Here is a 72089-nt window from a genome sequence, read left to right as displayed (position 1 = left end):
AAAGACCCTGATGCTGGGAAAGATTGAAGTCAGGAGGAGAAGGAGGAGAGGATGAGATGATTAGATGGCATCACCAACTCAATGGACAAGAGTTTGAGTAAATTCTGGGAGATAGTGGTGTGCTGCTGTCCATGGGGTCGCAGAGTTGGACACGGCTTAGATACTGAACAATGAATAATGTTTCTCATATTCTCTAATTTGCAGCACAATCACTTGCAAATTTTCACTTGCAAACCCCTGCACAGAGAGTTTTAAAAAAACTCAGGTCAGTTCTTGATCCTCACACACCAAAAATCTGTGGGAATTTATGTGGGTGTTTAGACTTAATATGCCATGTGAAAGAGAGAGAGAGTGTGTGTATGTGTGTGTGTGTGTGTTCAGGAGATTCATTTTACAGAAAAATAATACAGTAAAAGCAGTACTTGAAAAAAATGGGGCTGGTGCACTGGGACGACCCAGAGGGATGGAATGGGGAGGGAGGAGGGAGGGGGGTTCAGGATGGGGAACACATGTATACCTGTGGCGGATTGATTTTGATATTTGGCAAATCTAATACAGTTATGTAAAGTTTAAAAATAAAATAAAATAAAAAAAAAAAAAAGAAAGAAAAAAATGGCAAATCTGACCCTAGTAGGCTGTTTTTCCTAAAGAATATGTCAGAAGCAAGAAGGTCATCTAGATGGCAATATAGACATCTCTTCCTGATTAGATGTCCCATCTCTTCTGCTCACACCCTCACATAATTCTGCTTTAAGTGACAGCCATGGGCAGGAAACTAACTCATTAGTGGAAAATGGGTACTTAGAGTCTAGCAGAGGAGTTAGAAAGTAAGTAAGAAACAGAGAAAAAAATAGATTATATAAGATTACAGAAGAAATAGGGTTTTCTGGAAGCTCAGCTGGTAAAGAATCCACCTGCAATGCAGGAGATCCCAGTTTGATTCCTGGGTCAGGAAGACCAACTGGAGAAGGGATAGGCTACCCACTCCAGTATTCTTGGGCTTCCATGATGGCTAAGCTGGTAAAGAATCTGCCTGCAATGTGGGAGACCTGGGTTTGATCCTTTGGCTGGGAAGATCCCCTGGAGAAGGGAAAGGCTACCCACTCCAATATTCTGGCCTGGAGAATCCCATGGACTGTATAGTCAATGGGGTCAAAAAGAGTCGGATACGACTGAGTGACTTTCACTTCATTTCACTTCACTTCACAGAGGAAATAAACAAGATGGTGTGATATAGGAAGCATCTGAGGAAGTGCCAGTGAACTGAATCCTAAAAGTAGAAAGTGAATCAGCTATGGCAAGAGGTGAAAAAGGAACTTTCCGAGCAATAGGAGGAGCTGAGTCAGGAAAATGATCGTGGTGTTCAAGCAGCAGTAGGAAAGTTCATGGGGATGATGAAGAACAAGGAGAAGGGTAGTACAGAAATAAGTTCAGTGAAATAAGGCGAGCCCCCATTTACATAGATGGCACGTGTGGTAAAGAAAGTAGAAGTTGGTAAAGAAAGTAGAAGTGAAAGTCGCTCAGTCATGTCCGACTCTTTGCCACCCCATGGGCTATACAGTCCACGGAATTCTCCAGGCCAGAATACTGGAGTGGGTAGCCTTTCCCTTCTCCAGGGGATCTTCCCAACCCAGGTATCGAACCCAGATCTCCCACATTGCAGGCAGATTCTTTACCAGCTAAGCCACAAGGGAAGCCCAAGAATACTGGAGTGGGTAGCCTACCCCTTCTCCAGGGGATCTTCCCTACCCAGGAATCGTGGTCTCCTGCATTGCAGGCGGATTCTTTACCAACTGAGCTATCTGGGAAGCCCCCATTGGTAAAGAAGCCTCCTGCCAAAACAGGAGATGTAAGAGACACAAGTTCGATCCTGGGTCAGGAAGATCCCCTGGAGAAGGGTATGGCAACCCACTCCAGTATTCTTGCCTGGAGAAGCCTATGGAAAGAGGAGCTTGTTGGGCTACAGTCCATGGGGTCGCATAGAGTTGGACATGACTGAAGTGATTTAGCGCATAAATTACACAAGATCTTGCAGATATCACAACAGTGGAAGGCTATTGGATGGGTTTGAGTGGAGGAATAATGTGACTTCACTTGCATCAATAAAGGATGTTCTGGCTGTTGTGTAGAGAAGCTCAAAGATGAAAGCAGAGCAGAAGTTCAGACAAGATACGGAATAAGCATAATGCAGAAAATTGCAACTCAGGCCAGACCAGTATTTCGGAAGTCTAGAGAAGTGGGTAGAGGGGTGAATATAGTCAGAGCTCAGCGCTATAGCAACTCTGGAAATGCTAATGGTTTGTCAGAAATTCCCTAAGGTTGAACAGCCAGGGAGGTAGGAAGATGAACTTAGAGCTGTCCATGGGGGAGATGATTCATGAACCCCACATACTAAGGAAACAGATGCTCCAAGCACATTAGATACAAGCCACACTATCTAATATTTTGCAGCTCTTGTAAAGTTGCATATGTACAGCCTACTTGAATCCTCACAACATCTCTGCCAAGTAGATATAATGGTTATCAGGCTTGCTTATAGGTGAAAAAAAAAAAAAAAGAACTGATTTAAATAAGTATGCTGCTCTCTCTAGACAATGCAAGGAATAGTCCAACTATACCATTATGGAAAGATGTGCATGCATGTTCACTCGCTTCAGTCATGTCTGACTCTTGGTGACCCTATGGACTGTAGCCCACCCAGCTCTTCTGACCTTGGGATTCTCCAAGCCCATGGAATGGGCTTGCCATGCCCTCCTCCAAGGGATCTTCCAGATCCAGGGATCAAACCTGCATCTTCTGCATTGCAGGTAGATTCTTAACCACTGAGTCACCAGGGAAGCCCCTTTGTAAAGATCAGTTCAGTTCAGTTCGGTTGCTCAGTTATGTCCGATTATTTGTAACCCCATGGACTGCAGCATGCCAGGCTTCCCTGTCCATCACCAACTCCCTGAGCTTGCTCAAACTCATGTTCATTGAGTCAGTGATGCCATCCAACCATCTCATCCTCTGTCATCCCCTTTTCCTCCTGCCTTCAATCTTTCCCAGCATCAAGGTCTTTCCTAATGAGTCAGTTCTTAGCATAACATGGCCAAAGTATTAGAGCTTCAGCTTCGTCATCAGTCTTTTCAGTGAATATTCAGGACTGATTTCCTTTAGGATGGACTGGTTGAATCTCCTTGCAGTCCAAGGGACTCTCAAGAGTCTTCTCCAAAACACCACAAAACCATCAATTATTTGGCTCTCAGCTTTCTTTGTGGTCCAGCTCTCACATCCATACATGACTGCTGGAAAAAACATAGCTTGACTAGATAGACCTTTTTTGGCAATGTCTCTGTATTAAAATACGCCGTCTAGGCTTATCATACAGTCCATGGGGTTGCAAAGAGTCAGACACAACTGAGCAACTGAACTGAACTGAGGTTTGTCATAACTTTTCTTCCAAGGAGCAAGCGTCTTTTAATTTCATGGCTGCAGTCATCATCTGCATTGATTTTGAAGCCAGGAAAATAAAGTCTCTCACTGTTTCCATTGTTTCCCCTTCTATTTGCCATGAAGTGATGGGACTGGATGCCATGATCTTAGTTTTCTGAATGTTGAGTTTTAAGCCAGCTTTTCCATTCTCCTCTTTCACTTTCATCAAGAAGCTCTTTAGTTCTTCTTTGCTTTCTGCCATAAGGGTGGTTTCATCTGCATATCTGAGGTTATTGATATTTTTTCCAGCAATCTTGATTCTAGCTTGTGCTTCATCCAGCCTGGCATTTCACATGATGTACACTGCATATAAGTTTAACAAGCAGGGTGACAATACACAGCCTTGACGTACTCCTTTCCCAGTTTGGAACCAGTTCGTTGTTATATGTCTGATTCTGACTGTTGCTTTTTGATCTGCATACAGATTTTTCAGTAGGCAGGTAATGTGGTCTGGCATTCCCATCTCTTGAAGAGTTTTCCACAGTTTGTTGTGATCCATAAAGTCAAAGGCTTTAGTGTAGTCAATAAAGCAGAAGTAGATGTTTTTCTGGAATTCTGTTTTTTCTGTGATCCAATGGATGTTGGCAATTTGATCTCTGGTTCATCTGCCTTTTCTAAATCCATTTTAAACATCTGGAAGTTCATGGTTCATGTACTGTTGAAGCCCGACTTGGAGAATTTTCGGCATTACTTTGCTAGCATGTAAGATGAGTGCAATTGTGCAGTAGTTTGAACAATCTTTGGCATTGCCTTTCTTTGCGATTGGAATGAAAACTGACCTTTTCCATCCTGTGACCACTGCTGAGTTTTCCAAATTTGCTGGCATATTGAGTGCAGCACTTTCACAGCATCATCTTTTAGGATGTGAAATAGCTCAGCTGGAACTACATCACTTCCACTAGCTTTGTTTGTAGTGATGCTTCCTAAGGCTCACCTAATTTTGCACTCCAGGATGTCTGGATCTAGGTGAATGATCACACCATAGTGATTATCTGGGTCATGAAGATCTTTTCTGTATAGATAGCTGTGTCCTATTTCTCTTGCTTGATCACTGAGGACTGGAACTATGTCTCATTCCTGCTGATAGACTTACTGACTGTATTACAAGACCTGATCAGTCAGGAGTTGTTGGGGGTGGACCAGAGAGCAAGGGCTGAAAGAACAGTCCTTGATGGTTTAATGAGGAGGTTGAATTGCAATAACTCTTTTCCACTCTCCTGACCAATAGTTCTCAAAGTGTGATCCCCAGATGAAACATCACTGCTGTTGTCAGAAAGGCACGATCTTGGATCCTACCCCAAACCTACTGCATCAGAAACTCTGGGAGTGGGAAATAGCGAAATGAGGCTTAACTGGCCCTTTAGGTGATTCTGATGCTGGTTCCTGTTGAGAATCACTGCTCCGGTCCAACACTATTTCTCTTGAAAAAGAGAAGGGAGAGACAGGGGAACTGGGAATAGAGAAAAGAATTGAACATGACAGGCTGGAAATGCAGAGACATCTGCACACAGAGATACTAAAGTATATTAAAAAAGAGAAGAAAGTGCCTCAGGAGGAGACAAGAACCCCTTCTTAGTACCGCACTGGACCTCACTAGACCTCACATCCTGTCTGCAGTGTTTGTGATTAGGCAACATGCAAATGTCTTGATGGCACCAGTTGCCTCATAGAGTAGGTATCCACACCTTTAAAAGAAAAAAGGAAGCAAGATGAAACTCCTGTGGCGGGATTTGTACCATGTGATCCTGTTCCTCCCAGCCTTGACAAGGGCTGCATACTCGGCTTTGCCCTTGAACTAGACCGATCAAGTTCTATCTTCCAGAGCAGAAGGTTGGACTGGAGAAGACAAAGAAACAGTAGGTGGTCTTTCTGCTCCCTTGAACTGAAGGACCTAGTAAACTTGGTAACACGGCAGCTACGCGGCTGCTGTGTGTAGATATAGTCCAGAAAACAACTGCCGTATGGAGAAAGCAAAAGGAGCCCAATGCACATTTAGAAATCAGAGATGTTAGCAGTTGTGTGGTTTCCATAACATCTGTTTCTGGTTCTATCTCCTATCCTTGGATTCTGTGAACTATCCCCTTAGAATTCCAACCAATGCTCCATTTTCACTTGTCAGAATAGTTTTCTGCTCCTTAACGCCAAAAGATTCCTGTTACCTGAGTGTCAAATACTTCAAGTTTTATACCTATATCAACATTGATTTTGAGTCATATTGAAGCCTGCCTGCCTTGGTAAAGATGAGGGAGACCCATGTCATTTTACCACTCAGAAAGAAAGAGTCCCAACACCTTTGTCTCAGCACCTACCTTTGTGTTCAGTTTGACGTCACTCCTAAGAGCAGTAGTTATAAAAAAAAAATAGATTCTAATAACTTTTCTCCATCTCTTATTCACGTGAGAGTTGAAAATGGCCTAAGCTAATAATAAAGCTTCCAAATTTCCATTTCTTCAGCAGAACTTGAATGCACCTGGAGCTCTCTTTCAAGTTAATAGGAGCCCTAAATGTGAGCTGGCTATGCGGAGCGGCACCAAAAGCTGGCACCCCATCACAAGTGTTCTCCGTATGTGAGCCCTTGGAAGGTGTGGTTGAGCAAAAGGAAGGTGTTAATGCTTGGTGTTCAATTTCCTTCTTTAGTAGATTCAAACTGTACCCACATGGTCTCATAAAAGGCTTAATTCACATTTCTCTGAAATTGCTAAGGCAGGATCCTTAATTATCTGGCATATGGAAAAACCTATATAAAACCAAAGCAAATTGTATTTTAGAAGTGAGGATAATGGATTAGGAAGGTCAAGATTAGCATTTTTTTTTAACTGAACACATATTTAGGAAAATGTATCCCTATTATTTATTTTTCTAAAAATCTTACAAGAGCCCTGTGATGCTTTTCTGCTTCTGGAACATTTGTCATGCATGCAGACAGTGACTAATATATGCTGGTCCCATCAACAACAGCCTTCCTTTTCATTGAGCTGTGAAATTTCCTTGTGGGTGGAATTTCTAATTTCACAACTCCAAAAACAGGTGGATCACTCAAAACATTCCATAAACTTTAAAATGTATCCTTACAACTATCACTGTAGTTATCCTTTATTCAATATATTTCATGATATCTTTATTAAGCATCTATCATCTGCCAAGCATAGAGCTCATTGATCATTTTGTGCCCAAAGAGGAGACGAAGAAAAATGAAAAAGTGCTTAGAAGTGTAAAAATGAGCCATGGTAGCCCAAAGGATGAACAATGCAGGAACTCATTCATGGTGCTTAAAATGAAGAGTAGTGTGCATTTTCATCATCGGGTCCCTGTTAATTTTTGAGACTGTGGGTGAATTCAACTGACTGAGCATCCAAGGCTATCTCAGGAACTCATGCATGCTGGTTCAGAGGAGTGTTTGGTCAACCCTTTTGCTTTGGTCAATATTCTTAAGAAAACAAATGTCAAAGGATAGAAGATATCCTATTCTGTAATTAGGATTGTTGTTCTATCACTCAGTAGTGTCTGACTCTTGGCGACCACATGGACTGCAGCATACCAGCTTTTCCTGTCCTTCACTATCTCCTAGAGCTTGCTCAAACTCGTGTTCATTGAGTTGGTGATCCTATCCAACCGTCTCATCCTCTGTTGCCCCCTTCTCCCCCTGCCTTCTATCTTTCCCAGCATCAGAGTCTTTCTCAATGAGTCAGCTCTTTGCATCAGGTGGCCAAAGTATTGGAGCGTCAAATTAGAATATTCATTTTAATATTTGGCAAAACTAATACAGTTATGTAAAGTTTAAAAATAAAATAAAATTAAAAAAAAATAAAGACTTCAAAAAAAAATTAGAATATAATTTATTTTTAAATGGAGGGGTAGTAGTAAAAAGTAGAAGAAATGAAATGAGTGGACATGTCACCATTGGAGAAGGCAATGGCACCCCACTCCAGTACTCTTTCCTGGAAAATCCCATGGACAGAGGAGCTTGGAAGGCTGCAGTCCATGGGGTCGCTGGGGGTCAGACACGACTGAGCAACTTCACTCTCCCTTTTCACTTTCATGCATTGGAGAAGGAAATGGCAACCCACTCCAGTGTTCTTGCCTGGAGAATCCCAGGGACGGGGGAGCCTGGTGGGCTGCCGTCTATGGGGTCGCACAGAGTCGGACTAGACTGAAGTGACTTAGCAGCAGCAGCAGCAGCAGCATGTCACCATTCTGGAAAAAAAAAATCAAATGACTTTTTCATTAGCAGCCATAAAAATTAGTAGTGTGTGTGTGTGTGTGTATGTGTGTGTGTGTGTGTGTGTGATGGAGGTAAGTGGCTGGTTAAACAAATCACCCCAAAGAGCCTGTGTCAAGTGTTTAATGTCTTTACGTCTCATATTTTGAGCCTGAATGACAGACAGGAGGGTTTGTGTAGAGTGATCAGGAGGCAGCAATGGCAACAGGTGAGGGGACCTAAGGGCCCCCGGGCCAGCGTGTGGTTCTAGCAGTCAAATGAGAATGCCTCGTTTTTAAGTGCATTTTCTGCAGAGAGGGAGAGGCGATGGCAGGGAAGCAGTCTGTGCAGCTAGAGGATAAACAAGGCACTATTTCTGGGAGCAATGCTGTTATCGAAAGATTTTGGAATCTCTATTGTAACCCATTTAGCTTGATGCACATAAAATATGAGACTTAAAGACATTGAACACTTGACAGAGGCTCTTTGGGGTGGATGGTTTAACCTGCCACCTACCTCCATCTCACACACACACACACACACAGATACACACACATACACTGTACTAGTCTAATTGCTATGGCTACTAGTGAAAAAGTTGTTTTTCTTTTTTGTAGTTGTTGCAGAATAGAGACATAATGAATGGGATATCTTGAGACTATTAATCTGACTGCTCACCACTAAGATTAACTAAAGGTGAAAAGACTAGAAACAGAGAATGTGTAGGGAAATTTTAAGTAGTGTAGGCATGAGATGAACGAGACGCCCATGTGAGAGGCAGCCATAAGGACCACAGAGGACGATCCCCAGGATGTGGACTTAGATACCAGAGGGAGAGGCGGAAGAAGGTTGGAAGATTTGGGGCTTCCAAGATTTGGGGCTTTGTTGCATAAACCTTGCTCCATTCTTGGAGGTCTGCCACATTCCCAAATTTGCTTGCAAAACCATATTCCATTTCTGTTCCCCTTCTTTTTGCTCTTTGATTTTTGCTCAGGGATCTGCCTAGGAAAGTTGCATACCCTTGGTTCACTGAGATAAATTTTGAAAGGTTTTTTGAAAGATCAATCTGATGAACATGTTTTCCCAAACCTCCTTAGATTTCACGCCTTCTTCACTCAGCTGTCTGGGTTCAAAGAGCAAGAATCAGGCTGTTCTGCTTTGTTTGCTACTATGACGTGAGAATCTATTGGAGCACTAAAAGGAAACATCAGGAAGGCTCCTGGTGACCCAGATTATGAGCTTTTGGATCACTCAAATGCCCAGAAACTCTGAGGCAAAGCCTCAACTCTGGACCGTTAGGGCTTTCCAGCTGTGTGCAGCAACTCACAGCTTCCTTAGAGCATTCAAAGGTGAAACTGACCAGCTGTTATTCCAGCCATCTTCAAGGGAGTAGATGCTATGCTTCACACAAGTTAAAAATGCAGCTCACCGTAATAAATAAAGGTTGAAAGGTTGAAACAGAGGAGGAAATGGGAGGATGTAGGGATAAACAGAAGATAAACTCAAATTCTCACACATTAATTTACTGAAAAAATTTATAGAGGTCAGTAAATCTTCCATAGCTGCCATATTTTCTTTCTACCCACAGTCTTTAAATTGATCTCTCGCAGTGTTTTCCACTGAGCAGCATGAAGCCAAGCAAACCAAAACCATGGTGAGCTATTCCAACAGGAGACAGCTTTTTGAGCTTCTTGGTGAAGAATGGTTGATATAATCAGGATCCATTTCTAGTTACTGGCATACCAGGCCAGGGGCAGAGGGCACTTTTCCGCGTGGGGAGAGGAAAAGCCAAAGGCAACTATTAGACGAGACTATTATACAATTTCAAGCTAACATATGGAATCAATAGCCAACATGAGCAGCTGTGCTCGGCTGTGGAGAAGCCTGAAACGGGGTAGTCGCGTTGTAACCAATAAAACGAATTATTGACTAAAAGGGAAAGCGTGTGTGTGCAGAAAGGGGTCTCCAATGCAAGATTAAGAGATGCATTTACTCTCAAGGAATAGAGCACCAGGAAGCAAAATGGGTCATGGTTTTCTCCTTGATTGACAGGAGGAACGTAGGAGAGCCAGCATCTTGGAGAAAAGGTCTGGAACCAGGGTGACGCGGTTAATTTCAGACTCCAGGCTCGCTGGCAGTACAGAACACTCTCCCTGCCCGAAATCAGAATGAAGCATAATAAGGCTTTACTAAGACATCTTGAAATATCCTAAAGTTATGCATGATGTGGAAAGAAAATCCGAGTAAGAGGAAGGACCTCTATCATCTAAAAACAGAGTCATCTGTTTCCTATGAACTCAGACTTGACCACTCACACATTTTACTACTGGAAAACAGAAAAATACTCATATGGATCCTGCCAAAAGAAAACATAAGTTTTGTGTGTTTTATTTTTTCACATGAACATCCACTGGGGAATCAAGTAGCCTGGATTATATTTCCTCTGTGTGCCACGACTTTTGACGTATAGTCTAATCCCAAGAAGTGTACTCAAGCCCGCCACGTAGCCATCTAGAAAATAGAAATAAAACCCTTTTAAATAACCAGGCAAATTTACTTGGGCAGCAAATAGAAACATAGAAAGCTTTGTAAAGTATTATAAATTCCATGGAAGGGAACTAAATACATGTTCCAAATATCATATGCATTATTTCTAAGAATAATGATGTATGCATATATCAGTCTTCGATTCTTTTTTTTTTAAGTAGTGATTTTTTTTTTCTTTACTTGAGTGCTGAATAACTGCTATTCTGTTTTTCAGATAGTGCTGTTTTCTTTATTAGGGTGTCCAACACAATTTGCATTCTTTCATGGTAAAACTCATTCCTGTCTGAGCTGATGGACAAAGCATTTGCATGCCTCGCGATTGCCTCCGGGAGCTGTTCTGTGCCTTCAGAGTTATTTTTGGTGCCTTTTGAGCAAGACCCATGGCCGTGTCAAGCCAAGAACTCTCCTTCCAATGAGAAGCGCATTTTATCTTTCAGCAAATGGGGTATTTTCCTCGCTCAAACAAGCACACAGCTCTGCACCTGTGTCTAAAACCTCTGTAAAACTCAGAGGTTGTAATCACAGTCCCGAGTGAGAGAATACTGCCCGTGTACCAGGCCATCCCCGATCCTCTCCATCAATTTTTTGTTGGTTTCTTGCCTGAAGCCATCAATGAGGAACCTCATAAGCCTGAAAAATACCCAGCGCCAAAGCATCGGTAAACAGGTTGTTAAAAATAATTGAAACTCCCATTTCCACTGCCCGTTCAGCAACTTTTTTTGCACATAATTACCCTTCACTGTGCCCCTCTGAGACACGGACAGAACACCAGGTAGCTGCACCATTTCATAGGTAATTAAAACTTGGCCATCAGATCATAAATTTCTTAGAGCTAACGGCGTGAGTAGCCCTGGCCATAGAAGGGGTCTCATTGACAGCTTCAGAGTCTGATTCTTGTTCTTGTCCTGGAAACACACTGTGTCCAGCTCTTCAAGCCCCTTGTGAGGTGCTGAGTACCTTTCACCTCTACTGATAAAGTGAATGACACATTTGCTGATCTGAGCAGTATTCGATCCCTGATTATAGTAAAATGTTTTGCAAGCCCTGCCGCCCATGAGGAGAATGTCCTGCAGGCTAAGAGAGAGCTAAAGAGTTCTGCCCAGGGAATTTGGAACAGAACAGTCCAAGGATAGGATAATCACATGTGCACAAGAGACCCAGGTCATATTATTTATCTCTGTCTTTGGTAGAATAGTATTACTTGAACAAGAGGGAATGGGGAAAGGGTTAGGCTTTAGTAGCTATTTATTCTGTGGGCCATTTTGCATTGAGTTTCTGTGCCGTGTGCTTAGCCCTTCAATTGTGTCTGTCTCTTTGTGATTCCATGGACGGTAACCCACCAGGCTCCTCTGTCCGTGGTATTTCTGAAGCAAGAACACTGGAATGGGTTGCCATTTCCTTCTCCAGAGGATCTTGTCAACCCAGTGTCTCCTGTGTCTCCTGCATTGCAGGCAGATTCTTTACCCACTGAGCCGTCCTAAATACCATTTCCCTGTCCAACCTCACATCTTTTTCTGCGGGTGCTCAGTTTGTTTTAGATTCTCAGAGAACAATTAATTGTAAAAAATACTTTAACAGTACTACACAAATATCTAGTTCTATAGACTGAATGTTTTTGTATTCCCTCAAATTCATATGTTGAAACCTAATCTTCTTTGTAGTAGTATTAGGCGGGAGGACCTTTGAGGGTTGATTAGGTCCTGAGGGTAAAGCCCTCGTGAACAGAATTAGTGCCATTATAAAGGGGGCTCCAGAGAGTTCCCTTCCTGCCCTGTGGGCACACAAGGAAAAGAGGACTGTCTATGAACCAGAAAGGGGCACAGGAATTGCCAGTGCCTGGACCTTGGGTCTCCCTCCCTCTAGCATTGTGAGAAATAAATTTCTTTCACTTATAAAGCACTTAATTTCTGGTGTTCTGTGATAGCAGGTGGAGTGGACTGGGACGCCTGGTACAGCATTATGCATACAACAAGATTTCATCCATTCATTCATATCAGTTCAGACCATCGGGGGCACCAGATGACAGTCTGTGTGGTAGAACCAAAGAACAAACAGTATAGCCACCTCCTCTGCCTCCAAGGGGCTTAGAGTCAAGCTGGACTTGACCAGGGTCTGAGACCATCCTGTCTGTATCATGTCTGATTACTTTGTCTTGTTTTGTGTTTTTCATAGAGGGCTTCCCAGGTGGCGCTAGTGGTAAAGAATCCCCCTGCCAATACAGGAGATGCAAGAGACCCCGGTTCAATCCCTGGGTGGGGAAGATCCTCTGGAGAAGAATCCCATGGTCAGAGGAGCCCAGCGGGCTACAGTCCATGGGGCCACAAAGAGTCGGACCCGACTGAGCATGCGCTACACAAGCACGTGTTTTTCATCCCATAGAACAATTTCTGAGCAAGATGCCCTTTGAATGCATCCTTTAAGCAGTTAACATAAAACACTAGGTTTGCTGGGAGTTGCTTGTTTGTTTTTTTGCAGAATATACTTTGGACACAATAAATGTCTCAGCTAATATATTTTCTTTAAATGCCTTCAATGCCCAAAGAAATTGGGAATGGTTAAATTAAGTGGCTGCCCTGGGCCCTGTGTCTCCTGCAAAGTCTTCTAAGCACATTCCCTGCCTCCTGGCTGCACTCACTTTTTAGAGGATTTTGTGCTGGTTTTCCTACTTAGATTCCATATCTCCTGAAATCAGAAACTCATTCGTTGATTTAACATTTATATGGGGACTTACTCTGCGTCTTGTGCTATGCTAAGTGCTGGGTATATAGAAAGACAAGAGAGTAGCCTGTAAGAAGGTTCTGATTTATAGTTTTCAGCAGTTTTTGTAAGATTAGCACAGAGATTACACTTTAATAACCCTCAATAAACTGAGTTGCAGTGAAGGAAAAACCTTTGTAATTGCAGTGTGTGTGTGTGTGCTCAGTTGTAAAGTTGTGTCCGATTCTTTGCAACCCCGTGGACTGCAGTCTGCTAGGCATCTCTGTCCATGGAATTTTCCAGACAAAAATACTGGAGTGGGTTGCCATTTCCTACTGCAGGATCTTTCTGACCCAGGGACCGAACCCACGTCTCCTGCATTGGCAGGTGGATTCTTTACCACTGAGCCACCTGGGAAGCCCTTGTAACTCCAGAGTTGTGATATAAGATAAGGGAGGGAGATAGTGAGACTTGCGAGGGAAAAAATGATCTAGAATATCTTCAGCAACTGATAAAAAACAACAACAACAAAAAGAGGATTTCTTTTTAACTCTTGCTAGTGTCAGGGTTCTAAAATCAAAGAATTGTCCTGTTTGAAGCTTGTAACTGTAAGAAGAAATGACATTCACAGTCTTACAGTTAAAGGTGAGTAATTAAACATGTACATTTAATCTTGCTCTCTCATGAAAATCCACAAAAATTATAAGATATTATTTTTTTGTCCATATTGAATGGACAGAAGGATAGGAGGGAACCAAGAGGAAAAAAAAAAGGAAGATGGAAAGCAGATGATGAGGTGATGAGTAATTTGACTTAGCTGAATATTAAGCCAGCAAAGAAAGCCAAGCACAAATAATATTTATAACACAGAATATTTAAATGTTTCATGGGTTTGGGGTAGTGGGTGCCTCTGAAAATGAGAGTAGAGATTGTTCTAATAATAAGTAATTACTAATAATAAGTAATAATAATAAATTACTCATTACCTCTTACAGAGCTGCTCCAGCCCCAGATTCTACTCTCCTGCCACATTTTTGTTAGAATTCTTTACCACCTTTCAGTACAGCAGAACACTGGAGATTTATTTTCTGTACAGAATGAAGTAGGTTCCCTACTTGGATTACTAGGACACAGGAGCAGAGTTGATCGTTGATGGCAGAAAGCTTAGGATGAAATGTAAACAAGAGCACATGAGGCGTGCATCCTCCGTGCTTAGAGAGGAGCAGCTCGGCCCTTATCATCCGGCCTGGGGCTTCCCAGGTGGCACTAGTGGGAAAGACTCCACCTGCCAATGCAGGAGACTCAAGAGATGTCGGTTCTATCGCTAGGTCAGGATGGTATCCTGGAGAAGGCAAGTATTCTTGCCTGGAAAATCCCATAGACAGAGGAGCCTGGAGAGCTGCAGCCCATGGAAGTCACAGAAGAGTTGGACATGATTCAGCAACTAAGCCCACATGCACACACTGGAGACTTCACTAGGAAATCTGAGATCCCCAAGACAGTGGCTTTTGGAGTCACAAGCTCCACCCATGGGACCACAGCTTTCAATGTGATTCTCGCTTTTAAAGACATTAATAAAGTTTAATGGATATTAGAGGAAAGTCACTCACACACAAGTTGCAGACATGCAACAGGAAACCAGTGACCTGGAAGAAACAGATATGGCAAACCACAGCAGAGTGCTATTTAAATGGGGCAATAAGGAAACAAATGTTTAAAAGCCCTACAAATTTTACATGTCCATAAACACATTAGTTAAAATTTTAAAGTTCAGTCAGAGAATTGTAAGATAGTTAAAGAATTTCTACAAAGTAGAAAAGAAAGACAAGGGGGTGGAACATAGGAGAGTAAAAGATAAGAATATTAGAAAACCAGCTCAGGAAATCCAATAACTCAATAAAATAAAGCTTCCAATATACAGAACAGAAAAACAAAAGGAAGGGGAAGATTATCAACAAAACAAATAATATTTTCCAGAAATGCATAGCACAAATTTTCTAGTTAAAAAAGCTTATGAAGGCTCCAGAACAAAGAATATAGAAGAATAAGCAATTTAGTGGATTGACATGATGCTGTGGTCACAGTGGGGTAAAACAAAATAGCAAAAAACTTCCAGGCAGGAAAAATAAAGTCCCGCCCAAAGATTCAGAAATCAGGATAGCCTTGCAGTGCTCTTCATGGCAGTCCAGAAGCTAGAAAACAATAAAACACACTTTAAAAACTTTGAACCAGAATAGCTTCCAATCTAGAAATCTATACCCAGGAAAACTGTGCATCATGTGTAAGGCACATAAAATTACTTTCATGCCTGGAAGGCTCAGTAACTTAGCTTGCATACCCCCTGTCTGGAGAAGGCAGTGGCACCCCACTCCAGTACTCTTGCCTGGGGAATCCCATGGACAGAGGAGCCTAGTAGGCTTCAGTCCATGGAGTTGCTAAGAGTCGGACACGACTGAATGACTTCACTTTCACTTTTCACTTTCATGCATTGGAAAAGGAACTGGCAACCCACTCCAGTGTTCTTGCCTGGAGAATCCCAGGGACGGGGGAGCCTGGTGGGCTCCTGTCTATGGGGTTGCACAGAGTAGGACACGACTGAAATGACTTAGCAGCAGCCCCCTGTCTGAAGAAACTACTAGAGCTTGTAATCTACCCACACTAAATCAAGCAAGAGCAACTAAATCAAGAAAGAGAAGCAGTGTGAGAGATGGGTCATAGCCTGAAATGGGCATTAGTTTATGCCCTGCTAAATTACAAACTTAGGTAAATTGCTTTACATCTATGAACCTAGATTTCCATCATTTCTGTGAAACAGAGATAACAAAAATAAACACAATGTAGTCATTTTGAGAATAAAGCAAGATAATATATAGTGCTCCTTTCTCCTTAGCTGAGTTATTTTGTTAATACTGATGATGCTGGCCCATCCGTCTTTCTTTTCATAAATCTCTCTTTTTAATGTCCTTTGATGATTATTAATTTATCAGGAAATTCCTCTAGTAAGCATTCTATCCATTTACCCCTCGAAACCTTGTTTCAAGTTGAAATTATATCTCAACCTATCATGTGGATAGTATTCAAAGATGCCCCTATATAAGGGAATCTCTTGAAAATGTTTCTTTAATGAGGAGACTGCTTTATGTTTTAAAAATGTAATAGATGAAATTTTTATATTTTAACCAGTGTTTTTTAATTTTTGCTGTTATGTTCCAGATTCTTCTTGTTTTCAAGGATAAGGTAGGTATTACACAACATGCACTCCTACTGCCTTAATTTTTTTTTTCAGTGTCTCTTATTTACCGAAAATATTATGAAACAACATCACACTCAGAGCTGAATACATGTTTCTGTTATCCTTCCTTTCTTTTTAATTTTTTTTCTGGAACCTACTTCGATATTGGAAATGAAAATTTAATAAGAATATACAAAAGCCAATGTGTTTTCCAAGGAAATTTAATCTATATGTTCTGATTCATTTCCATTTAAATCATCAAACTGTTACTTTATGGGAACCGTTTGAAATCTATGGACATTCCTGTGCCATTTAAGCTTTATTTTATTTTTCATTAGAAAGTGCACTCTTGGTTGCCTAATATAAACTTGTCCTACAGTTTGGGATAAGCCTCATTCCACTGCCCAGATAGATTCTAAACTGAGGGTGATGTGCCTGTTCCTTCCTCCCGTAATCCCAGACCACAACCTGCAATTCACGAGGGAACAAACTGCCCTTAGCAGTTTTTCCCACTTGGTGAGTTCACACATCTTCCAAATAGAGGACGTTAGCCAGCGGAGCTGCTTTTGTCGTTTTGCTAGACAGTAGAGCCTTACAAACAGCTGCGAAAAGAAGAGAAGCAAAAAGCAAAGGAGAAAGGGAAAGATTTAAGCATCTGAATGCAGAGTTCCAAAGAATAGCAAGGAGAGATAAGAAAGCCTTCCTCAGCGATCAATGCAAAGAAATAGAGGAAAACAACAGAATGGGAAAGACTAGAGATCTCTTCAAGAAAATTAAAGATACCAAGGGAACATTTCATGCAAAGATGGGCTCGATAAAGGACAGAAATGGTATAGACCTAACAGAAGCAGAAGATATTAAGAAGAGATGGCAAGAATACACAGAAGAAGTGTACAAAAAAGATCTATCATGACCCAGATAATCACGATGGTGTGATCACTCACCTAGACCCAGATATCCTGGAATGTGAAGTCAAGAGGGCCTTAGGAAGCATCACTATGAGCAAAGCTAGGGGAGGTGATGGAATTCCAGTTGAGCTATTCCAAATCCTGAAAGATGATGCTGTGAAAGTGCTGCACTCAATGTGCCAGCAAATTTGGAAAACTCAGCAGTGGCCACAGGACTGGAAAAGGTCAGTTTTCATTCTAATCCCAAAGAAAAGCAATGCCAAAGAATGCTCAAACTACTGCACAAGTGCACTCATCTCACATGCTAGTAAAGTAATGCTCAAAATTCTCCAAGCCAGGCTTCAGCAATACGTGAACCATGAACTTTCAGATGTTCAAGCTGGTTTTAGAAAAGGCAGAGGAACCAAAGACCAAATTGTCAACATCCGCCGGATCATGGAAAAAGCAAGAGAATTCCAGAAAAACATCTATTTCTGCTTTATTGACTATGCCAAAGCCTTTGACTGTGTGGATCACAATAAACTGTAGAAAATTCTGGAAGAGATGGGAATACCAGACCACCTGACCTGCCTCTCGAGAAATTTGTATGCAGGTCAGCAAGCAACAGTTAGAACTGGACGTGGAACAACAGACTGGTTCCAAATAGGAAAGGGAGTATGTCAAGGCTGTATATTGTCACCCTGCTTATTTAACTTATATGTAGAGTACTTCATGAGAAACGCTGGGCTGGGAGAAGCACAAGCTGGAATCAAGATTGCTGGGAGAAATATCAATAACCTCAGATATGCAGATGACACCACCCTTATGGCAGAAAGTGAAGAGGAACTAAAAAGCCTCTTGATGAAGGTGAAGGAGGAGAGTGAAAAAGTTGGCTTAAAACTCACATTCAGAAAATGAAGATCATGGCATCTGCTCCCATCACTTCTTGGGAAATAGATGGGGAAACAGTGGAAACAGTGTCAGACTTTATTTTTCTGGGCTCCAAAATCACTGCAGATGGTGACTGCAGCCATGAAATTAAAAGACGCTTACTCCTTGGAAGAAAAGTTATGACCAACCTAGATAGCATATTCAAAAGCAGAGACATTACTTTGCCAACAAAGGTCCATCTAGTCAAGGCTATGGTTTTTCCTGTGGTCATGTATGGATGTGAGAGTTGGACTGTGAAGAAGGCTGAGCATCAAAGAATTGATGCTTTTGAAGTGTGGTGTTGGAGAAGACTCTTGAGAGTCCCTTGGACTGCAAGGAGATCCAACCAGTCCATTCTGAAGAAGATCAGCCCTGGGATTTCTTTGGAAGGAATGATGCTAAAGCTGAAACTCCAATACTTTGGCCACCCCATGCGAAGAGTTGACTCATTGGAAAAGACTCTGATGCTAGGAGGGATTGGGGGCAAGAGGAGAAGGGGACGACAGAGGATGAGATGGCTGGATGGCATCACTGACTTGATAGACGTGAGTCTGGGTGAACTCCGGGAGTTGGTGATGGACAGGGAGGCCTGGCATGCTGTGATTCATGGGGTTGCAAAGAGTCAGACACGACTGAGCAACTGAACTGAACTGAACTGAGAGCACATACACATCCGTTATTCTCTGATGATAAACACGGTGTCACTCCCTCTTGGGAGGTCAGAGCACAGTTGCTGGTCCGGTAGGGGACTCAGGGGCTCCTTTGACTCCAGCAGGGTGCCTATCTATAGTGAATATGGACGAACCTTCATTTCTAACCGGACACATCTTCCTCTAGTCCTCAGTGTCCGGGGTTTAGAACAACGCCCCCCTCCTCTGCCTCTTACTCCTCCACCATCCCAGGGACTCAGTAAGCGAGACTGGCTTCTCCAGAGTTATTTGTAGATAAAGTAGAATCCAGAGTCACATGCACTCCCAGACACCAGCAGATTGTACCTTTGGATTGAGGGCCATTCAGAGCACTGAACCGCAGTACTGAGAGCACAGACCCGCAAAAGGCTCCTTGGCTTGAACTCTGACTAGGATTGTTCATCCTCACTGCCTCAGTTTCCCTCTTAGTGAGAACCTTCTTCTTCGTCTTGTCTCATTTTAAATGATTTTCTTATATCTTTAAAACAATAGTAGCATTATTTTTACGTTGCTTAATAACTTCTTTTAAAAATTCATATATTTATTATTACCCCTTTATTTATTTAAGAAAAACTGTCTGTTCCGATAGAACCTGGTCTAGTCAGCATTTTTCCTACTGAGTATCACCAAGTTATGCTTTTGAAAATAATGATAATTGAGGAATTTCAAATATCTTCTGCAACATCCAATTTTCCTTATATATTCAGTTCAGTTTTACATTGAGTTCAATTCAGTTCAGTTCAGTCGCTCAGCCGTGTCCGACTCTTTGTGGCCCCATGAATCGCAGCATGCCAGGCCTCCCTGTCCATCACCATCTCCTGGAGTTCACTCAAACTCACGTCCATCGAGTCGGTGATGCCATCCAGCCATCTCATCCTCTGTCATTCCCTTTTCCTCAGGCCCCCAATCCCTCCCAGCATCAGAGTCTTTTCCAGTGAGTCAGCTCTTTGCTTTGAGTTATTACTTGCTAATTCTTTGAAAGTTGGTAACCACAGAGGATCCATGTAGTAAAGCTCTTATTAAATAGAATTTTGGATTTGGTAGATCTTTCTGTATTCCTATTACTATTATTCCCATGCTGTCCTAACAGCAACAATAATAATAAATATGATGGCTGACTTGTTTGGAATTCTTAACAAGACCCTAAGCTTCCTCTCACATTTCTTTCACCGTATGCTGTGATGGTTACTATTTTTAAATTATCTTTCACAGAAGACAAAAGTCCTGCAGCAGTTAAGCAATTCAATAGTTTAAGTTATTGTTCAGCAAACATTTTCAGCATCCCACCTCTAAATGGACAGACTGTCCTTCCTCTGCACTTTGAAGTCAAATAGTCTCAGAACTTGCTTTGCCACAGAGAAGCTAGGCTTGGAATGTGCTGTCACCAGGAAGGCGGCCCTCTTGGGTATCTGTCGTTCTGTGTCTTTTGCACACTTAACTATGTACCATTGAGACAATGCATTCACAGTACTTTAGCTACATCAATTCATTCAAGCCTCACAACAACCTATAATGCAGACAAGCAAAGAGACCTAGTAGGTTGAATAACTCATCAGTTTATATAATTATTTAGGGTGGAGTTGGACTTTGTCCCAGAGCGTCTGGCTCCAAAGTACACCCATGAACCACTGTCGCTGCCTTTAGCTCCTTTTCTCTATAAACAAACAGGCCTTTGTAAGAAAACTGAGCTCCTTTAAAAACAGGATCGGTTTATTGAGTTCAAGGCTGAATCTGATCCTTCATAGGTGCAAGTCACTCTAAACATCTGCCTTCTCCTCAGTAAAATGGTGATGGTACAGAGCACTGAGGGAGGTTTAGAAAAATAATTAAGATTGTGCAAAAACATGCAAAAACATGTCTAGCACATACAAAATATCTTAACTATTATTTTTGTATTGATGTAATTTACCTGCATAAAATCCTCACGCAGAGACCTGATTATGCTACAAGGCAAATCCTCCTCTCTCCCAAATGAAGGAAGCGGGTATCATTTTGTACTCCAGCCTGAGATTTATAAAAGGGCTTAACTCTGTTAGGAACCACTGAGAAATCTGATTGTGATTTTCCACTCTTCCTTTGACTGAGTCGGCTCCCTCGGCCCTGTTATCTCTGCTTTCAGCAACCCATTAAAGACCAGCCAGTGCATCTCAAAGTTCTCTGACTCAGTCAATGAGCTTGTTGCCATGGCAGGCTAACACGAGGTGCCACTGATGATGACTTGATTTCCTCTCGCATCTGAAGTGGAAAGGGAGAAGACAGACTAAATGAAATCCCATCCATCTTAATGAAATACAATTATATTCTCCTTATTAATCATTTAAGAATCAATATGTCTCTTCTTGGTGAACCTCCCCAGAATTTGTCATTCCACGCCAGGCCTCAATACATCTTGTCTTGTAGTGATTTTTATAAGTTCAGTCACCTGTGTCCCAGGGTAAATAACCATGTTTTCTTGTACCGCAGGGAGAGGGAGAGCAGCCGTGACAGCGTGGAGGATCGCAGAAGCCCCTCTGAATGTTAAGCAGTAGCTGAATATTGCCTCCGTGTGCATAATGTAAAATGCACCTTGCTTTATTTTTAAGTAGCATGAAGGGAAATGGATTACCTTGGAATCCTTATTCTAGCACCATCAAGTGGGGAAAACTCTTGGGTATTCTTGCCTATTGAATGCTATCATCTCGCATAGGCTAATCAACCATAGTATGTGTATATATGTGGCTGTATAGATACATAGCTGGATCTAGAGATTGAGAGATATAGAAAAATGAGAAAGAATTCCTAAAATGCAATGTACAGTCTGTCTCACTCTACATATACTGCATCAATTTAGCATTTTACTTTATAGTATTCACCTGTAAAAAATTGCTATTGTTTCTACCTTCAGAATGTGAGCTGAGAAGCTAGAATTGAACTTCCTGCATTCTGTAGCTACCTAACAGCTCTTGTTTAATGAGAACCAAGGAAAAAAGAGAAATGGAAAAAAATATATAAAAAGAAGTGAAGACAGAATTCAGGTAGGCATGAAAGAGACGCAAATGAAGAGAAATAGATTATTTTAAAGATTAATTTGGCTGCATAGTGAGAAATAAGTGGTTTTGTTTCAACAGGGGATTTTTGCTATTCATGCTTATTTCAAGTATTCCTGAAACTTCCTTAATGAGGAATTGTAGAATTGGCAGAAAAGTTGTGGAGTATCTGAGCTTATATGTATGTGAAGAGGTTAACAGGGCTTGGATAGCTTTCACACTTAGGTGCCTACAATCTACAGATCTAGTTTTATCTACACCTTTATAACAATGCACTAGTCTTAACAGGACTAAGTTCCTTTTATGATTTAAAAAATACAGTAAAATCATCTCTTCTGTTTTTAAACTTGGAGCTTTCCATGAATAAGAAAGATCGGAAAATAAACCTGTCACTAAGAAGCACCCTTTTGTGCGGCTGAGCACAATTGCCCTCCTTGAACAAGTAAGTGCGGCTGCTGAAGAGTGAAGCCAGCATGCCCGAAGTCAATCAACTTCAAAGTCAGTGATTTCCAAAAGCAGCTGAAAAATCCAAAAGGATTGGTGCCGCTGGTTCAGCTGCAGCCACTGCTCTAGGAGGTGACGTTATAGGTCCCACACACCGGTGACTCTGAGCGTCTGTAAGGCTGGCCACCCTTTCTCCTCCAACAGTCGCTGTTCCAATAGCAGCAAAACTGTGCACAGTTCAGTTCAGTTCAGTCCCTCAGTCGTGTCCGACTCTTTATGACCCCATGGACGGCAGCACGCCAGGCCTCCCTGTCCATCACCAACTCCCGTAGCTTATTCTAACTCGTGTCCATCGAGTCGGTGATGCCATCCAACCATCTCATCCTCTGTCATCCCCTTCTCCTTCTGCCTTCAATCTTTCCCACCCTCAGGGTCTTTTCCAATATGTCAGTTCTTTGCATCAGGTGGCCAAAGTGCTGGAGTTTCAGCTTTAGCATCAGTCCTTCCAGTGAATATTCACGACTGATTTCCTCTAGGATGGACTGGTTGGATCTCCTTGCAGTCCAAGGGACTCTCAAGAGTCTTCTCCAACACCACAGTTCAAAAGCATCAATTCTTCAGTGCTCAGTTTTCTTTATAGTCCAACTCTCACATCCATCCATGACTACTGGAAAAACCATAACCTTGACTAAATGGACCTTTGCTGGCAAATTAATGTCTCTCCTTTTTAATATGCTGTCTAGGTTGGTCATAGCTTTTCTTCCAAGGAGCAAGTGTCTTTTAATTTCATGGCTGCAGTCACAATCTGCAGTGATTTTGGAGCCCCCCAAAATAAAGTCTGACACTGTTTCCACTGTTTCCCCATCTATTTGCCATGAAGTGATGGGACTGGATACCATGATCTTAGATTTCTAAATATTGAGTTTTAAGCCAACTTTTTCACTTCCATCAGGAGGCTTTTTAGTTCTTCTTTGCTTTCTGCCATAAAGGTGGTGTCATCTGTATATCTGAGGTTATTGATATTTCTCCCAGCAATCTTGATTCCACCTTGTGCTTCATCCAGCCCAGCATTCCTCATGATGTACTCTGCATATAAGTTAATTAATCAGGGTGACAGTATACAGCCTTGACGTACTCCTTTCCTGATTTGGAACCAGTCTGTTGTTCCATGTTCAGTTCTAACTGTTGCTTCTTGATCTGTATACAGATATCTCAGGAGGCTGGTCAGATGGTCTGGCAGTCCCATCTCTTAAAGAATTTTCCAATTTGTTGTGATCCATACAGTCAAAGACTTTGGCGTAGTTAATAAAGCAGAAATAGATGTTTTTCCAGAACTCTCTTGCTTTTTTGATGATCTATTCAGACACTGGCCCTAAACCAGACACCCCAATAAGGTCTGGAGAATTACTTAAATCATGTGATTGGTCCATTAGTGTTCCAGATCAAGGGTGAAATCCAAGAAACATGTGACTAAAACAACACAAGGCCTTTGGCCTTCCGATCACCTGCTGAGCCATATTCCCCCTTTTCTACAAATCCAGGGGCTTCCTCCTTCTCTGGTTTCCCAACCACAGCTCCTAGCCTTGAAGAGTCTCCTCCACAGATCTCTCTCAAACCCATGTGTATCACAGGAAACCCAGGGTCACCTAGCTGGGTGTGAAGAACAAACGTCATTTGCACAAAAGAAAGCTGATGAACCAAAGACGAAAAGGCCTTGGAATCGGCATCTGAAATGTGTGCTCCTGCCCATATTTTTAATGGATCCTCAGCTCTCTTCCCGGAAGCTTCCCTGGGTTTCTTTGAACAAAAAAGATACCACAAACCCAAGTTCACCATGGCCTTCCTATGGACAATCTAGAGAAATCTTTGCAAAAGAGACTTGGAAGAAGTTAAAAAGGGAGACAAAATTGTCTTAGGATTTAGTGATTCCAAGAACATGTTTGGAATAACCCTGGATTCCAGTGGGCCTTCCTTAATGACTTACATGGCAAAGAATCTGCCTACAATGCAGGAGACCTGGGTTCAGTTCCTGGGTTGGGAAGATGCCCTGGAGAAGGAAATAGCAACCTTCTCTAGTGTTCTTGCCTGGAGAAGCTCATGGGCAGAAGAGCCCCATGGGCTATAGTCCATGGGGTCGCAGACAATGGGACATGACTGAACGACTAACACTTTCTGGATTCCAATGGAGTTTACGGTGAATGCTCGCAAATATAGACAGTTGAATAAAACGCTATCAATAGAGAGTGAAATGCAAAATTATCAATAAATAAAATTACATTTTTACAAAATACATATTCATTATTTTATTTGAAGTATAGCTTCTATACAATATTATATAACATAGGTGTGTAACATACTGATTCAAAACTTTTAAAGGTTATATTCCATGTGTGCACGCATACATGTGTGCTGAGCACTCAGTCATGTCTGATCCTTTGCAACCCCGTAGAATGAAGCCTGCCAGGCTCCTCTGTCCATGGGATTCTCCAGGCAAGAATACTGGAGTGGGTTGCATTTTCTCCTCCAGGGGGTCTTCCCGACCCAGGGATTTAAATCACATCTCCTGCATTGTCAGGTGGATTCTTTACCACTGATCCATCTAGGAAGCCCATACTCCATGTTTTTCTGGAACTCTCTTGCTTTTTCGATGATCCAGTAATGTTGGCAATTTGATCTCTGGTTCCTCTGCCTTTTGAAATCCAGCTTGAACATCTGGAAGTTCACGGTTCATGTACTGTTGAAGTCTGGCTTGGAGAATTTTGAGCATTAAATACTCCCTATGTTATTCTCTTCAGTGGTGAATTTATCCTGCCATCCATCACATAAGAATCCCTCAACATGTGATGGGAGAAGACGGTACCACTGTCCGGAGAATATCTTGCTTAGGAGGAAGGATCTTCCACACACGTCCTCCTACTTAGCCTGTAAGGAAATCCTTTCATGGCTGTTGTCTTTGGGGTGGTGATTAGCTTGAGTTCTCCCAGCAGTTCTAGAAGGTCAGAGACTGTGCTTTATCTCTTAACCCCCAGCATATAACTTGCCACCTGGTTAATAGCAGATGCTATTATGTTAATAAACAAATATACAACAACACACTCCATGTAAGGCATTAACTAGTATATTCTCTTTTTGTAATTGACACAATCTGTGCAGAGTGGGTATATCTTCTAAAGTGAGACATCCCAAACATTCCTTTTATTTCATTTTAAATATAGACAAAGAGTTATGTATACTTAGTACTTCCATCGCATCCAACTCTTTGTGACTCCATGAACTATAGCCCACCAGGCTCTACTGTCTATAGGATCTCCCAGGCAAGAACACTGGAGTGGTTGCTATTTTCTCCTCCAGGGCATCTCCCCAACCCAGGGAGTGAACCTGAGCCTCCTATGTCTCCTGCATTGGCAGGTGGATTCTTTACTACTGCGCCACCTGGGAAGCCCAGACAAAGACCTAGTCATGAAGTGTTAAGACAAATCTGGATCATCATTCTCAGTGGAAAAAAAAAAAAAAAAAGGTAATGGTGCTCCTAAACTCCAACATCCACAGAAAATCCAAGGGATCTTTTCCTTCTCTGTAATAGCCAACCTTTGAACTGCTTTATTGCAGCATTCTAAGACTACAGCAGGGATCATTTCCCCTCCTATGTGGTACCTGCCATTATAGCTAAAGAGCATGGGTTTAATCTACGAACAAATGTGGCACTGTTTTCTGATTGTCCTCAACGTGGGTTTACAATTGCAAATGGTTTAATGTGTTCAAACAGTTCCTTGTTCACCCGCAGCCCCCTTTCCTCTCATGTTTCAGTTCGCATGCGAGTCTTCTTAATCCAGAGCTCCAAAATCAAGACTGGTGGGGAGAAAATCCAATTGTTTGGGGTCAAAATAAAGACGTTTTTAAAATGCCAAAGAAAGAGAGCAGGGCTCTTCTCCTTTGATGTTAATACCACGCCTTTTGTAGTTTTCCTGTTTGCTTGTTTTCATCTTCTACTGTCAACAGGGCACCAGATTTTATAGGCAGCCTAACAGGGAGCAGATGTTGATTAAAAGAGATGTGGTTTTGAGTGTGACATTAAAAAAATATCATTCTCTCTTGTCTAAATGCTGTAGGCCTAATGGGCTTAATTTTTTATTAACTGATATATAAAAGAACAATAAGCATACATTTTGTCTTAACTGAACCGTACACAGCTCAATGGCAGGGCCATGAATAAGGCAAGAGAGGTTCACATTTTAATTTTTTTTTTCTTTAAAAAAAGAAGAAACATTTTCTACTTTGTGCAAGTAGCCTGTGTTTTCAGGCCAAGGATCCTAGCATTTTCATCTGCCTTAGAGATATAACTGTTTTAGCCATGGTGAAAATCGTACTGAAGGCATTTTTCAGATTCATCTGTAAAGACAGTCTTAGTCAAGGTATTTCTTCTATTTTGATCAATGATGGCATACTCAGAGCAATATTTAGAGGCAATACATCTGGAGTAATTCTGACACAGATCAAAGTATAGTTGGGACCTTGAAAGAAGAAAAAATTACAAAAGAACAAATCTCCAATGACTTTATAGACACCTTCATGCAGGAATTAAGTAGAGGCTGCATTCGGCAGTTGACCCCTCAGGTGCTAGAGGTGTTTTCAACTGACTGAGCCTAGAAAATAATACATTCCTACTTTTGTTGATACAGACTTGAAAGCTTTGATGAGTAGATGAGGCGAGATACCTGACCAGTGGTCCTGACACCAAAATCAATGGATGAGGACGGTGAATTTTGCACACTTGGAACCAGAAACCCAGTAACAGCCACAGCAACGTGCCTGTGTGATCAACACACTTGCAGTGCCTGAAACTAACCATGTGCCACACACCTCGAGATGCTCTTTTGAACTCAGACCAGGAAAGAACAGAGACGTTGTTGTTTGTTGCTGTTGGTGATATTGTTTGAAACCTGTAGGTGTTCTACCTACAGGTTGAGGATTTTCCTAAGTTAGCTTTGTCCAGGTCCCTCTACGGCCATGGGTCAGCCTTCTGGAGGCCACTGAGCGCTAATAACCAGTATTGACAACATTGACCTCATCCTTTCTGTGTATCACCAAACCACGGTATGCCTTACGAGATGCCTTATGTATTTGGAAAATGAAGTAACAGTTCACAAGATTGCAATTTCTCTCATTTGCCTCATCTATACTGTAGTTTCTTTATTGAAAAATGAAGAAAAGGAAGGACAATAATGCAATATAAGTCTAAAAGTATTAAACTCCAATAAAGGGTACACTTGGGCACACAATCTCACATTTTAAGGTTGGCTGCAAAAGTTCTAGATCTTTCAAACAGAACAGATGGAAATATGCAGAGCAAACTCACATTTCAAAGAGCCTGCAGACTATGCAAATTTGTTTACATACACACACAAATGCACACCTACACACAAACGCACACTTACACACAAACACATACACAAAAATGCACACATACACAAAACACACATACACATCTTTTTTTTTCACTCAGTGGAAAAATATAAATTTTAAATTAAAATAAATAAATAAATTCTAAAATTTAAATTATTTTAGACATATTCTTCAAATTCTTCTTAGATTTTTTTAAGCACTTTGGAGATAATTATAGTCACTGTATTTTTTGGTTTTCAGTTATTAAAAATATAACTTTTTCCTTTTAAAATAACATTGAAATAACAAAAATAAAACATAAGTTTTTCTATACATCAAACTCTATGAAAAAATACAAAAACCACCACTACAAAATTCTATTGCCATTAGTGTGGCATGATTACAATGATAAGGGACTAAGAAAATGAGACTAGTCACAGACTGGGAGAAAATACTCGCAGAAGATGTATGTGTCTGGAAGAAGACTGGTATCCAAAATATGCCACTTTAGGAGACAGCTTGGCAGTTTCTTACAACATTAAATATACCCTTAGCATACAATCTGCCAATCACACTTGTTGGCATTTACCAAAAGGAGTTGGAAACCTATGACCACAAAAACCCTGCATACAGATGTTTATAGCAGCTTTATTCATAATTGCCAAAACTCAGAAGCAACAGAGATGTCCTTTAGTAGATGAATAGATAAACCATGGTTCATCCAAATAAAGGAATATTATCCAACACTGCAAAGAAGTGAACTGTCAAGCCATGAAAAAATATGGGGGAAATGTAAATGTCTATTACTAAGTGAAAGGGGCATATCTGAAAAGGCTGCATAGTAGATGATTTCAATGATACGATACTTTAGAAAAGGTAAGACTACAGAGACAGTAAAAACAGCAGTGCTTGCCAGGGGTTGGAGGAAGGAGGAATGGTGGGGCAGGGCCCGGATGATTCTTAAGACAGTTAAACTATTCTCTATAATACTGTAAGGGTGGATGGATGGCACTACATGTTGGTCAAAATCCATAGAATGTATGACACCAAGTGGGCTACCGTCCAAGCGGTCGCAAAGAGTCAGACACGACTAAGCAACTAACACTTTCACTTACACTTTCATGACACCTGAACCCCAACATAGGCTATGGACTTTGGCTGATAGTGACACATCAGTGAAGGTTCATTGATTACCACACATGCGGCTCTGGCGTGGGATTTTGACGGTGGCGGGGGGCGGGGAGGGGACATGTGTTTGTATGTGTGTGTGTGAGTTGGGAGTATAGGAACTCGATGTACTTTCCACTCAATTTTTCTATGAACCTAAAACTGCTCCAAAATTAAAGTGTACTAAAAGAATTTTTAGGGGAAACAATGCACAGATGATGGTATGTGGCTACAGCAGTCTGTCATTTCAGTTTTGAGCCAATGTTTGCATTTTATTTTGTGGCATCCTAAATCAAATTATTACTTACATTTTCTAATGTGCAATAACTGATTTCATGCACTTGTGAAAGTTCAGGAAAATCATTTCTCTATACAGTCAGAAAATGTTTTCCTTCTTTATGATCAGCCTAATTAGGAATGCTGACTATCCAGAAGAAATGGTAGCAATTTTGAATAAATGGGAAAATACTGCTATGTTATCTAATATACAAGAGTAACAGTATCCTGAAATTTTCATCAGTCCTTTAACCAAACCTTTATAGATGTAGATAAAATCATATCTACTGTTGCCAGAAACTACAGAAAAAAAGGGGATAAAAAAGGAAGATACCTGAGAAGAAAGCATGTAGACTTTGGCAATTTAGAAAAGAACCTGTCTTCACGTCACAGAATACCCAGGCATGAAGAATCTTGAGAGCAAAGTGGTCCAACAACCTTTGTGAAAAGGCTTTATTGTATCTGGGGTAGGTTTCGGGTGATTCGTGGAGCTCTAAAAATTATAGGGAGGAATTTTGTTTGCATCTGAATTTGTAATGTTTGGGAAGAAGTCCCATTGCTATTGTCAGAAATCTCAAGAGTACATGATGACCCCAAGATACTAAGGAACTGCTGAGATGGTAGCAGCCCTGTTATTTACAGAAGTATCCCCACAACAGGCGAAATGCTTCAGTTCACCCAGTGCTTATATTGGTGTTTGAAAATCTTGTTGGCTTTTGCATAGTTCGGTTAACTGATCAAAAGTTTAGAGAATGAAAGGAAAATTGCAGTAGCTTCTGTATTTATAGATAGGGGTGTGTATGCTCAGTCTCTCAGTTGTGTCCGACTCTGCGACCCCGTGGACTATAGCCTGCCAGGCTCCTCTGTCCATGGGGATTCTCCAGGCAAGAATATTGGAGGGGGTTGCCATTCCCTCCTCCAGAGGATCTTCCCAACCCAGGGATCAAACCTGCAGCTCCTGCAAGAATCCAGGTGGATTCTTTACCGCTGGGCCACCTGGGAAGCCCTATTAGAGATATACACTGAGATAAATGGCACCAACCTAGTTTTTTTTAAACCAATACAACATTGCCTAGGAAATATTTTCTGTGTGAATCCATGGTGGTGTAAATATTAAATTCTCTCACACGTTGCTATGGAGGGAGTATTGTGTCCCCCACACAATGTGTTGTCCTCAACACAAGGTGTTGAAACCTAACCCCGAATGTAATGGTATTAGCAGGTGGAGCCTTTGGGAGGGGATTAGGTCATAGAAGGGAGCAATCATGAATGGGATAAGCATCCTTATAAAGGAAATTCCAGAAAGATCCCTCACCTCTTGCCAGAAGGACCTGGCAAGAGCAGCCATCTATGAAGCAGAAAGCGGGTTCTCACCAGACACCACATCTGCCGGTGTTTGATCCTGGACCTCCCCGCCTCCAGAACTGTGAGAAAGAAATTTCTATTGCTTACAAACCACCCCGGTCTACACTATTATTGTTAAAGTGTTTGGAATGGACTAAGAAACATGTAGTCTTCATTTTTCTGTATTAGACAATTTCTCCTCCAAAAATACAGGAGTCTACATGAGGATAATGATCAGCTATATACGTGGCACAAACGAAATTGTTCAGCATAAAGAGTTTGCTATCAAAAATATTCAAGAAACTCCTATTTGGAGACCCCCAGAGGCTATGGCTATATTAAAGGCTTTGACAAGTCCTGTGGTCAAGCTATCACTGAACATAGCTAAATGTAACCCATCATTTCTTACAGCTATTTGAATTTTTATTTTTTATTTGTTTATCAAAGAAATGGCTCGTGCTGTTTGGGAAAGGATGAGTTAAGAAACAAAAAGCTCAGAAAAGAACGTGAACATGTTACCTGGAGAAATGACACTAAATTATCAGAGTCATGAACACTTTTAAAAAGATACACAGTGAGAAGGAACGGACCCTTTGAAGGAAGACAGAAAAAGAAGTTCTGTCCTTTGCAGAAACTCAGCATGAATCTTCCTCCCAGCGGCAGTGGAATGAGTCCTATGGGCAATGATGTCCAGATGTGGGAGGGAAGACAAGTCACCTTGTGGATGTAGGACCCCAGCAGACCCCCAAACCCCAGCTCTACACAGTGTGATTCAGGAGCACAGTGGTGACGCTGGAATCTTTCATTTTTAGGAAGCATCCCTGTGGCTTGGAAACAGGTGATGGTGGAGGGACAGCCTCTGAAAAATGATGCATTGGGGGATGAAGTCGAGGGGAAAAAGCAAGGATAGGAAGGAAGATACAGCAAGAACTGAGAGCCGAGCCTTATTTCTTCTACCATCAGAAAATTCACACCCACAACTTTCCGGGACCCAGAGGAGCTAATGCTGTGTCCCCCGCCTTTGTCTATCTCCTCCTGGGCTGCTTCACTCAGTGCTCATTCCTGCCTCAGACATGGCCGATCATTTGCAAGAGGAGACAAAAGCTCCCACACAAGCCAGTTTATTGTTACCCATTTTTTCATCTAAGCACTTTGATCAATACTTGAGTCAATTAAAGCATACAGATGCTTTCTCAGGGAGACCCCACAACAGTCCCCCCAGTCCAGGTCCTCTTCGAAGCTTCTTTTAGTTCTTTCTTTTTTTCAGAAACACACAACTTTGCCAAATTTGTGCATCCTTCTGATTCTGGTTTTAGAAAGGAAATGAAATTTGTCACGCCGCCATACATCATTCCCCTCGCAGTACAATGTCCCATCTGTGTGTCAAGTACGAAAGAAAAGCATTTTGTGAAAAATTGCTAAAGAAGTAATGATTTTTGTCCTCAACTCTTTGTTTTGCCTTTCAATAAAGAAGGCGACATGTGCCACAAATGATGTATTGTTGTTTAGGTACAACCCCGGTAACACAGTGCATAAGCAAAACCATGTTTCACAGCAGAGAAACTATAGTTTACTGCCCCTATGGCTCTGATGAGAATATAATGTTCTACAGTTTATAAATGCTTTGAGGTCAATACGTGATTTGCTTCAGCTTGTTCATCCAATGAGCAGGGGATCCCAAAATATATCAAGCTATTAGACAGCCCCCTGGAAGCTGGGCTCAGGCAGTCGTGATGGAAGGGCTCCATGGAAACCCCTCTGTCAGCTGGAGATGAGATAATTAGATCCAGGTAATACATTGGAGCCCCAACAGGGAGCTGCCAAGGAAACATGTCATCTTTATGGGCCTTTCTTGTCCTGCACGGCAACAGGGGCCTAAGACACTACCCCACTGGGGATGCGTGGGTGCCCACCAACGCCCACCATCACTCAGTCATCTGCATCACCCAGACACCCTTCCTCCCACAGAAGGAACCAGAGAGAGAACAATCAGGAGAGGCTTTTTAAAATTAATTCTCTTCATTCCTCCACCGTCTCTTCTCTTTTTTTTTTCCTTCTTAAATTTTTTTCAATGTATGTTTAATGATGTGATTGGATTCACGTTAGACTCTCTATATATAGATTTTGCTAATCCTTTTTTCCTTTTTGGCTGTGCCACTGCCTCATATGGGCTCTTAGTTCCCTATCTGTGTGTGTGTGTGTGTGTGTGTGTGTGTGTGTGACTCAGTCGTGTCCTGACTCTGTGCAACCCCATGGTCTGTGCATGGACTCTCCAGGCAAGAATACTGGAGTGGGTTGCCTTTGCCTTCTCCAGGGAATCTTCCTGACCCAGGGATTCCTGACCCGGGATCAAGCCTGTGCCCCCTCCAGTGGAACTGAGGAAACATAACCACTGGACCAATACTGCAAAATTTTTTAATCTCTTTCAAATGGTTCTCTCACTGGGGACTCTTTTTGAACTGCAGACAAAATAGTCCCTTGTTTCAATTCTTTGAATTAAGCACGGAGACTGTATTTTTCTTTCACCATGATTTCACCTGGATGCGTGTGCGTGCATGATCAGTCACTTCACTCGTGTCTGACTCTTTGTGACCCCATGGACTGTAGCCATCCAGGCTCCTCTGTCCATGGGATTCTCCAGGCAGGAATACTGGAGTGGGTTGCCATTTCCTTCCCCAGGGGATCGTCCCATCCCAGAGATGGCAGGCAGCTTCTTTACCACTGAGCCACCTGGGAAGCCCAGTGACTATCACTTGGAGAATCATTGTCATTTTTGTCAGCCTTACTCAATAAATATTTACTGAGGAACTGGCTCTTCTCTTTCACTAGTCCTATGAAGGTAGCTTCCTTCAAGGAAATCACAGCTGCCACAACTGAGCGACTGAACTGAACTGAATCCTTGGTCTAAAGCTCCTCTTGCTTTATTACCCAGAGCAATTTAGCTCATTTCACCGGAACCTGCTTGGGTAGAAGAGGGCAGCTGCCTCGTCCATAACTGTCAGTCCCGATAGGTGTTTTCCTTGGTAAAGAAGACGTTCATATATATGGAATCTAGAAAGATGGTACCGATGATCCTACGTGCAGGGCAGCAAAGGGTACACGGACATAAAGAACAGACTTTCGGACTCAGAGGGAGAAAGAGAGGGTAGGATGATTTGAGAGACTAGCATTGAGACATGTGCTTTACCACACGTAATATAGATGGCCAGTGGGAGTTTGATGTACGATCCAGGGCACCCAAAAGTGGGGACCGAGGTGGGAGGGGAATGAATACAGGATGGAGGGGACAAAATGTATGCCATGGCCAACTCATATTGATGTATGCAAAAGCCATCACAATACTGTAAAATAATTATCCTCCTATTAAAATTAATTAATTTTTTTTAAAAAGAAGATGATCTCTTCCCAAGAAGGATTTGAACTGTTTAACTCAGGCTAACACTTGGCTTCCTTCTCTAGGTGCCAAGTTCGAAGACCCTGATCCAAAATTTTTTCTACGAGACTGGGAGCTGCCTTTTCCAGGTACTTAACCAGGATACCCTTCCTGTCATTGTGGCTATAACCCAGGCATCAACTACCCTTTTATAAGAATAAATTGATTGAGATGGAAATCTCTGAAGTTTGTAAAATGGTGTATTTTTGACAAAAGCCACCTTATAAAAAGGACAAAGGAAAGATATGGAATAATTTATAAGGAGGCTCCCATGGGATAGTAAATAAATGACAGATAAAGCCTGAGCCAAACCAGCTTCTATTAAAGCCTCTTCATTGATATTCAAGTGAATTTCCTCCCTCTCCCAAGTGGAAACTATTTGCACAAAACAAAAATATTAGAAATAGCAGCCTAGGAATTTGGGCAGTGAAAGAAAATCTTGTTAAAACTTGAGAGTTGAGTCGGCTTTAGGCAAAATTGTCAAGATCCTCTCCCTCACCTTCCTGCCACTCTCTTCAGTTCTTTCTTTTCAGACTCTTCTCTCACTCAGATGTCTTTCTTCCTAATTCCGAGGTCAATGTGGCTTTTATTAATTCATTAATTCAAACAGCACTGAGTGCTTAAGACGTACAAAGCACTGGGTCCTGGGAACACATGCATAAATAAGAGAGGATTCTGGCCTTCCTGGAGCTTATACTCATTTCTATACACTGTTCGTCAGCTTGTAAAAAACCTATCTACCAATAAGTCAAAATCCAGCTAGGTTGAAAAATAAAGGGAAAAGTGAAACAAAAAACCTCCAAACACACGAACACATACACATAGGCCAATAAAAGCTCAGAAAAAACTCAAAGTCGTCAGTTGTGGTGGGTTTATTGTTGCTATTTTGTGTTCATTTGATTGGTTTTCATTTCTTCTTTCTTTCTTTTTGTTCTATGGGCATGGAAAATGAGAAATAACCAGTATTTTATCTTATTAGCCTTTCAGAGAACTGCAGATCTCAGTGAATTTACTTCCAGTGGTTTCACCTCTCCCAAAGAATACTATATGTATATTCATATATACTTACAGCATCCAATGCGAAAAACAAACTTGTGAGTTTTCATTCAGCAAATTCAACGACCTGGCTAGCTACTTACAACAGAACTAAAAGCATGTGGAGTTTCACAAAAATGCAAGTTTGTTTATTTGCAACAAATTTGAATGATTCTTTTATGTAAAAATAATTTATAGAAATTATTAATAATAAGAAAATCATTCACATCATCAAAGGAAAATAAACAAAGTACATAAAAAAGCAATTCACAAATAATACAAACAACCAATAAACATTGTTTATCATTTACATTAAATACATTAGAGTAAATTAATAATAGAATGATGAGGTGAAGAGGGCAGAGTGCTAGAGCAGGAAGAGTGAGTAGATGCCATCTGATGTACCCCTTCCCTTCAAAAAATAAGGAAACTGAGCCTCCGGAAAAGAGATGCATAAAACTTGTGAAGTAAAAAAGAAGTAAGAAACCAGGTGTCCTGCCACCTGCTTTGGGCCCCAGAATTGCCATCCCTCCCTCTCCTCTGAGCCAAGCACACCTCTGGGGCTTCATTAAGATATTCCAACCTGAATCTATCTGCAGAACTGAGGTATGACATCCCAAGATTAAGACTGTCATATAAAGGTGAAAGAGAAAGTGAAAGTTGCTCAGTCGTGTCCGGCTCTTTGCAACCCCATGGACTGTAGTCCATGGAATTCTCCAGGCCAGAATGCTGGAGTGGGTAGCCTTTCCCTTCTCCAGGGGATATTCCCAACCCAGGGATCGAACCCAGGTCTCCCACACTGCAAGTCGATTCTTTACCAACTGAGCTATCAGGGAAGCCCTTCATATAAAGGATGTCCAGTTAATTGGAATTTCAAAATAAACAAAGACTTTTTAGCCTAAGTCCTAAATACTGCATGATTTTTCTGATTTATAAAATGATTTTCTGTATTCTTGAAACTCAAATTTAACTGAACAGTGTGTATTTTACTTACTAATTGTGGCAACTACCTAAGAGCCACACAACCAAATAGTCACAAATGTGGAGTCAACAACAAGAATGCATAATGCATCAGGTGCAGAGGACAAGTTTACAAGGAATGCTTAATTTGCAAGGGGATAAATTTGGGATGATAGACCCATGACAAAGTTTAAGTTTCCTATTTTTTTAAAGATTATTAATTGACCATTCAATAACTTTAATTGTATTACCTCATAGATTCACTGTAACCATTCACTGAGATTTCATATGTAATACAGTTAAACAATACCTGAAAACGTAGTAACCATGAAATATATATGGGAACATTATTTACTTCATTTTATTGGCTTCAGTATTTCTCTGAGGTGTACATGCTGCTGCTGCTGCTAAGTCACTTCAGGCATAGCCGACTCTGTGCGACTCCATAGACGGCAGCCCACCAGGCTCCCCTGTCCTTGGGATTCTCCAGGCAAGAACACTGGAGTGGGTTGCCATTTCCTTCCCCAATGCATGAAAGGAAAAGTGAAAGTGAAGTCGTTCAGTTGTGTCCGACTCTTAGCGACCCCATGGACTGCAGCCTACCAGGCTCCTCCATCCAAGGGAGTCTCCAGGCAAGAGTACTGGAGTGGGGTGCCACATAGTTATCCCTATTTTATAGATTATGAAACTGAAGCTCAGAAAGGTTAGCATTGATTGAGTAGATTTCTCATATGTTTTCGGGTCATTTTACCTCTTTGGTAGAACTGAAATTTAGCCCGAGTATATGTGTCTGTCTGGGGAGGCCTTACAAATAGCTGTGAAAAGAAGAGAAGCAAAAAGCAAAGGAGAAAAGGAAAGATATAAACATCTGAATGCAGAGTTCCAAAGAATAGCAAGAAGAGATAAGAAAGCCTTCTTCAGCGATCAATGCAAAGAAATAGAGGAAAACAACAGAATGGGAAAGACTAGAGATCTCTTCAAGAAAATTAGAGATACCAAAGGAACATTTCATGCAAAGATGGGCTCAATAAAGGACAGAAGTGGTATGGACCTAACAGAAGTAGAAGATATTAAGAAGAGATGGCAAGAATACACAGAAGAACTGTACAAAAAAGATCTTTACGACCCAGATAATCACGATGGTGTGATCACTGACATAGAGCCAGACATCCTGGAATGTGAAGTCAAGTGGGCCTTAGAAAGCATCACTACGAACAAAGCTAGTGGAGGTGATGGAATTCCAGTTGAGCTATTCCAAATCCTGAAAGATGATGCTGTGAAAGTGCTGCACTTAATATGCCAGCAAATTTGGTAAACTCAGCAGTGGCCACAGGACTGGAAAAGGTCAGTTTTCATTCCAATCCCAAAGAAAGGCAATGCCAAAGAATGCTCAAACTACCACACAATTGCACTCATCTCACACGCTAGTAAAGTAATTCTCAAAATTCTCCAAGCCAGGCTTCAGCAATATGTGAACCATGAACTTCCTGATGTTCAAGCTGGTTTTAGAAAAGGCTGAGGAACCAGAGATCAAATTGCCAACATCCACTGGATCATGGAAAAAGCAAGAGAGTTCCAGAAAAACATCTATTTCTGCTTTATTGACTATGCCAAAGCCTTTGACTGTGTGGATCACAATAAACTGTGGAAAATTCTGAAAGTGATGGGAATACCAGATCACCTGATCTGCCTCTTGAGAAATTTGTATGCAGGTCAGAAAGCAACAGTTAGAACTGGACGTGGAACAACAGACTTGTTCCAAATAGGAAAAGGAGTACGTCAAGGCTGTATATTGTCACCCTGCTTATTTAACTTATATGCAGAGTACATCATGAGAAATGCTGGACTGGAAGAAGCACAAGCTGGAATCAAGATTGCTGGGAGAAATATCAATAACCTCAGATATGCAGATGACACCACCCTTATGGCAGAAAGTGAAGAGGAACTCAAAAGCCTCTTGATGAAAGTGAAAGTGGAGAGTGAAAAAGTTGGCTTAAAGCTCAACATTCAGAAAACGAAGATCATGGCATCCAGTCCCACCACTTCATGGGAAATAGATGGGGAAACAGTGGAAACAGTGTCAGACTTTATTTTTCTGGGCTCCAAAATCACTGCAGATGGTGACTGCAGCCATGAAATTAAAAGATGCTTACTCCTTGGAAGAAAAGTTATGACCAACCTAGATAGCATATTCAAAAGCAGAGACATTACTTGGCCAACAAAAGTCCATTTAGTCAAGGCTATGGTTTTTCCAGTGGTCATGTATGGATGTGAGAGTTGGACTGTGAGGAAGGCTGAGTGGAGAAGAATTGATGCTTCTGAACTGTGGTGTTGGAGAAGACTCTTGAGAGTCCCTTGGACTGCAAGGAGATCCAACCAGTCCATTCTGAAGGAGATCAGCCCTGGGATTTCTTTGGAAGGAATGATGCTAAAGCTGAAACTCCAGTACTTTGGCCACCTCATGCGAAGAGTTGACTCGTTGGAAAAGACCCTGATGCTGGGAGGGATTGGGGGCAGGAGGAGAAGGGGACGACAGAGGATGAAATGGCTGGATGGCATCACTGAGTCGATGGACGTGAGTCTGAGTGAACTCCGGGAGCTGGTGATGGACAGGGAGGCCTGGCGTGCTGTGATTCATGGGGTCACAAAGAGTCGGACACGGCTGAGCCACTGATCTGATCTGATCTGATCTGATATGTGTCTAAAAGCCAATATCTTAACCATTCTGCTTTAGATATCATTCTTATATTTGTAGTGATTTATCCTAAGAAATTACTTTGGATAAGTACAAGGAAACTTATTTACTAAAAAATAGTCACCACAGAGTTATCATAAAGGATTAAGTTTTTAAATGGTTGCCAAGAATAAATTGATACTTATGAACTGCGCTGCTGGAGAAGGCACTGGAGTGTTCCTTGGACTGCAAGGAGATCAAACAAGTCAAGCCTAAAGGAGATCAACCCTGAATATTCACTGGAAGGACTGATGCTGAAACTGAAGCTCCAATACTTTGGCCATTTAATGCAAAGAGCCGACTCATTGGAAAAGACCTTGATGCTGGGAAAGATTGAAGGCAGGAGGAGAAGGAGGCGGCAGAGGGTGAGATGGTTGGATGGCATCACCAACTCAGTGGACATGAATTTGAGCAAACTCTGGGAGATAGTGAAGGACAGGGAAGCCTGGCGTGCTGCAGTCCACAGGATCACAAAGAGTCAGACAAGATTAGCGACTAAACAATAATAATAAATTGGTTCAAGAAATAAATAATAAATCCAGTATTGTATCACATACTGATAAAATACTGGATTATTAAAAGTGATGCACTGTCTAGAAAGATGTAACTCGACTAACTCAAGGGTTATTTGTATGGTAAGAGAAAAGTTTATCTTATTTATCTGCAAATGTATAAAGATGTTATTTCCCCCAAATAGAACTATTAGTTATTTTGAATTTGTTCTTCATGCTTTTTCTACCATACACATTTGTAATCAGAAAAAAATCACAAACATTTGCTTTGTGATTTTTGGTCAAAGAAAAAAATATACTTACCAATATAATCATGTTTGTTCCCTCATTACTGGGAACAAAACAAAAAGTGATTTTATCTGTGAAAGAAGAACATTTGGAGAAGGATCAAATCTGAAATACAAAATTGAAAAAATTCTGTGGATTGAAAAATAAACTCATATTTAATACTACATTCAAGTAACTTTAATAGCTTTTTTCCCTGTTTTTATTATAGTAACTATAATCCTAGGCAGCTGGTATAATACAGGAAGGTGAGTCAAAGTCACACCTGAAGTATAAGAAAGCAATTGGAGTAGAATCTAGGAACCGTAAGAGCTGTGAGCATGAGAAAGTTTTCTATTCTAAAGCACATATCAGACTTCCATATAACTGCAAAATTGGAGTGTCTCAGTTTTGTTATAACACTTGTGAAAGTCCGAGGTCCCTTTTGCCTTAACACTATTACTTACCCATGAAGGCATATCACTTCGGTTTTTCTATAGAAGAGATTATGGACCTCATCTTCCAACTTTTTTGAAATTTAGGTATAGGTGATGTGAATTCAATTATTGGGGCTTTTTGCTTGTCTTCTTTGCATATTTCTCAGCAATAAAGTGATTATTGTTAATGATAAGTATTAATAGCATCTCAATGTTATAATTTCAATACTACTTAATTAGCAGTCTTCCTAGACACATAATGGATATAAAGGTCAAAATTTAAGTAATATCACTTTGGGCATTGGGGCATGTGAGCTGGTTAGAAGCATTGCCTGAGTGTGGTAGGAGAGTCTTATAGACCAAGAGTCATTCCAGCAATTTACAGAGCAGCACAAAGTTTGAATAAATATGAACTGATCAAAGAGCAGAGCTGATCATGTCAGCAAAGAAGTCAAATAAAAGCAATCGTTCTGTCCAGGCAAGTTTCTTTAGAAATTGTTGTTGTTGTTGAGTTGCTAAGTTGTGTCCGACTCTTTTGCAGACACGTGGACTGTAGCCCACCAGGTTCCTCTGTCCATGGGATTTCCCAGGAAAGAATACTGGAGTGGGTTTTCCTTTCCTTCTCCTGGATCTTTGAATAGGAAGATACAAACAAAAGCAGAATCACTCTGTAGAAAGAGCCATATCCTATGCAAAGCTTCAAGTGGCAAAGCTTTCCATTGATATTTGTCCCTTAAAACTGGTTGATACAAGTATCTACAAATGTATATTAAAGTGATATGTGTCCCAGCTCCCCGTGGGTTTAGGACATCTAACTCCTGATTCAGTTTTTTACTTTAGCTGTAAGTTAAACCTGTACTGACTCCACCAAGCAGGCAGGTGCTTAATGTGGGCCTGATCAGATTCTAGCCATGGAATAAGTCTGGCTCTGGGTACCATAGGCTTGAATCCAAGGTCATTACACAAGACAAATACAAGATAAAATCCAGAAATCCAGCCAGGTAGACTGTGGAGGAGGCCAAGTTTCAGTAAGGGGAGGCAAACTTCAGATGCCTGAGCTAGAAGTCAGAGGTAGATGGAAAGATCCCAAATGGAGACAGAGCTGGCTGATGATGGATTCCAAGGCCAGGTGCCAGGGGCAGAAGTGGGTCAGGACCACGCACAGTTACAGGGCCAGCACGGACCTTCCTCAGCCAGGGTGAGTCACATCCTTTCTGCCTCTTGCTTTGACTTTCTCCCCTAATAACAGGGGAAGATACCAACTGCCATCTCGTTAGCTCCAAATAGTTTAGAGAATCAAGCGTGATCAAGTCTCTTAAAAGGTAAAGAGGTATCCCCTTTATAAAGTAATAATAATACTCTAAGTTTGGAAAATTCTGAAAGAGATGGGAATATCAGACCACCTGACCTGCCTCTTGAGAAACCTGTATGCAGGTCAGGAAGCAACAGTTAGAACTGGACATGAAACAACAGACTGGTTCCAAATAGGAAAAGGAGTACATCAAGGCTGTATATTGTCACCCTGCTTATTTAACTTATATGCAGAGAACATCATGAGAAATGCTGGGCTGGAAGAAGCACAAGCTGGAATCAAGATTGCTGGGAGAAATATCAATAACCTCAGATATGCAGATGACACCACCCTTATGGCAGAAAGTGAAGAGGAACTCAAAAGCCTCTTGATGAAAGTGAAAGTGGAGAGTGAAAAAGTTGGCCTAAAGCTCAACATTCAGAAAATGAAGATCATGGCATTTGGTCTCATCACTTCATGGGAAATAGATGGGGAAACAGTGGTAACAGTGTCAGACTTTATTTTTTGGGGCTCCAAAATCACTGCAGATGGTGACTGCAGCCATGAAATTAAAAGATGCTTAATCCTTGAAAGAAAAGTTATGACCAACCTAGATAACAAGCAGAGACATTACTTTGCCAACAAAGGTCCGTCTAGTCAAGGCCATGATTTTTCCAGTGGTCATGAATGGATGTGAGAGTTGGACTGTGAAGAAGGCTGAGTGGAGAAGCATTGATGCTTTTGAACTGAGGTGTTGGAGAAGACTCTTGAGAGTCCCTTGGACTACAAGGAGATCCAACCAGTCCATTCTGAAGGAGATCAGCCCTGGGATTTCTTTGGAAGGACTGATGCTAAAGCTGAAACTCCAGTACTTTGGCCACCTCATGCGAAGAGTTGACTCGTTGGAAAAGACTCTGATGCTGGGAGGGATTGGGGGCAGGAGGAGAAGGGGATGCCAGAGGATGAGATGGCTAGATGGCATCAGTGACTCAATGGACGTGAGTCTGGGTGAACTCCGGGAGTTGGTGATGGACAGGGAGGCCTGGCGTGCTGTGATTCATGGGGTCGCAAGGAGTTAGACGTGACTGAGAGACTGAACTGAACTGAAGTTTGGAACACTAATAAAATGGTTAGTTTTATTTCTTTCTTTTTAAAAAAAGTTTATTGGAGTACAGTTGATTTATAATGTTGTGTCAGTTTCCGGTGTATAGCAAATTGATTCAGTTATACATATGCATATATTCATTTTTCTTCAGATTCTTTCCCATCTAGGTTATCACAAGATATTGAGTAGAGTTCCCTGTGCTATATAGTAGGTCCTTGCTGGTTATCTATTTCACATGTAGCGGTGCTCAGTGGCATCAGTCGTGTCTGACTCTGCCACGCTATGGACCGTAGCCTGCCAGGCTCCTCTGTCTGTGGGATTTTCCAGGGAAGAATACTGGAATGGGTTGCCGTGCCCTCCTTTAGGGGATCTTCCCCACCCAGGGACTGAACCTGTGTCTCTTGCGTCTCCTGCACTGGCAGGCGGCTTCTTTACCAGCAGAGCCACCTGTCTGTGTGCATTAATCCCGAGATCCTAATGTATCCCCCCAGCCCTACAGTCCCCTTTCGTATCCATCAGTTTGTTTTTGAAATCTGTGAGTGTGTTTCTGTTTTGTATATAAGCTCATTTATATCGTTTTTTTAAACTAGATTCTACATATGAGTGATATCATATGTCTTTTTCTGACTTACTTCACTTGGTGTGATAACATCTAGGTCTATCCATGTCGCGGCAAATGACATTCTTTTGTTCTTTTTTAATGATTAATATTCAATTGTCTGTAGGTACCACGTCTTCTTTTGCTCGTCATGTCCGACTCTTAGAGACCCCACGGACTGTAGCCCCACCAGCCTCCTCTGTCCTTGTTATTCTCCAGACAAGAATACTGGAGCGAGTTGCCATCCCTTCTCCAGGGGATCTTCCTGACCCAGGGATGGAACCCAGGTTTGAGTCTGCATTGCAGGCAGATTGTTTACTGTCGTGCCAACAGGGAAGCCCACACTCTGTCTTCTTTATCCACTCCTCTGTAGATACACATTTAGGTTGCTTCCTTGTTTGGGCTATTGTAAATTGCACTACATAAAATTAGGATGCACGTGTCCTTTCAAATTGTAGTTTTCTCTGGATATATGCACAGGCTTGGGATTACTGGATCATATAGTAGTTCTATCTTTGGTTTTTTAAGGACCTTCCATACTGTTCTCCATAATGGTTGTTTCAATTTACATTCCCCCTCAACAGTGTAGGCAGGCTCCCTTTCCTCCACACTTTCCAGCATTTATTATCTGTAGACTTTTTGATGATGGTCATTCTGACCAGTGTGAACCAATACCTCCCTGCAGTTTTGATTTCCATTTCTCTAATAATTAGTGATCTTGAGCATCTTTTCATGTGCTTTTTGGCCATCCATATATCTTTGGAGAAATGTCTATTTAAATCTTCTGCCCATGTTTTGATTGTGCTGTCTTTTTTTTTCACATGCAACTGAATGAATTGTCTGTATGCTTTGGAGATTAATCCCCTGTCAGCTGCTTCATTTGCAAATATTTTCTGCCATCCTGTGGATTGTCTTTTTGTTTTGTTTACAGTTTCCTTTGCTGTGCAAAAACTTTTAAGTTTAGGACATACTGTTTTTCACTACTCTAGGAGATGGATTATTCAAGACATTAGGAGCTAAAAATCTCTTGCCTCCCCATCCTCCCCCCCACCCGTTGACCTCCATCACCAAAGGGTGGTACCTGCCCCCTAGACAAAGCCCACCCTGTAGGTTTACTTGAGACCCTGCCCACTCATTCACTTGCCCTTTCATTCAATAGACCTTGTTCCCTTCATTTCTCTCTTTGACTTTTCCTCTTTTCAGGCTCCTCATCCTCTGCATATAAGAATGCTCATTACTCTTGTCTTTAAAAAAAAGTTTTCCTTTGCTTGCATCTATCAGAATCTTCTCTCTCCAATTCTCAGCCTTTTAGAAGAACTAGTCAGCAATCTCAGATTTCTCTATAGTTCTAGTTGCCTCAGTGTAATAATAATACACCACATTATTGCAATCATCATGGACTATTAACTGAAGCCTACTGTCAACCAAGAATTGTGCAAGAGATGTAGCTGTAGAGATGAAGAAGACATACCTCTTATCTTCAAAGATGTTGTGATGAATTTGGACTGATAGTATATATCTACAAAACTCAATATCATCAATGATGACTCCTGCATTAAATGTCTTATAATTACAATAATCCACCCTAGGATTAAAAGTCCTTTGAAATAAGTACAAGGTCTGGAGTGATCACAGCCCAGGAGAATATGATAGGCTTTACTTTTCAAACTCTTTCTATATATTTATAATATGTATGCTTATGTATAGCTTATTGTATATAAAATGCTTATTTTATCTGTCTCTATATGTATTATCTATCTATGCCTTGTCAGTATCTTCCATGTAGAATGCTTGCAAACCAGGTCCAGCTTTGAAACAGACACTCTCAAGTTCTCAGAAAATCCTCAGTCACCCTTGTCCATCAACACCAGGCAGCGGGTTCCTCCTCAACTGTTCTAAGACAAAAGGTGTGTGAACATAATGCTCTGGATATGCATAGAGACATGCATCCAGAAAATGGAATGGACTCTCACTAAATAGCCCTTGACAAGCAAGATATAAAGAATTAAAAAAAGAGAAATAAAAGGAAAGACTTTCTGCTGGTATTGTTTTACAAACTATCACAAAGATCTCTGTGTAAGAGTTAGGTTTGGAGTCATAGTGAAATTTCTCTGAAGATACCCATCTTTTGGAATAAAGTGTCAGGCCAATTTCAAATTCTTACATGATTATTTGACAAAACAAAGCAAAAACAAAGCAAGCAAATTCATTTCCTTCATGGTGGAATGGAAATTTAGTTTATAGGAAATAAATCAAAACAATATCAAAATAATGTCTCCACTTCTTTGTAGAGAAACATGTTTCCCCAACGTAGATCTTATAAACATTGGCTGTGTACTTGGCTTTGAAAAGTAAATAATATAAGGAAACACCCATGTGCCATAATTTATCTCTTTCAAATATTAGCTTCAAATAAGAATTTTAGGTAAACTATACATAAAAACGTAAGGGCAAATTTTCTAATGATATACAACTGTCACATAATATATTTAAAGAAATACAAAGAAGCACATATTACTACATAATGATTAAATGATAAATTGAAGATATGCTCTTTTTCTCTTCAGCTCAAATTTTCCAAACCATATATACATACTAACAAAGGTCATCTTTGTTGGAGGATGACTCTTTTTATTTTTTTCTTCTTTGTATCTCTGTGTCTTGAAAATCTAGTTATCCTTTTTAAAAAAAAATACCTGCTAAAGAGGATATGAGTCATCTCTGCTACAAGAAAAATAACCCTCCAATCTGAGTGGCCTTTAACAACTGTTCATTTTTCAATCATGCCAAATGTTAGAAGCTGAGGTTTTTGTGGTTATTCTCCATACGATTTAAAATTCTGGGCTGAAGGAGTACTCCTTATTTGGGACATAATGTTCTCACAGCAGAATGAAAAAGCAAGTATATGGGCAGAAAGACCCACAGGGCATCAAGTTTCTGCCGCACAAGTCTTCTGCCCACCTGCTCACTTGTCATTGGCAAAACAAGCCACACGGCCAAGGCCAACTTCTGGAGCCCACAAGAAGCTCAGACAGCCACAAGCAATGAATGAGTATGTATCTTTTTACTAGAAGATGTAACGATTATGGAATACAATAATACAATTACCAGGATATATAACTATTCCATTCTAGGGGAATTTCCAGATAGAGTAAACTGAATTGATCAGAACGGGAACTTAAATAAAATTTGTGTGTATATTTTCTATGCATAAAATGTAAAATATTTTCTAGCCAGCATAAGAACCCCCAATCCTGCTGGTTGTTTTAAAATATTTAAGGTTTACTGACATCTTTGAGAGCCTATGTATGGACAGTCTTATTCATCAATCTCAAAAGTGTAGTCTATCAACAATTTGATGAACTTAAATATTGGAATAGAAAGTTTAAATATATTTAAGTTGTTCAAAATAACACCCTGTTCAGAGTTTGCAGTGGGTGATCTGGATGCTTAGTCTATCCCTGTATGCCAAGATGCTAAACTTGACCTAATCCAAAAAGCATGTATTGAACACCCTTTTCTCAAAAGGGCATCATGACACGTGATGGTGGGGCAGAGCTGGGTACCAAGGTCCCATTGAAGAACACCCCACACCTGGCAGAGAAAGGCCATCCCTCCCCACCACAGAAGGTCACCACTCTGCTTTCATCACTGCCAACCATAAATACACTCATCAATCCAGAAGAAGATGCTAAAAGACCACTATCCAGGTGGACACCCTGGGGTGGGTCTTTGCCCACTTTGTTAAGAACAAGACCACACATGAGTAAACATCAAGTCCCAAGAGGCTAAGGCAGCCAGCGCTTGATTTGAGGAAGAAATAAACAATGTGAGAGATGCCTAAATAAACTCATTCTTAGAGCTTTGGTTTTTATTGGTTATATGGAAAAGCCGTGGCTCCTGGTCTGTGTGACCTGGCTAGTTAGGAGGTGTGGAATGAAAATTAAATGATAAAAGAGGCATGATTATCAGTTTGGAAAATCATTTGCATTATTTTTAAACTACTTAGAACATGAACACTGGTGTAATTTGTAATAGAGCTGACAGGCCCAAGCTAGGATCTCTCTCTTTTTGTAAGAGAGTATCGAAGAACAACAAAAAGATGAGAGGAATGAAAAGAAAAGGTTTTTTGTTTTGTTTTTTTTTTTTCTGTTTCTTAATCCTGCACTCTTTAAAGGTAAGATTGATTTAAGTATCATGCTCAGGATGGAAGAACACACAAATCTGAAGCTCCTCTCTATTTTCATAGCTTCAAGATGCTGCAAAATCTGCTGGTTGCACTCTTATCACACAGTATCTCGTTTTTAATTCGCTATAATCTGTCACAAGTTTTCACTCTGAGATGAGATCATAACGTATCAGTCTGAAGTTTAAATGTTTAAAAATATTCCAGGTCATTTTGGATACACACAACTTAACAACTGCAAGTGGCTGATTTCCTTTGGGCAGTTCAAGGGTCTGGTGAGAAGGGGCAGAAAGCGTCTGACTTTGCATAGATACCCGTCAAAAGTGGAGGTTCTGCTCCACATACATCATGGGTTCATACAACATTATGTTCCCCAAGACTGGCTTACATGGCCTTGAAGATTAGCCGGGGACTGTTTAAATCTGAGCTCTCTGGCAGTGGCTCCTCCGCTTTGCAAATTCGAATTTTATGCAATTGTTCTATCCCGGAGACAATGTCCAAGAGCAGATCACAGGCCAGTGAAACAAGGTTGGAAGGCAGAATTAAAGCAAATACTTTCAATCTCTGTTCATGTTACATCAGGGGTAAGTAAACATCAATATTTAGGGACCTGCCCAATAGCGAAGCAAATGAAAGAAAGTGTGTGCATGCTAAGTCACTTCAGTCGTGTCTGACTCTTTGTGACCCCATGGACTGTAGCCTGCCAGGCTCCTCTGTCCATGAGATTGTCCAGGCAAGAATACTGGAGTGGGTTGATATTCCCATCTCCAGGGGATCTTCCTGTTCTAGAGATCAAACCTGGGTCTCCTGCATTGCAGGCAGATTCTTTACCATCTGAGCCACCGTGGAATCCCGAAAGAAAATACATGTATCAAGTATAAATATATTCAGCAGCTAATTTGAAGTCCCTAGCTGAGCCATCCCAGACTTATGTATTGATGCATTCTTGATCGTCTTTAAGAACATAGATGATCATATAATGACAATTATGATGACAACGTGTGTGTGCATGCTCAGTCGCTCAGTCACGTCTGACTCTTTGCGACCCTAGGGACTGTAGCCTGCCGGGCTCCTCTGTCCATAGGATTTCCCAGGCAAGAATACTGGAGTGGGTTGCCATTTCCTTCTCCAGGGGATTTTCCTGACCCAGGGATCTCTTGCATCTCCTGAACTGACAGGTGGAATGACAATAAATCCAAGTATTTGCTACCACTGGACAGCTTCTTCCTCTGTCCTCTTGTCCTCCCCAAGCAAACCTCGAATGCACTGAAAAATCATAAATGTTGTGCGAGAAAGATAAGAATAAAGCCATCACACAGGAAAGGAGCTGGATGTATGCACAGGAATCCAAGTTTCAGTTCTTACACAGAAATTATTAGCTGAATGTTCATAAAATATTTGTTTTTTCTTTATGTCTTTAAGCCAATTTCTTAAACTAGAAGTATCAAACAAAATTCTAAAGTATTTTCAGCTCTAAAAATATTGGTTTCTACGCTTCTAGACATTATTTCCTCCAGGAATTAAAAATACAAGGAAAATACTAAGATTTTACCAACAGAAATATAGGGAAATTTTATTTCTTTATTTGTAAATTGACCCATTCATTATTAAGGAAACATGGATTAGGTGGCTGTGGTCACTGAGCTTCCTGAGCTCATCTCATCATGGTCTACAATCCTTCACCTGTTCACTGCAGTGTTTCCATGACCAGCACATTATCTGGCACACAGGATGAGCTTATAGTGTGTGGACTAAATAAGGCATTCAAGGCATGAACAAACCCACCCCAGGAGAATGTCATCTTTATTCAGCAGATGTGAAAATCAGAAGCGAGCACAGCCATGGCAGTTTAATGACGAGGAGATCTCAGAGCACCGGACCGTACCTTTTGATAAAATGAGATGCTTCAGACAACACCCAGGAGAGCTGGTTTGACCTCAGTACCTCATATAGGTTATGTCCAAAGACACTTCTTACATTTCTACTGACCTTTTGTGCCTTTTACAGCACATGGTCATCCGTGACCTGCTGTAGGAGGCGAGGAACCGAGGGGTAATACCTATCTGCAGATGCAGAGATGGGGACCCCTGTCCCCAGCCTGCAGCAAGCACTCAGCTCCCCCTCTCTGCGCAATAAGAGTCACGCAGCTACTGCTTAACTCAAAATCCACCTTTCTTGAGCCTGCTTTCCATTTGAAGGTACCTACTACTAACACCCTGGAGAAGGAAATGGCAACCCACTCCAGTATTCTTGCCTGGAGAATTCCCATGGACAGAGGAGCCTGGCGGGCTACAGTCCATGGGATCCCAGAGTTGGATACAACTGAGCGACTAACACAGACACACACACACACATTACTAACACCCAGGACTTCCCTGGTGGGTCAGACGGTAAAGAATCTGCCTGCAATGCAGGAGACATGGGTTCGATCCCTGGGTCAGGAAGATCCCCTGGAGGAGGGCATGGCAACCCACTCCAGTATTCTTGTCTGAAGAACCCCATGGACAGAGGAGCCTGGCGAGTATAGTCCATGGGGTCACAGGTCACTAAGAGTCAGACACGACTGAGCAACTAACACACACACACACACACACCACACATGTTACTAACACCCAATCCTCAACAGCACTCTTCTTATTTTCACTACGCTCTATAAGTTCAAGAGGTGAAATTCACTGTTCTTTTCTGTTTAAATGACAATCCACTTTTTATTTCTTGATCAAAAACTACACGAAGGTGACATGTTAAGCTCTGGTTGCCTGGATTCACAGTGGATATCTTACAAGTCATATACATATATATATATATATATATATATATACACACACATGTATGTGCATATATATATGAATACATGTATTATATGTCTCAATATGTAAAAAGAAGAAAGAGAAAAAGAAAGGAAAACTCAAAGAAAGAGGGAGGAAAAAATCTGTGTTTCAAGTAATGAGCATGTGCACCTTTTTGCCTCAGGCCTTCATACACAATTTAGCCAGGAAGCCAGGGTAGATCATGATTTAGCTTTTGACATCTCCTGCCTCCAGGCCAGGAGAGACTAATACCGATTTCTGACTCTGAGCACGCCACAGGAAAAAAAGTGAGAGAGAGAGAGAGGCCTTTTATTGACTAAATGATAAAGAGGTTTGTAATGATAAATAACAGTCATTTTATTGTGGAATTCCCCAGAAAAGATGCATTCTGCTGTGTCTGAAGGAGCCTAAAAGCTGAGGTCGTTTCCCTCTGGAGCCGAACCTGTTAAACTCCAATTTTTACAGCCGGGAATGGGGGGTCACAAATTGTGGGGACCTCTGGCTATTAAAACTGCACGTGCACAGTGCATACCCCTGGTTGCAGCCTGTTTCAGGCTCAAGGAAAAGTACCGAACGCTGGATCCCGGGGTGACTGGTGGAGGTTGTGTCTGTCCATCAGTCTGCTGTCGGTCTGCCTGCGTCCCCTTCTCCTGCCTTGACACACTCAGATTCTGATGCAATTCCGCCGCCTCTGTGCTGGGGCTGCTGGAGGAATCACTGCCAGTTTTGATCGATAGTTTAATTGTAAACTTTGGGAACAATAATGGATAATTTGGCTTGAACCCTCCATTATGAGCAATGTTGTCCAGGAGAAAACCTTCGAAATTAAACAAGAGTTGGGCCACATTATTGCATTTGTACAACTCACCCAGAGTTAAATAAATTCCCCTTTACAAATGCTGTCTTGGCATCAATGGAGTTCAATAAACATAGGCCCGGGCAGAGAAGGAGAAAAGAAAATAGAAAAATAGACCTAAATTAAAACTATTTACTTACTCATTTCTTCTGAAAAAGTATTACTACCATCATCACCATTATCACTATCACTATTACCACAATAATTCTTTAAAGGACCCTTTAATAATGAAAAGTCCAAATAAGTGGACAAAGTGTTTTTTTTTCTGAGGAAGAGTTTTTAATGAAAATTTAAGTTAATGAGATTAACAAAAGGCAGATGCAACTTGGGAGGCCAGATGGCACATTGGTAAAGAAGCCACCTGGCAGTGAAGGAGATGCAAGAGACGCCGGTTTGATCCCTGAGTTGGGAAGATCCCCTGGAGGAAGAAATGGCAATCTACTACAGTATTCCTGCCTGGGCAATCCACTCCAGTATTCTTGCCTGGGCAATCCCATGGACAGAGGAGCCTAGCTCCTCTGAGTTGGACACTACTGGGCCAGAAAACAAACACACTCATACACACACACACACACACACACACACACACACAGATGTAAAATAGTCATAGAAAAATACTAATCCTTAGAATACCTACAGCGTTACTGACAGTCACAGAACAGATTTCTTAGAGAAATATACATTAGGACGCCAGTTATTTCTTCTTAAAGAAATTGTATAAGAAAAAAGCCCCAAACTAGCATGGGTATTGCTTAGTTACATTTGAAATTTAAAACTACAAGCCCCAAACCAGAGTGTTCTCATGCCCAGGGGTGCTATTAGAGCCTCCCTGGACCTTCAGAGGGGCACTCCAAAGACAAACCCCCTCATCAACCCCAGAGACTCAAATGTCCGAGTGGAACCTCAGCTCCCAAGTTGGGTGGGGCTTATTGTGGTGCATTCCCCCATGGAAATATCCAGCAAGAGACTGAAAAAAAAATATTATCATGCAAATGGAGGGATCCTATAATATAGGGGTGAAAAACATGGAGGCTACAGAGGCCCCCTGATCCAAGGGCCCCTCCATGACTCATTCACCGCTAGACTCTGCTATCTGAGCCTGAGTTTCTGTATGTGCCCGTGTTTAGTCACTCAATCATGTCCCACTCTTTGGGACCCTTTGGACAGTAGGCCCTCAGGCTCCTCTGTTCATGGGATTTTTCAGGCAAGAATACTGGAGTGGGTTGCCCTTGCCTCCTCCATGATTGACTTTCAGTTCAGTTCAGTTCAGTTGCTCAGTTGTGTCCAACTCTTTGCGACACCATGAATCGCAGCACGCCAGGCCTCCCTCTCCATCACCAACTCCCAGAGTTCACTCAGACTCACGTCCATCGAGTCACTGATGCCATCCAGCCATCTCATCCTCTGTCGTCCCCTTCTCCTCCTGCCCCCAATCCCTCCCAGCATCAGGGTCTTTTCCAATGAGTTAACTCTTCGAATGAGGTGGCCAGAGTACTGGAGTTTCAGCTTTAGCATCATTCCTTCCAAAGAATACCCAGGACTGATCTCCTTTAGAATGGACTGGTTGGATCTCCTTGCAGTCCAGGGGACTCTCAAGAGTCTTCTCCAACACCACAGTTTAAAAGCATCAGTTCTTCGGCACTCAGCTTTCTTCACAGTCAAACTCTCACACCCATACATGGCCACTGGAAAAGCCATAGCCTTGACTAGACAGACCTTTGTTGGTGAAGTAATGTCTCTGCTTTTGAATATGCTATCTAGGTTGGTCATAACTTTTCTTTCAAGGATTAAGCATCTTTTAATTTCATGGCTGCAGTCACCATCTGCAGTGATTTTGGAGCCCAAAAAGATAAAGTCTGACACTGTTTCCACTGTTTCCCCATCTATTTCCCATAAAGTGATGGGACCAGATGCCATGATCTTCATTTTCTGAATGTTGAGCTTCTGGGTGATTGTTATGATTAAAAATATATTTTTAACCAATAAAGTTTTCTTCTGGCCAGACTCTGAGGCAATGGTCCATTTCTTCTACCATGGCTCTGCATGGTCCCTGGATTCCAGCTTACCCATGTGCTCTGCCTCTCTGAATGTGGCTTGTGCCTGTGTTCATATTTCAGAGTTCCTGTCCTGGCTATATGCCCGCTGTCTGTCTTTGCTTTTAAAAAAAATAGAGACCTGGCTCAATCTCTCTAGAGTTCATGTCCCATGAATCTATGTGATATATAACTAATAATAAGATAAGGCAAACATGTTATAATTATCATCTTGGATAAGTAAAGGTGAAGACCCTTAGTGATCAATGCTCGAAATTCAGATGGAATATAAGGCTTCAAATGAAAAGAAGTACAATGAAAAACTGAATTTGTTCAGGGAGAGTCACCAAGATGGGAAAGAGTCTGGAAACTGTACTATAAAAGGAGCCATTTTATAAAAATAAAGAAGTAGAAGGAAATTTGGAAGAGAGTTTATGACTATCTTAAAGGGCTGTGATGGGGAAAAGTACGTAGGTGTGATTATGGTCAGAACCAGTACCAATAAAAAGACAGAAATCTTTTCAACACTTAGAACATTAGCATCCATGAAAAATAGCTGGCCTGGAAAGCAAAGACAGTCCCATTCTCAGAGACCACTTTCTGTACCAGCACACGGGTTAGAGAGAAGAGTCTTATTTTAAAGAGAGGCGTGGGATTAGATGTCCCGAACTGTCATTCTAACTCTCTGACTTTATGATCTGATCATGCTTCAAGGAATTAGTGCCTTCGAGGGCTTTGTTGAGTCTCAGAAGCTAATACTATAACATGGATTTGACATCTAGGGGCAAAGAGTATGCACATACCCTATCCATTTCTCAGAGCCCAGCTATGGCTCAGGGTCAGAGGTAAGTTTTCTTCCTGATCCATCAGAAGGTGAGGAGGGCAGAGGGGCAGCCTCACACATGAACATCAAAACAAGAGCTTCTCACTCTGTAAAATGCTCCTTTATCCCTGGCAACTGTGAGCTCAAAAATATTATCATTTTCATTAAAATAATCTCACAGACATAGAAAACAAACTTATGGTTACCAAAGAGGAAACCAAAGAGGTGGAGGTCGGGGAGATTGGGAGGTTGGGACAAACATATATTCACTGCTGCTGCTGCTAAGTCACCAGTCGTGTCCGACTCTGTGCGACCCCATAGACGGCAGCCCACCAGGCTCCCTCGTCCCTGGGATTCTCCAGGCAAGAACACTGGAGTGGGCTGCCATTTCCTTCTCCAATGCAGGAAAGTGAAAAGTGAAAGTGAAGTCGCTCAGTGGTGTCCGACTCTTCCCGACCTCATGGACTGCAGCCAACCAGGCTTCTCCGCCATGGGATTTTCCAGGCAAGAGTACTGGAATGGGGTGCCATTGCCTTCTCCCATATATACACTTACTATATACAAAATCGATAATCAACATAGGTCAATCTACTCAATATTCTGTAAGAACCTGTATGGGAAAAGAGCCTGAAGAATAATAGATATGTGTATAATGGAATCACTTTGCTGTACACCTGAAACTAACACAATCCCTGAAACTGTGCACAATATTGTAAATCAACTCTAATATCAAACAAAATTCAAAAAATAACCTCGCTATAAAGAGAAGGCTGTCTGTAAAATAAATATTAAATCATTCTGTAAAACGTTTCAAATACAGTCCCAACTTGAGGACTCAAAAAAACTGTCCCTTGCTGTATTTGAGAAGATCTTCACTCAGATGCTTATTTTGCTTCTACAAAGCTCTCTTTCTCTGTTATTTAAGAGCATGAATCTTCCCATTGATGGAGATATCAAATGCCCTTCATAATCAGATTTAATCTTAGAATATCCACTTCTCTTCTTCCCTTCATAGACATTTGATTTAGCTTCACCCATACAGAGACTCAGGATGGATAGGCTATTCTTTGCATTGTTATTGACAAATACTTCCTTGTTATTGCGATAGACTATGACAATAAGCTATGTGCTATTGACCAAATTTTGACAGTGCCATAAAGTATTTTAACTTGAACTGACACAGGAGGAGACGATCATGCAGTCATTTCTCCTAAATAGTACCCGGGGGTGCCTCGATACTCTTTTTTTCCAGAATAAAGAACCCCCTAGGGATTTGAGATGAAGGACCATTACTAACAAAATGTAACTAGTCTACAAGGCTTTTACGAAACACATTGTATTAAAAATGCATGTAAAATTGGGATGTTTGTGAACATGCCCTGCCGTTCTTGATCCTTCAGAAGAAGCAAATTAAGGTGCTCACACTAAGAATGTTTGTTTTAAAAAAAATACTTCTTTGTGACCTCGTTACTCGAGTGACTGACACAAGTGTGAATCTAGTAAATTAAATCCTGCGGCCAGAAATCTTCAACCTGCGTTCAACCAAACAGTGGGCCTGGTGAGCCTTCTTAGGGCAGTCAGGCGGTGCAGCTTTGGGGTTGAATAAATGCCTTATTTTTAATTTATAAATGCTGGGCATTTCCTTCTTAAAGTTGAAATGTTGGAAGTATGTTGATTTTTTTCCCCTTGATGAGTTAAAGTTGCTGGTTTTTTTAGTTTCCATTTATTTTGCAGTTATAAAACCTATATTTTCAACAGAACAATGAAAAGTCTGCTGTGAGAACAGCCCTCATGTAGGTTAGTTGCAAAGTCCAATGACTGCTTCAAAGAGCATCACAGAGATCATCAGAGTAAGATTCCAGGAGTTTCCTTGGGAGCCCCGAAAATATACATATAATACAAAGTACTCCATTCCCAAGATTTTCTGGGGTTTAGCAAACGGATTTTGGAGTCCATAAAACATAAGAAGGAGGTCCCATACCTGGAAAGATTTCAGTTCAGTTCACTGTGTGTTTAATGGGTCCCTGGATTGTTAGGAAATGTGGATAACGAGGTCTTGTTCTCTCGGGGGCCCTCAGTCTAGAGGGGTGACTGATGACTTATTCTTTCTCCTTACTGTCAGGGCTTTGATGGAGATGTTCTGGGAACCCTGGTGCCCCTAGAGGCTCACAGATGGCTCCCCAGGCCGGAGGTACAGTAACAGCCTGGTAACATAGACAGAATGCTATTGTGCCCTGAAATCTGTATGTTGAATCCTGAGGCTGTGTGTTGGAGTTAGGAGGAGGGGCCTTTGGGAGATAATCAGGACATGAGGGTGGAGTCTTCACAGGTGGGTTTAGAGCCCTTACATGAGTCCACAGAGAGCAACTTTTCCCTTTCTGGCAAGATGAAGGTCTGTTACGACCCAGGGATCTCACACCAGACATGAAAGATCCCAGTGCCTTCATCTTGGACACCCCAGCCCTCAGAACTGTGAGAAATAAATGTCTGCTGTTACAAGTCACCCAGCCTGTGGTGTTCCATGTTACAGTAGCCGAAAGGCTAGGACACCTGGTTAAACAGGAGCGTATGGGTGTGAAGCGGGGGGAGAGGCATGCAGAGACGGAAAACCACGCCCGACACCCGGCCGTGTGCCACAGCGTGGTGTCTGAAACAGCGGCAAGTAAACTGGAGTGACTAGAGCACCGAGGCTGAAGGACATCGAGGTGGGAAGTAAGAGGGTTTATGTTTTGACGGAGGCTTGTATTCTATGTAAAACATCTTGAGAATTTTAAACACACATGACATGGAGGTAGAGTCGTCTGTTGGATTTTAAGGAGGCAGAGGCCATAACCAAATTTGCACTTGAACTTGCCCTTTACTTGCACACCTCTGGCCACATGCAAAGGCAGCCACACGGGGAACATGTGGAATCCATGAAGAGGAGATGCAGTATGGTTTCCTCCAGCAAGAAAATCTCACTGCATCTTGAAAAGGAAGTGAAAGTGAAAGTGTTAGTCACTCAGTTGTGTCCGATTCTTTGCAACCCCATGGACTGCAGCCCACCAGGCTCTTCTGTCCATGGGATTCTCCAGGCAAGATTACAGGAGTGGGTTGCCATTCCCTTCTCTTGCTGTATCTTAACTTATCATAAAGGATTACATGCATTTCCTCTGTGATGGGAAACATGAACATGGGCATACAAAGATAAATCTTTTTCTTTCTTTTCCTTCAAGGAAAGAAAGTTGTGGATTTTCCTCCCCCCCTTCCTTCCTTTTTTTTCCTTTCAGCTCCAACTGAAACCTTGGTTCCCAAGTCTTGTCTTTAAAAAAAAAATGTTTAAAGCAACATACTTGACAGAAGCAGCTTTGATGTGTAAAATGCTCCACGATTTAAATAATGGCTTTCTCCCACATAGACACAGAAATTTTCTGAGAAGAGGCAATTACAGGATTATCCACCACTTCAAACATGGATTCAGAGAGCCCGACTCCGGCCTTTGTTGAGTGAGCCGTCATGTTTTTAAGATGACTTCACTTGCTTTTGGTGTAATGGGTGCTGAGATTTAATTTTTTCCTGCTTCAAATTTTTAATATAAAGTTGGATTTGTGCCATGCTGGGACTCCTGACCCCCCCACCAAAAAAAAAAAAAAATCTACCTTCTGAATTTTGCCATACAGTTCAGCAGGATGAATCTTCTGAGTATCTCTGGAAATGAAAGAAAAACTTATCTCTTTCAGGAAGAAGAAAGAAAGAATGGACACACACGAAACAGAGCAGCCCTTTACGGTAATTAAAAAAAAAAAACTATGGCAAGGAATTACACCCTGTTACCTTTCCAGGTAACAGTCCATCAACAAGCAGGGCATTCTGAGAGCGCAAGCCCTCTGGGTGCAGCTTTGATGTATCCTGTGTTCTTCAGAAACTATACCTTGGCTTGGGACCTGTGGGCAGCCAGCCGAAGCTTTCCTGACACTCTGCTCATGGGGGAAAATAGGAAGCTGCCAGTCCTTCTGCTACGAACATCCTCCCCCAAATGCCCCACAAAGCTCCTCTGGCCTCTCCAAGTCACCTCTAGCCAAGGCCTGCAGCGCCCTTTCCCATTTCCCTTTGTTATCTTGTTTAAACTTTGGATTTTGAATTGATTATAGATTCAACAAAGTTGCAAAATAATCCCATAGGCATTTTATTTAGTGTTGGCTAATTTGAATTTCCCTGATGACATGTGATGTGGAGAACCTTTTTATTTGCTTATTTGCATATCTCTAGTATGGCCTGGCGTGCTGTGATTCATGGGGTCGCAAAGAGTTGGACTGAGCGACTGATCTGATCTGATCTGATCTGGTATCTCTAGTACTCTTGCCTGGAAAATCCCATGAATGGAGGAGCCTGGTAGGCTACAGTACATGGGGTCTCGAAGAGTCGGACACGACTGAGCGACTTCACTTCACTTTCACTTTCTTTGATGAGGTGTCTGTTCAGAGTTTGCTCATTTTTTAATCTATTGTTGGTCTTCTTATTGTTGAGTTTTAAGAATTGTCTGTATATTTCAGATAAAAGTCCTTTCTTGGGTATGTAGTCTGTAAATATTTTCTCCAAAACACTTTTGTCTTTGCAGTCTATTGACACAAATATTTTCACAAGGCAAGAGTTTGTTCTTATCTTAATGAGGTCCAATTTATCAACTATTTATTTTCTAGATTGTGCTTTAGTGTCATATCTAAAAGTTAGAACCACGTCCAAGACCATTTAGATTTTCTCCTAAGCTATCTTCTAGGAGTTTTGTAGTTTTGTATTTTAAGTATTAGTCTACAATTCATTTTGAATTAACTTTTGAGGAGGATGTAAGGTCTGTATCTAAATTTACATTTTTTTCACCTGGATGTACAGTTGCTTCTACATCATTTGATTTCTTTTAGAGCACTTTTTCTGAGCAAAACCTTCTCCTCAAAACCATAACTGAAAAAGACACATGTACCCCAGTGTTCACCGCAGCACTATTTACAATAGCTAGAGTACGGAAGCAACCTAGATGTCCATCAACAGACGAATGGATAAAGAAGCTGGTTGAGACATTCTGAAAGTGAAAGAGAGCCTGGGAAGAAGACGGAAAAAGAAATGGAAAAGACAGCTGAAGAAAAAATATTATTAAGGTATGAGCTTAAAAACATACCTGATAGATTAGGATCTATCACTGCATTTAAGTTACTGAAGTACATTTGCTGGCTTAGAAATACTACAATTCAGAGTTCTAAAATATACTAGACTTTACAAATAAATTCAGTTGTAACTGGTAAAAAGAAAGAGAAAATTAAAAAAAAAAATGCTGATTCCCTTACAAATAAAATTAAAATAATAGCAGAAAAGGATTCAGAAATGAAACAGCAAAACTGTAGAGAAAAGTAATTATGAAATTCTTACACCATGAGGTGCATTTTGCATGTTCTTATTTTCCTGTTAATAACCTAAAAGAAAAACCCTTTATGAAAAATTCTTGAATCTGAACAATGATTTGTATTTTTCCCAAGATGAAAATCTGATGTCATCTTTGATTCTCCTTTCCTTCATTTTTTTTTTTAATGGTACACTTTTTCAATGCAAATCATAGTCAAAAATCAAAGGGAAAAACAAAATCACCAGGGTAAGCACATTTGTTAATCCAATGGCTATCTTTTTGTGCAAATTAGTCAAAAGATATGGCGAAAACTTCTTTCTTTCTCTTTTTTTTTTTTTTGGTTATTTCATGAGCAAAGAAGAGGATTCTTAACTCAATGCTGTCCTGGTTTGTACCTTAAGAGCATTTTGTTCAGGCCTGGGAAGTCTTTGACCAACAAAAATTCTGAATAACAATAATTTTGAGGAGGTCTAATAAGAGATGGAATAAAGCGTGATTCATGGACCTAACATTCCAGGTCCCTATGCAATATTGGTCTTTACAGCATCAGACTTTCGCCACCAGACACATGCACAATTTCCACTTTGGCCCAGACTCTTCATTCTTTCTGGAGCTGTTAGTAATTGCCCACCACTCTTACCCAAGACCATACTGGACACCTTCCAACCTGGGGGGCTCATCTTCCGGTGTCTTTTGGCCTTTTCATACTGCTCATGGGGTTTCAGAAGCAAGAATACTGGAGCTGTTTGCCATTTCCTCCTCCAGTGACCTGGAGGAGGAAATGGCAATCTACCCATGTTCTTGCCAGGGATGGGGGAGCCTGGTGTGCTGCCATCTATGGGGTCGCACAGAGTCAGACATAACTGACACGACTTGGCAAGCCCCAGCAGCAGCCCCCCGTGGACCACATTTTGTCAGAACTCTCCACCATGACCCATCCTTCATGAGTGGCCCTGCATGGCGCGGCTCATAGCTTCATTGAGTTACACAACACCCATTGCCATGACAAGACTATGATCCATGAGGAAATATACTGCTGCTGCTAAGTCGCTTCAGTCATGTCCAACTCTGTGCGACCCCATAGACGGCAGCCCACCAGGCTCCCCCGTCCCTGGGATTCTCCAGGCAAGGACACTGGAGTAGGTTGCCATTTCCTTCTCCAATATACTAGGAAATATACTAGCTGTTTCTAAATATCTGAAGCATTGTTAAGTGGAGCAGAGATGAGATTCATTTATTGAGACCTCAATAGGGACAGACCTCAAAAGTACAAAACAAAACTCAAGCAGGGGAAAATTGCAGGGAAAAAAAAAATAAGTTCTTTGTAAGAAAGAATTGCCTAAAAATTTATTTTGTATACAAGTATGTCTGACTTTCAAAGAAATGGTACATTTCTCATCACTAGAAATAGAGGGGAAAATGGAGTGACCTCTTATTATGAATGTTGTAGAGAGAACTCATTCATCTGCTAAGGCTATACTAAATAATTTTAATGTTTCCTACTAAATCTAAGACTTTATCAGTGTAAAATGGTTATGTAAAGTATATTAAATATTTTAAATGCCTTAAAGGTGTTCCTCTGTATAAAAAGCCCTTAGTCCATTGTTCTGTATGTTGATGAATAAAGCCTTTTTCATTATATGAAACTCTCTAACTTTTCTATTTTGAGCCTAATATTTTAATAAGTCTTTTGTATATAATGTAATAGATCAATAGATGAGAGAAATAGATAATAAAAGTGATTCCGTTATACATTTACATATACAATTTTTCAAGCTAAATACACTAAAACTAAATAAACCAATCCAAAAATCCAAAATAAAATCAAGATTGTAATTTCCACTTCACGTGGCTTTATATCACAATTGTTGGTGGTGGTTTTGTTGAAGTACTTACTTGTTGCCACCTCTTCTTAATATCTTGTACTCCTGTTATGTCCATACCATTTCTGACCTTTATTGTGCCCATCTTAGCATGAAATGTTCCCTTGGTATCTCTACTTTTCTTGAAGAGATCTCTAGTCTTTCCCATTCTATTGTTTCCCTCTATTTCTTTGCACTGATCACTGAGGAAGGGTTTCTTATCTCTCCTTCCTATTCTTTGGAATTCTGCATTCAAATGGATGTATCTTTCCTTTTCTTCTTTGCCTTTCACTTCTCTTATTTTCTCAGCTATTTGTTAGGCCTCCAGACAACCATTTTGCCCTTTTGCATTTCTTTTTCTTGGGGATGGTTTTGGTCACTGCCTCCTGTACATGTCATGAACCTCCGTCCATAGTTCTGCAGGCACGCTGTCTATCAGATCTAATCCCTGGAATCAATTTGTCACTTCCACTGTATAGTCATAAGGGATTTGATTTAGTTGATACCTGAATGGTCTAGTGGTTTTCCCTACTTTCTTCAATTTAAGTCTGAATTTGGCAATAAGGGTTCATGGAGCCACAGTCAGCTCCCGGTCTTGTTTTTGCTGACTGTATAGATCTTCTCTATCTTTGGCTGCAAAGAATATAATCAGTCTGATTTTGGTGTTGACCATCTGGTGATGTCCATGAGAGTCTTCTCTTGTGTTGTTGGAAGAGGGTGTTTGCTATGACCAGTGCATTCTTTTGGCAAAACTCTGTTAGATTTTGACCTGCTTCATTTTGTACTCCAAGGCCAAATTTGCCTGTTACTCCAGGTAGCTCTTAACTTCCTACTTCTGCATTCCAATCCCCTATAATGAAAAGGACATCGTTTTTGGGTGTTAGTTCTAGAAAATCTTGTAGGTCTTCACAGAACCATTCAACTTCAGCTTCTTCAGCTTTACTGGTTGGGGCATAGACTTGGATTACTATGATTTTGAATGGTTTGCCTTGGAAACAGACAGAGATCATTCTGTCATTTCTGAGACCGCATCCAAGTACTGCATTTCAGAATCTTTTGTTGACTATGATGGCTACTTCTTTTCTTCTAAGGGATTCTGGCCCACAGTAGTAGATATAATGGTCATCTGAGTTAAATTCACCCATTCCAGTCCATTTTAGTTTGCTGATTCCTAAAATGTCAAAGTTCACTCTTGTCATCTCCTGTTTGACCACTTCCAATTTACTTTGATTCATGGACCTAACATTCCAAATTCCTATGCAATATTGTTCTTTACAGCATCAGACTTTACTTCCATTGCCAGTCACATCCACAGCTGGGTGTTGTTTTTGCTTTGGCTCCATCACTTCATTCTTTCTGGAGTTATTTCTCTACTCTTCTCCAGCAGCATATTGGGCACCTACTGACCTGGGGAGTTCCTCTTTCAATATCCTATCTTTTTGCCTTTTCATATTGTTCATGGGGTTCTCAAGGCACAAATACCGAAGTGGCTTGCCACTCCCTTCTGCAGAGAACCACGTTTTGTCAGAACTCTCCACCATGACCTGTCCATCTTGGTTCCTAACAGAAACAGAGGACATTAAGAAATGGCAAGAATACACAGAAGAACTATACAAAAAAAAAGATCTTCGTGACCCCAATAATCACAATGGTGTGATCGCTCACCTAAAGCCAGACAGCCTGGAATGAGAAGTCAAGTGGACTTTAGGAAGCATCACATGAACAAAGCTAGTGGAGGTGATGGGATTCCAGTTGAGATATTTTGATTCCTAAAAGATGATGCTGTGAATGTGCTGCACTCAATATGCCAGCAAATTTGGAAAACTCAGCAATGGCCATAGGACTGGAAAATGTCAGTTTTTATTCCAATCCCAAAGAAAGGCAATGCCAAAGAATGTTCAAACTACCACACAATTGCACCCATCTCACATGCTAGTGAAATAGTGCTCGAAATTCTCCAAGCCAGGCTTCAATAGCATGTGAACCAGGAACTTCCAGAGGTTCAAGCTGGATTTAGAAAAGGCAGAGGAACCAGACATCAAATAGCCAACATCTTCTGGATCATAGAAAAAGCAAGAGAGTTCCAGAAAAACATCTACTTTGGCTTTATTGACTATGCCAAAGCCTTTGATTGTGTGGATCACAATAAACTGTGGAAAATTCTTAAAAAGATGGGAATACCAGACCACCTTACCTGCCTCCTGAGAAATCTGTATGCAGGTCAAGAAGCAACAGTTAGAACTGGACATGGAACAACAGACTGGTTCCAAATTGGGAAAGGAGTACGTCAAGGCTATATATTGTCACCCTGCCTAATTAACTTATATGCAGAATACATCATGAGAAATGCCAGGCTGGAGGAAGCACAAGCTGGAATCAAGATTGTGGGAAATATCAATAACCTCTGTGCCCTCCTCCAGGGGATCTTCCTGACCTAGGAACTGAACCCATATCTCCTGCATCTCCTGCATTGCAGGCAGGTTCTTTATCCACTGAGCCACCTGGGAAGCCCTTGTTGACAAAGGTCCATCTAGTCAAAGCTATGGTTTTTCCAGTAGTCATGTAAGGATGTGAGAGTTGGACCATAAAGAAGGCTGAGTGCTGAAGAAGTGATGCCTTCAAGTTGCGGTGCCTGAGAAGACTACTGAGAGTCTCTTGGACTGCAAGCATATTAAACCAGTCAATCCTAAAGGAATATTCACTGGAAGGACTGATGCTGAAGCTTAAACTCCAGTACTTTGGTCACCTGATACAAAGAGCTGACTCATTTGAAAAGACCCTGATGCTGGGAAAGATTGAAGGCGGGAGAAGGGGACGACAGAGGATGCGATGGTTGGATGGCATCACTGACTCGATGGACTTGCATTTAAGCCAGCTCTGGGAGTTGGTGAAGGACAAGGAGCCTGGTGTGCTGTTGTCCACAGGGTCTCAAAGAACCAGACAGGATTTAGCGACTGAACAGCAACAACAAAGAAAACAATCAAAGTTCCCTGGAGGTGTTTCCAGACAAACTTATCTATACCGTGTTCTGCCAGTGAAACTGGAAGTATCAGAAGAAATAGATGGTTTATCATATGAGTGGCATCATCATGTTTTTGTAGTTAAGCAGAATAGATTTGCTCACACATAACAACCAAAAAAACACAGCTTCTCTAGCGTTAGAACACTGCGTCCTCCACATAATAGGACTGACTCTGTGAAATGAGAGAACATTCTAGTGAGCTAAAGAAAACCATGCAGTGCCCTCTGGCCTTGCTCTGCGGAGACTGAGAAGATCTTATCAGCCCTTTTCAGATTAGCCAACTCCACTGGATATCAGGCTGTCTTCTGTTTCTGCAGCTGTTTACCTTTATGGTATAATCTGAGATTAAATATAGAGGGAGAGACCCCCCCAAAAAAAAATTACAAGAATTGTACTTAAAATGTAACAGTCCCACTAGGAGATACGCAGCGTTTAAACCTTGAACACCAATGGCCATGCAAAGCGCTACCATGGTCTGAGCAATAAATCACACACACATGGCTCTGGCCACTATTTATATGCCTGAAAGGCTCCCTGGTGAAAGATAAGAATCTACCTTTTCATTTTCATAGAAATGCAATAGGGAAAGAGTAGCCTTAAAGCCCCAATGGGGTGAGGGTGGAACATTTAAAATGTTTTTGCAGAAACCTGTTACAAAATCTGAATGCCATGTTAGAGTTGTGCCCAGTTATATAAAGGCAAATGTGGAGGGTTTTGTAGCCTGAAGTTGACTATGAAGATGTAGACATTGTCACTTTATCCTGAGACCATTATCACATTATCATTCACAGCCTCTCAGAAGTTCTCAGCTTCGGACAGTAAACCCATTGCACCCTCAGTCCGTAGTTCAACAAGTTTTCTGGATGATCGCCAACAGATGTTTCTTAAACTTGTTTGTTCCTTTCCTTGAAGGCTGTGACAGAGTGTTATGAGCTGGAACCAACTGCCCTCCAGTGCCCAGGGTCAGTCCAGTTGGCAAGTGCTCTGTCCCAGTCCTCTTTGGCTCCAGTAACAGATCTCTGTGCCTCGTGTTTCTCTTTGGTAAAATGGGATCCATTAACTAACCTCACAGAACAGTCAAGAAGAACAAGGCCATAAAGCACCCAGAATCTGGTCTGGTACCTAGACAGTGCTGCGGTGTGGGGGTCGGTGTTACCATTACTCACAAACAAGGCTTCTGTATAGGTTTAATGGGAAGTGCTGGGCTTCCCAGGTAGCTCACTGGTAAAGAATCCGCCTGTCAATGCAGGAGACTCGGGTTTGATCCCTGGGTCAGGAAGACTCCTGGAGGAGGAAATGGCAACCTGTTCCAGTATTCTTGCTGGAGAATCTCATGGACAGAGGAGCATGGTGGGCTATAGTCCATGGGGTCGCCAAAGTAGGACATGACTGAGCAGGCAGGCATACTGTCCCTTTACTCAAAAGTTCAAAACCCTGTTCTTATGACACCAGACTTTCCTTCTCTCCCTCCCCGACCCGTCTGCCTTGCTCCCTGCATCTGCCAGATAGGCTAAGACAAGGAATTTACAACGCAGCCATCTTTATAACAACTATCTTCTAAGACGATGGATGTGATCTCCAAGAAGCCTTCAGAGTAAAACTTTGTTAAAGTCAGGGGCTGGGCACCACACTGTCATACCTGAGGCTTAACGTGTGTAGAAGGCATGGGGATCAACAGTGTATAGCAGAAGCGGCCATTTAATTAATACAAACCTTTGCAGAAAACACTGCGTGGGTCAATCTGAGCCTTCGTGCATCTGAGGTTTTGAATCTGAGCATTTGTACAAAGTTTTTACAGCCCTGTTTTAAAGTTCTTCCTGAGCGTTTGGGCAAGTTGTGGTGTTTAGCATATGTCCTTGCCCTAATCAAAAGCAGCAGAGATGCGTTTACTTAGAACTTCCAATAAACGACCGAGTCACTGTTGCTTTTATTTCCTTGTAATTGCAAGTAGATGAATAGAATCTCCCTCGATTGTATTCTGAGGAATGTTTTAATTCAAGTGAGTGATCCATTGAAGACTGTTTTCTGTAGGTGGCACTTTTTTTTTTTTTTTTTTTTGAACATGAAAGATGCATTAAGTCCACTTTTCTTTTCCCTTCTCTGATATCTCTCTCCTCTGGGGAGGAGCAATATCACATTCTGAAAATAACATGGCCTTTGGGACTTGGACCCGCATTTCACACCCCGTTTCTGCACATTTGCGGCTGCGGCACTTGGGGAAATTTGCTTCGCTCCTCTGAGCCTGTTCGTAAAGGATAAAATCTAAACGGAAGCGGTCCAGAGGCAAGCCGGCTGTGAGCATCCGGTGTCGGACGGCACACCCGGACCAGCTTCTGACTCGTGGTAAGGAGTTTCAGGCCTGCCCCTCTCCTCTCTGCCTCTCCTCTCCTCTCGGAGGCAATTCAAGTGGTGGTGAGTATGAGAAGGGTGTTTGCTGCTCCATTGCTTCCAGAAGAATGTTTTCAGGCCACATTAACCTAGGACTAAAAGAAAAAAAAAAAGGATTTCACACTCTTCCTGGCTATTTCAGTACCACTGATACTGTGCTTTGGTGCCTGCTCAGTCATGTCCAACTCTTTGCGACCCCATGGACTGTAGCCTGCCGGGCTCCTCTGTCCATGAAATTTTCCGGGCAAGAATAGTGGAAGGGGTTGCCATTTCCTCCTATAGGGGATCTTCCCGACGCAGGAATGGAACCCACCTATCCTGCACTCATAGGTGGGTTCTTTACTGCTGAGCTGCTGAGCCACCTGGGAAGCCATTTGAAAGCAAAATCCTTCCTTCCCACTCACCTCTCGTATTTCTCAGATTCTAGAAAAATCATGCACTTTCCTCTTTGATCCCAATTAAAATAGAGCCTCTGCCACTTTTTGCTGTGTGACGTTGGTCAAGTTACTTAACCTCCCTGTGCTTCCATTGTCTTGCCTGTCAAATGGGGATTCTAAAAAGATCTAACTCACAGAGTTGTTTTGAGGAGTACAAGGTTCACACAGGAGCAGCACTGAGAACACTCCCAGGCAGATTGTCAAAACTCAAGTAGAACCTGTTGTCACACTCCGCTCCAGCTTCTTAGGGCTGGCAACCCGGTTTTCTTCCTGTGTTTGATGCTGCTGAAATTCGCTCCTGTGCCACCTTTGCATAACCTGACACTGTCCACAGGATCTGCCTGCAGGCGCTGCTGCCTACAAGTTAGAGACTCTTGAGAGCCTCTGAGCAGCCACCGAGCAGCCACCTATGAGCTGGGCGTCCTGCTTCCTGGGGACACCCCGCGACTAGGTGATCACCCACTGCAAGGTGGTTACTGCCCTGCAGCTGTGTTCCCGCTAAACAGAAACATTTATTTCCATCTTTTTTTCTGTCTCAAAACTCCCTCCCTCACACTCAGGTGAGATCTCTTAGGGCCAGACCAGGAGGTGATAGGAGTGACAAGCTCTCCTCTATCTCAGAATCACCATTTCTGACCATGAGGCACTTCCTGGGCTCCCACTTCTGTACTTTGACTTCTCCCATCTTGGAGGTGAGCTCTGTCAGGAAGACCCTTCATTACGTCCTGCAAACAAGGCTCCTCCTGAGTCTGCCTCACGTGTCTGCAGCCCGGGTCCTCCTGCATCTCATGTCCTTCCTCTTCCAGATGCAAGTCAGTGAAACAGAGCCCTGGCAGCTGTTTGAGGCACTAAATGTCCTTGCTGAGAAAGCAACGTATGATGTCAGGAAACAGTCAGAGTATCTACTACTACCCAAGCAGAAAGTATAGAAGAAGCAGTCTAGATGCTACAGGGAGAGGCTGTTTCTTCTCTTTCTTCAGGGCCATCCTTAGTCTAACCTGAAAGAGAGGAGGCACAAGTGCCTCTTACAGACATCATTACCAAATGGTCATTGCCTTGCGCTAAACCGTTGGCATTTCTTGCCAGAAGCATGGTCTGGGGAAAACAGCTGATCAGTACATGCTACCTCGGTTTCATCTTGTCAATGTTAAGTAGAAATCTCTTTTTCTGAGATTATGGCCGAGATACCCCCAATAAAGTCATCATGAGCAACCAAGGGAAAGTGCCAGAGTAGCAGCAAATGTTAACAGCCCCTGTGCCAGTACTCATCTTAAAGGCATGTTCCTGGATAAAGGGCAAAGGAAACCATAGGACTCTAAAGGAGAAAATAAATTTCTCCCAATTGTTTAGGAGTATAGTTTGAAATGCATGAAAATTATTTATGAAATACCATCATTAGAAACAAATTCCATGAGGTCTAGAAATGTAATGTTGAATTTACTATGTGATCACCAGTCTAGAATGATTTTTCCTTAATATTCATTCAGAATTCTGATTATTTCATAAGTGAGAGATGTAACCCCCCCATGTGTGGGACTTCACTCACATTCATTCATTCTTCCATCCAGAAAATATTTACTTAGAACCTGCCCAAGGCATGTGGAGGAATGAACCAATAAATGAATGATTGATGTTTTTAAAATATCAGAATGTAGGAAATCTTGCACTGAATTTAGGAATATTTTGAGCCAGTCAGACTCCAAAATTAACAGACTCTAGGATTATTTTTGTAAATGATCATTCAGAGCTAATGACTATTTCAAATATGAAAGGGAAACACTAAGGTTGAGAAAATGTAAATTATATTTTGAGAAAAACACTAATAATTTCATTTCAGAAGTCTCATTTAGCAAAATCTAGTCCAGAGCTGTCTGAATCTGCATCTAAATATTTTTAAATATTTATTTATTTATTGGATGCATATCATGTGGAATCTTAGTTCTCTAAGCAGGGATCAAACCCATGTTCCTTGCATTAGCAGCATGGTGTCTTAGGCCCACCGGTGTGTGGATGCACACTCAGTCCTTCAGTCAGGTCTGACTCTTTGTGACCCCATGGACTGTAGCCCACCAGGCTCTTCTGTCCATAGTTTTGTTTCGTCCACCCCCCTCCCCCTCCCTGCCCCGGACCACTGCCGGCAAGAATACTGGAGTGAGTTACCATTTCCCTCCTCTAAAGGGATCTTCCTATCCCAGGGATCTAACTCATGTCTCCTGTATCTCCTGCATAGGCAGGAGGATTTTTCACCCCTTTGCCAACTGGAACTGCCAGGGAAGTTCTTAAGTACTTTTTTCTATCTATATAACCTTAAATCGTGAAAGATTGTGATCCTAAAATATCGAATCTACAAGTGCTTATAAAGGATCAGTGATTGCTCAAAATATTGACAAGCCAGTGACCTTGTCCAGCCCTTTTGGAACCTGAATTTGTGACACTTTTTCTTAGCTCTAGACTTTTACTCTTCAGTTTGTTATAGATCTCAATATAAAGAAATATATTTATGCTTTGTGGGAACAAAAAATACAGGAAAAAGTATTGCTTTTCCTTCATTCTTCATATTAGGGGGAAATATCTGATCTTTATGAGTTTTACGTGCACATAGATATCAGTAGATTTAGTGAGTTCAACTTGGATTATGTCTTATGAGGTCAATACTGTGTGTTCTGGTATCAATTAGGGTTCTAATTGCAATCATGAATTTTGAATTAACTAAGTAGGAATTATCACCTTTATGTATGACACTTTTGTTTTAAACAAAAAGATAAAAGCTCTTAAAAAAATAGCAGTGGATACTGATTTTGTTTTTAAATAATTGTGATTTAGAGTATAGTCTCTACCTGGTGTTCTAAATTGATTCAGCTTTGCTATTCTTCTTCATATCTGCGCATTTTGATCTAAAATATTTCAGCAGCCGTTTTGATCATTACACTGAAATAAAATTAAGTGAGTATGAGATGCATGAACCTTCCCAAACTTACAGTTACAGATTTAAACACGACCTGGGGAGCTGCCCTTTTTTGATTCTAATCTTTTGACTCCGCTAGTCCCTCTTTCCCTTTATGTGTTAAAAGAAACTGGCTAGAAAGATGATTTGACATCTGTGTAGCGTTCAGAAACCCACAGATACACACCAAAACTGGCATTAAGGAGAAAAGCCCCAATTAAGCTTGTTTTAATTAGCTACTTCAACAACTAATCTCTACTTTTTTGTTATATTTTATGGCAACCAAAAACCTCCCAAATTATAACTTTAATCAATTTGAAAACATTTGTTCCTGGGTTTTTATGAACATTGACTTCAAAATTGATTTACTGCAAAACAAAATACCACCAGCCAACATGAACAAAGTAAACATTTGGAAGGTGTGGATTTCTAGTTATCTTCTGAAAGATCCCCTGGAAGAGGAAATGGCAACCCATTCCAGTATTCTCGTATAGGAAATCTCACAGATAGAGGGCCTGACAGGCTACAGTCCAGGGGATCACAGAGTCAGACATGACTTAGCAACCAGACAACAACCTTTTTGCCTCTTTTTCCTTCCTCTGCCCTCCCCGCTCCTTCTTCTCTCCTTTCTCTGTATTTCTTTATGATGTAAGCAAGTGCTCAGACTAGAGTAGGTCAGACCACAGGAAGGATTACAGTGGCCACTAGGCTTATGGCTTCCTTTCCTAAGAGCAGAAAACTGGCTGAGTCCCTCATAGGAAACTCCTTCCCAGTGTGATTTCAATTCCGCTTTAAATAGGATGGCTCTCCAGCACACGCTGCTATTGTCTCCTCAAGGATTTGCAAAATATGCTTTCCATTGACCACAGGAAGCTCTTCAACCCCTAGTTGTCAGTGGGAGTTGGTTGATCAGATAAGCAAATGTACCAAATGCAGAAGTGGGTTAGGCTTAAAAGCTGACAGAAAGGATTCATTTTCATTTGGCCTCAGATTCCAAAGGTTTTGAACAACAGATTTGTCTGCATTGAAAACTAGTATATATACATTGTAAGAGGGGAGGAAAAGCATAGAGAATGGTGACTTGCTTTTCAGGCAAGAGGTGTTGCATCTTTTTGGAATAAACACAGAGCTCCTAAAACCCATTTCCTCCGGGCACAGACATTTTCCCTAAACTGAGCATGTTTTTTTGTTTGCGTAAAGTGTGGTTTTGTTCCCAAACTACAGAATTTCGCAAAATTTTCCAGACGTTGGCATGTATACAGTAAGGTTCTCATTTCTTCCCTCTACTCAAAGTCTCTCCATTGAAATGATCTGAGTTTCTTGTGTGTCGTGTGCAAGATATCTCACGAGGGAAGAAGTTTAATGCAAACCAGCAAGGTGCAATCCTTACCTGTAAGGACCTTGCATAAACAGCGAAACCAGCTGCTGCAGCGAGCATGGTAGATGCTGCAGTCGGACCGTGAGCTCTTCCGTGGTCCTGTAAAAGTGCTGCAACCTCCCCACACTTTGCTATCTTGTTTTGTTTTCTTTCTTTAAAGAAAGGAGCAGAACTGCTGTTGCCCTCTTCCCACAGGATCTATGGAGGTCATGTTTATGAAGCTTAAACAGTGATTGCTGGAATTTCCCTGGCAGTGCAATGGTTCTGACTCCCAGCTTCCACTTACAGGGGCACGGGTTCAATCCCTGGTCTGGAAACTAAGATCCCACATGCTGTTTGGTGTGGCCAAAAAAAAAAGAAAAAAGAAAATAGATGATTGCTATGATTTGCTATGATGATTTATCTTGATTTACTTGAATTAACTTAATCTACATTCTGCCAATGTATTATCAGTGTGTAACACATACAGGCACACACACCTCTTAGGGAAAGCATACCCACCCTCCCAGCTGATGAGCTTAAAGGAAGATGAGAATTCTTAATATAATGTGTTCGGCTTGTGTGTGTGTGAAATTAATTTACATTTTGCCTCACTTTTATTCTGACAGAGACTTTCTGATGCTTTTTACACATGATTTCATTGTATGAACATGTGTCTGCCTGCACCTCTGCATAAAGGCCTAAAATTAAATTGACTTGCTGGCTACAGTTAGAGAAAATCCTTCTCTAGCTTCTTTCTACCACTCAATAAATTATTACAGTCTGTGCACAAAACACAAATTACATGCTTTATTAGTATGTTCTGTGGTAACCTCAAAACCACAAGTGTTTACATGTGCTGCACGCATGCACTTTGGGGCTTTTTAATAGCTGGTTGACAAGAGATTAAAGGCAGAAATATAGCATTTTATTAAAGCAAACATATCACTATGCCTACCATGATAAAATGATCTAGTTTTCTTCAGACACAAAAGTTTCTGTTGAGTGATACCTTCGAAATTCCTTGAGGGCACCCTATTATTCACTTTCCTCAACAGAGAGCAGCTGCAAATGGTCTCCAATTTTCAAAGAGTATTGCCTGGTCATTCTTTACTGTCAAAATGAAGAAGAGCATAAAAGTTAAGTCAATAAAGTAATATAAAATGCTTAATATAAAAATTCAAGAATGAATGATTAACCATTAAAAACTTACAGTAGCTATTTCATCAAGGAGAAAAAAAAATTAACATTTCCCCTGAAACCTATTAACACTCCTTGTAAACAATATTCTTTTTGGAAATAGATGACCTTTCCTTATACTCTCCACACACATGGCAT

At 41.4% G+C, this 72089-nt stretch overlaps 1 long non-coding RNA gene across 1 annotated transcript; it reads left to right on the top strand.

The window, feature by feature from the left end:
- Window positions 1-32013: 32013 nt before the first annotated feature.
- On the top strand, window positions 32014-57913 carry LOC129647408 (uncharacterized). The gene is made up of 3 exons (XR_008712309.1): window positions 32014-32080; window positions 57087-57135; window positions 57616-57913. It is a non-coding gene; the product is annotated as an uncharacterized LOC129647408 (long non-coding RNA).
- The last annotated feature ends 14176 nt before the right edge of the window (window positions 57914-72089 follow it).

This window comes from Bubalus kerabau, chromosome 3 (genome assembly GCF_029407905.1).
Source record: "Bubalus kerabau isolate K-KA32 ecotype Philippines breed swamp buffalo chromosome 3, PCC_UOA_SB_1v2, whole genome shotgun sequence".
NCBI lineage: Eukaryota > Metazoa > Chordata > Mammalia > Artiodactyla > Bovidae > Bubalus > Bubalus kerabau.
The sequence above is the reverse complement of the archived record's forward strand: the minus strand, read 5'-3'. Positions and strand labels throughout refer to the sequence as shown.